This window comes from Quercus lobata, chromosome 9 (assembly GCF_001633185.2).
Source record: "Quercus lobata isolate SW786 chromosome 9, ValleyOak3.0 Primary Assembly, whole genome shotgun sequence".
NCBI classification, from domain to species: Eukaryota; Viridiplantae; Streptophyta; class Magnoliopsida; order Fagales; family Fagaceae; genus Quercus; species Quercus lobata.
The window spans coordinates 2,910,042-2,973,163 of record NC_044912.1 but is presented as its reverse complement, the minus strand read 5'-3'; the positions used below and the strand labels follow the sequence as shown (position 1 = coordinate 2,973,163).

The 63,122-nt window shown below is 33.8% G+C and overlaps 4 protein-coding genes across 8 annotated transcripts; 2 read left to right on the top strand and 2 right to left on the bottom strand.

The window, feature by feature from the left end:
• The first annotated feature begins 253 nt into the window (after positions 1-253).
• On the top strand, positions 254-5,753 carry LOC115959060 (putative methyltransferase At1g22800, mitochondrial). Of its 3 annotated transcripts, none has more exons than XM_031077357.1 (10): positions 254-1,046; positions 1,301-1,379; positions 1,848-1,989; positions 2,089-2,158; positions 2,829-2,872; positions 3,000-3,078; positions 3,341-3,428; positions 4,100-4,164; positions 4,284-4,373; positions 5,429-5,753. In XM_031077357.1, exons 1-10 carry the CDS (start codon positions 987-989, stop codon positions 5,540-5,542), a joined length of 831 nt encoding a protein of 276 aa, XP_030933217.1. In that variant the 5' UTR covers positions 254-986; the 3' UTR covers positions 5,543-5,753. The 3 variants fall into 3 exon arrangements, with proteins under 3 accessions (XP_030933217.1, XP_030933216.1, XP_030933218.1); XM_031077356.1 differs by having other exon boundaries at positions 255-1,046; positions 2,824-2,888; XM_031077358.1 differs by lacking the exon at positions 254-1,046 and adding an exon at positions 1,054-1,144 and having other exon boundaries at positions 2,824-2,888.
• Positions 5,754-7,201: 1,448 nt separating this feature from the next.
• On the bottom strand, positions 7,202-10,997 carry LOC115960955 (lysine histidine transporter-like 5). Its single transcript, XM_031079994.1, has 8 exons — positions 10,920-10,997; positions 10,218-10,411; positions 9,647-10,030; positions 8,550-8,946; positions 7,926-8,031; positions 7,694-7,785; positions 7,514-7,582; positions 7,202-7,394 (listed from the first exon to the last, which is right to left on the bottom strand). Exons 1-8 carry the CDS (start codon positions 10,941-10,943, stop codon positions 7,296-7,298), a joined length of 1,365 nt encoding a protein of 454 aa, XP_030935854.1. The 5' UTR covers positions 10,944-10,997; the 3' UTR covers positions 7,202-7,295.
• A 15,066-nt stretch (positions 10,998-26,063) lies between these two features.
• On the top strand, positions 26,064-32,344 carry LOC115960205. Its single transcript, XM_031078981.1, has 3 exons — positions 26,064-26,507; positions 30,622-30,773; positions 31,387-32,344. The coding sequence occupies exons 1-3, from the start codon at positions 26,270-26,272 to the stop codon at positions 32,062-32,064; spliced, it is 1,068 nt and encodes a 355-aa protein (XP_030934841.1). The 5' UTR covers positions 26,064-26,269; the 3' UTR covers positions 32,065-32,344.
• Positions 32,345-33,383: 1,039 nt separating this feature from the next.
• Positions 33,384-39,487, bottom strand: LOC115960204 (probable serine/threonine-protein kinase At1g09600). Of its 3 annotated transcripts, none has more exons than XM_031078978.1 (8): positions 38,805-39,487; positions 37,627-37,911; positions 36,639-36,956; positions 36,204-36,431; positions 35,989-36,089; positions 34,702-34,816; positions 34,328-34,612; positions 33,384-34,026 (listed from the first exon to the last, which is right to left on the bottom strand). In XM_031078978.1, the coding sequence occupies exons 1-8, from the start codon at positions 39,270-39,272 to the stop codon at positions 33,859-33,861; spliced, it is 1,968 nt and encodes a 655-aa protein (XP_030934838.1). In that variant the 5' UTR covers positions 39,273-39,487; the 3' UTR covers positions 33,384-33,858. The 3 variants fall into 3 exon arrangements, with proteins under 3 accessions (XP_030934838.1, XP_030934839.1, XP_030934840.1); XM_031078979.1 differs by having other exon boundaries at positions 34,328-34,606; XM_031078980.1 differs by having other exon boundaries at positions 37,627-37,931; positions 38,805-38,872.
• Between the last annotated feature and the right edge of the window lie 23,635 nt (positions 39,488-63,122).

Below are 63,122 nucleotides of genomic sequence, written 5' to 3'. Positions count from 1 at the left end.
TTTGTTTTGATTTTCTTTTGTAGTTAAGAATAAGCTAGAAAGATAATGCTTAATGTGAGTTGTGTTAGGCTGAGGAAATTATTGTTTAGAAGTCTGCCACTGAGTTCTGTTTGGTTGTGAGGAAAATGAGAGAAAGGATAGGGATTCTGAAGTTGGATTTTTTTTTTGGAAAACTTGCTGTGTTGTGTTAAAAAATTTTGAGGAAGTGTAATATTTATTGTATTTCATTTTTTTTTTTTTTTAAATAAATTTGAGTGTATCTTTTAGTTGAACTTTTTTTTTTGGGTTGCATTAAGATGTGAGTTCTGATTGGTTGCAAGGAAAATGTGGGAACTAAAAGGAAAGGAAAGGAAAGGAAATTTTTTTTTTTGGGGTAAAAATGTTGTGTTAGTTAAATATTTTTGAGAAAGTGTTAGGGATGTGTATGAAGAAATTGAGTTCACCATTTTTTGTTCATAAATTTGAATAAATCTTTTAGTTGAACTTATTTTATTACATTAAGATGTGAAAGAAATACATTTTAAAGTTATTGCTACTCTTTTCGTCAAATCTTTTAGAAATGAGGTGGTTAGGCTACACCATTTAAGGTTTATCAAAATTTGATGCTTCTTTCTGCCACTTGCAGAAATTAGATAGTGAAATTTGGATGAAAAGACTAAGGAAGGAGATCTAATCATGTTGAAATTCTACGCTCTTGCTGTCTTGCCTTTGATTGATCCTACTCGGGCTCTGTCTGGTTCAGTATTTGGATTCCATCTTTTCAATGGATAATCTAGTTTTTAAAGCCTGCAATAGAAAATCTTGTGATGGTTTTTGAGCTATAACATGAAGTCCACAAAAGTTAATCACCTAAGAAGGGAAATAATTGAATTCTTTAGTAGCCCTGTAAATTTTTGGGACTAAGGCTTGGTTGCCATTGTTATTGTTGTTGCTGTATCTGGTCATGGGTTGTTTCTTGGTGGCAGCGTGATCGAGCTGCTTGGTTGATGCGTCCAAATGATTCTTTTGTTGATGCTGTTGCTGAGAATCTGTTGGATCGCTTGGAGGTAGTAATAAGCATCTTTATAATTTAATCTTTTTCCATTCTCTCCAGTAACGCTGAAGGGTTACATGTTCTTCTGTTGGGCGAAGCTCTCAAGTTTGGGTAAATATTTGTAATATGCAATGCTGATTTCACTTCCAAAGTTTGAGTTTCTACTACTTGGAATTCAAATGCAAGTCTTAAATATTTTATGCCTGTTATAACTTCAGAATTGTTTCCTCATTAGGTTTATGTTGGCTATGTGTTTGCCTTTTGCAGGATTGTAAAAAATCATTTCCAACAGCATTATGTTTGGGTGGTTCATTGGAAGCTGTCAGGCGTCTGTTAGGTGGTCGTGGTAAGAATTTAAAGTTTCGTTTTTTTTCCTCCAACCATTTATCTACCTTTTACTTTCTGTGTTGCTATGTAATTAGTTGTCTGCAATCACTTTAAAAGATTAAAGAATTATTTGGGAGGTGAATTAGGAAGGACTAGGATATAATGGATGTGATACTTTGGAGTTGATGCCCTGATGGAATTATGGGAATTAGAATTTGCATTATGGCTATCCTTTTAATTGCATAGGAATTAGTCCAGTGGTTTTTTATTTTTATTTTTGTTGGACAACATTTTAATGCTGAGGAAGATGCTACCTGTGCAATTAGGGCAAGGTGGTCTGTTGTCTTTTTAGTGATCATCACAGCAATGTTGTTTTTTGTTTTACCTGTCTTTTTTTTTTTTTTTCCTTCTTCTTGTACGTTATTTTTATTTCCAAGATGCTCCCACTAATAGATTGTAATATCATAAAGACTTTCCCTGATGTCAGGCGGCATTGAAAAGCTCATTATGATGGATGCATCATATGACATGATAAAACTGTGTAAGGATACTGAAAAAGATGTGCACAATGAAAACATTGAAACGTCCTACATAGTTGGCGATGAGGAGTTTTTGCCTCTTAAAGAAAGGTGTGCATGTATTCTTCTTTCCCCTTTATGGATTCATGTGCAATACACTAAACGAGGGATTTTTAATTTACTTATATAGAATGTATTTGTGGTTTGAAGTTCTGTAGATGTGGTATTAAGCTGCTTGGGGCTACACTGGACAAATGATCTTCCAGGTTCCATGATACAGGTATGCGATCTTAGTGTAAACTTCAGTGGTCCATTATGCAACAAATTCATTAGAATTTTGATTGCAAAACTCAATAAGTTCTTTAATATAATGGGAAAGTTGTATTGGAACAAATGCCTAATCATTGTACTGTATGTTTTATTTCTTTATGTTGTCAGAAGCACAAAGATCAAGTACATATATGAAAGATTACATGTTGTAAAAATAATAAGCACTGGAAATGCCTCTAAAGCTATCAGTTGGTCTTCATCTTGATTTATTTTATTTCATTGATTAAAAAACTTTGAATATCAGGTATTTCTTTATTTTGCAATTTGAATGCCAAAGGTATCAAAAGTGTGTACATGCATTGAACAAAGAGTAGTTCATGTGCATGTGTGCACACAGATTTCTATTAATAACCTACGTGGTTTTAAAGAAAATTAAAACCTTTTTTTTTTTTGCAACTTAAAAATATATATATATATATATATATATATATTGTATCTCTCCTTGTACCAATGAATATAATGGAAGCCAGAAATTTGTTAAAGCTGACTTAAAGGCTTGAAACGTTGTGTGAGTCAAAGTTGTCCTTCCATCTTTTCCTCCCAAATTCTAATCTTTTCATATATATAAAGGGATCCTTGCTGGATTCATTTCTAACAAATGTTTATCTTTGCCAGTGTAGATTAGCATTGAAGCCAGATGGCATATTTTTAGGAGCTATTCTTGGTGGAGAAACCTTAAAGTTGCCTATTCCTTTTCATTTATTTCTTTATTTACTTATCTGAAGTTAAAATTATACATCAATGCTTGAAATGCCTGGTTGATTTTTCTAATTGCTCATACTTGTGACTAGGGAGCTGAGAATAGCATGCACTGTTGCACAAATGGAGCGTGAAGGAGGCATCAGTCCACGAATATCACCTCTGGCACAAGTAAATTTTTTTTTTTTGAAGAATTTGTCTCAGTTTCTTTATTGAAAAAAGTATATTTTTATTTATTTTTCAAGTGAATCAATGCAGTTATATTTCTTCATGATTAATGATGCTATCTAATTGTCTTAGCTTCCATGACCACTCACAATTAATTTTTTTTTCAATAATTTTAATTTGAAAATTCTTGAGAAATGAACACAAACTTATATGCCCTATTTCACATTGTAAACCATTCAACAGATTTTTTGCTTACCTTGTTTAGGTGCGGGATGCAGGCAATCTTTTGTCTAGGGCTGGCTTTGCCCTGCCAGGTGTTGATGTTGATGAATACATTGTTAAATATCAAAGTGGTAAGAATTTTCTCATCCTCTTGTGATGTTTATTTAGCAAAAATGGAACTTTTAGATCAAAAATTAATTGCTGGTTTACAAATTCAGTGGCCAATGAACTGGTGTTAACCAAAATACCCTTTATTGTATATGAACTACAAGCATCAAATGAGTTCAAGGCTTCAAGCTTTTGATTTCATGTTACTATGATGTTTCACTTGCTCTCTTTATTTAATATTGTTGTGGGGGCAAGACTTTCTTTCCTATGAATAATAAAGAATAATGCTGGGAAGTTGATACACAGATGTAGTCAAGCTCCTGCAATTTATTTTCACAAGAGGGGTAGAGTGTCCAACAGTGTTGGTGAGGGTCAACATAATTTTCTCATGAAATATTACCAAAGAAAATGGCATAAAACTCATTCTTCAGTGTAAAGCCCAGTTTGGCATCAAATGATGCATGCACACAAGAGATAGTGTATCCTCTTCATCAATGTTCTTTTGAGTTGTGGAATTAGTGGCATTGAATTGCATATCAGTGCTGACATTTAAAATTTAATTACAAAGCCGGTACTTGATCCACCTTTGTCTTTGAAATATATTTTTCAATATAAACGCTTTAGAATGATAGTTATCTGGTCCTTTTCTTTTCTTTTCCTTTTTAATATTCTTTTTTCTCTCTGTTTGGTGTAGCTCTGGAGCTGATAGAACATTTGCGTTCAATGGGTGAAACTAATGCTCTCCTGCAAAGGAATAATGTGAGAGTTTTTATATTTGTTAAATGCTGAATATCCTTTCTTTCCAATGACTCAAGTACAGAGCATGAGCTAGTTTGGAAATCTCAATTGAAATTTGATGTTTTCATTGATGAAACCAGATGCTAAACAGAGAAACAGCACTGGCAACTGCAGCTATTTATGACTCAATGTTTGCTGCAGAAGATGGCACCATCCCTGCAACCTTCCAGGTGAACATAGTAGATTACTTATTCACCATTGACTTTTTTCCTTGCTAATGTCTAATGAAACTTGGGAATTTACAAATAATTCCATATAGGGCTAAACAATATTAGTGAGATCATATATAAAATAAAATAAGCAAGATATCACTTTCTTTAAAAATTTAGGGAATGCACCGATGAAGACTCTGGAGTTGTCTGTGATTAGTACAATATTTGCCATCAACAATGTTCCTGGGTACTCTTAAATCATTATGCTTCTATATACTCAGTCACAAGATATGTTATATGTGCATAGCCAAAAAGGAATATATCATGTTGCTAGAAGCTTTTGATACAAGGCACTCCAATTTCTTTTTTTTTTTTTTTTGGGAAAAATTTAGAGTCTCTTCATTTTTGACAGAAAGGTAACAGTTCAATATTTCCAGTCCACATATTGATAATGTGGGTAGTTTTTCACATTGAATCCATTTGGTCTTTTTAATACACAATATATTTTTGTTAAGGGCAGCTATATGTTATGTAAATAGGATTAACTGGCTATTTTATGTGACACTATGCCAATGATAGATCTCTGTAACCACTGCCAAAACCCAGCTTCCATAACCTTCAAAACAGCTTCTTTTGCTTGGTGACTTTCATATTATCTATTGGAAAACTTGGAAACTAGATGCAGAGGGAGCCTGCTCTCTCTCTCTCTCTCTCTCTCTGTGACCTGGAAACTATAAAATTTGCTCATTTTTCAATATAGAAGTTGTATTCATTCATTATTGTTGTACACAATTGTTTGCTTGGAATATATCATGGCACAAATTTTTCTTGGTTATTTGTGGGGCAGTTAATTGAAATTTAGACCTCTAATGACACTCAAATACTTGAAAGGAAAAGGAAAAAAAAAATACAGTTTACTATTCTTAACATAGAATGTAAATATGCAAATCTGTGTGGACTGGTATCCAGCATTCCAATTCCTATTTCTTTCCGTATTAGGAAGTAGAGTACTACTGAAAGTAAAATCCTCTTCCCGGGCCGTATACTACGTTTGACACTGCTCTTGGTTGTAGGTAATTTTCATGACAGGGTGGAGGGAACATTCTTCTCAGCAGAAGGCCAAAAGGAGGGGGTCTGCCACTGTATCTTTCAAGGATATCCAGAAGAAATTTGGAAATGGGAACTGAACACTCTCTCTCTCTCTCTCTCTCTCTCTCCCTCTCTCTCTCCCCTCAGTATACCTTGGATGAACAAAGAGTTGAAAAAATAAAAACTGTAATAGCTTTTCTTTTTCATTTTTCAGTGCTTTTTTTCTTTTCTTTTTTAAATTCTCCACTTGTTAAACTAATAAAACATTGTTAATAAAATTCTTGATGAGTTGGTTCCTAATTGATTAAAGATAGGCCACACTGTTCAATTCCTTGATGATGAGCTTGCAACCTGAAACCTTTACTTCTGAGTTGGTTACCAAGTGATGAAAGATAGACAACAGCATGGTTCATATTCAGCATAAAATGGGGGTAAACCTTTATTAAGCAAAATATTTCTGAAGTACAACATGAAATGCCATCTCTAATTGTTTCTTGTTTTCTTCTTTTCCTTGCATACAAATTATGCCTTTGGCATCACTTTTACTTTCAAATTTTGGAACACCAATATGTTTGACAAGTACACTTGCTGTTTTCGTTTTATAATCAAGGCTATCAAGCCACTGTATTCGCAATTGCAGTATGTGTCACAGTGCAGATTTCTCAGACATAGATAACAATCAACCGTTTGTATGAATCAACAATACAATTCAAAAGCATGCACAATTAGATTAATGAATAACACACAATCTCTATTACTTTTACTACAAAGTACAAAGGACACTCCCAGTTCTCGTGCAAAACCTGCCTTAGATCAGCACCAACGGTTACAAACGGAGTTTTACAATGGTTCCCAACATAGTATACTCTTTTAAGTTTTTTCTCTTTTACACGTTGACACATCTAATAGATTAAAGTAAACATACACGAAATAGTTGGTGCAGTGGTTGCTTGCTAAGTAACTACACCTAGACTTATTACCACAATCTTGGAAGTGCCTGTTTGTCTTGGCACTTTTTCATGTTTTAACATAGCACTACTTGTGCGCATGTTCCAGCCCATCACAAATCTTGCAAATACACTTGACAACCTGAGTAAATGCCTAAAAACTCAACCTTGGAGGGCTTGGCTCATGTCAATCCCATCTCCAAAGTCCAAATCTAATCAACACAACCCACACAGCTTACACAACACATCGCTACCTACATGCAACCCAGCCACACAAGCTAAAACCCAACAATAAGCCACTGGCCAAGCCCACGGTAAGACTATTGTGCCTTACTTATTGCACATGTTGACCACACCACAGCATACACATGGCGTCTAATCTACCAAGCCATTACAAAGAGTCCATCACCTTTACAAAACCACTACATTGCCATTCAACCAACACGACTATGCATGCACCACAACAAGGTAGTATATAGCTTGTTGCTGTTTCAAGGAACTTACTCAGTTCATGGCATATGCCTCCTTCATGTCCATAGGTTTGTGCATGACTAACATTCTTAGATAAAGCACAAGAACACACAAATCACACATAAAAGGTTGGGAAAAAAACAATTACTCGAGCAAATCTTCACAGAAATTTCAAGTGAAATAAAATACTACAAGAGAGAGACTATCATAATATCCTTGATTAAAATTCTGAAATGTGAGCGGATACATTCTGAAATCCACCTTAGCAAAAATTTGAGTGGATAAATTCTGAAATCCACCTTAACAAACACAAGAAGTTAATAAGTTCTACATGTCAAAACAATTATAATAAAATGATATTGTAGGTTTTGGATGAAAGGATAATAATTAAATCTAGTGACACAAAAGTTAAGTTCTACATTTATCTAATGATTTATGAAAAAAACTTGTAGGTTTTGGCAGAGATGATAATTTGCCGTATTCCTCCTATGGGTGCAAGGACTGCTATCAAAACTCCGATGATGATCGAAATCTGAAATTAAACACAAATATGTTAAATTAGTTACAAACAAAGAAATACCCATTACTAGTTTTGAATAATGGAATAATAAAGTATGAATAGATTAAAGTTTTAAATGGAATTAAGCTTACCCAAGATGCAATCCAATGAAAGCTCCATCTATTTGGTTTTTTTAAGACAAGCCAAATGATACAAGGGGTCTGCATTGAGAAGTTACAAAAGTTACTATCAGTATATAATTTTGGTTTCAATTTTTTTTTTTTTCCTTTTTTCAAAGTTGAAAAAGGATATATAGTGTATTATAAACTTACAAAGTATGAGGTTGAGGCAAACACTAGTCCTCCAAAGAACCCCAACAATCCTCCAAAGAATGGAATACACAATGCAATGAAGCCTGTTATGGCTGTTATAAAATTCACAATATGAATCAGTCATCAATAGTGATATATAAAGAAAGAAAATCTCTACAAAGTTTTTATTCATTTATTTTTTTGGTACCAAAATGCAAAATCATAAAGAACAACATTAATTAACCATACTTACCTACGTATGTGCTACGACCAGCGAGGCGTAGGGCTCGTCCAGGAGTGAAATGTAACTTTTGCACCAAACATGACTCAAGCATGTCGAATACAGGCATAGCAAAAACCTGAAAAAGGTAAGCGAAACAACAATATTTACTACATCTTTGTTTATCATTTTAAAGGGCCGTTTTGGTACATGTGATTAAACTTATGTTTTCAGTTTTTAAATAACATTACATGCATTTTCACACATTTTTTCACCCACACATATTTCCAAAAAATACAAACAATGTTACAAGAACAACGTTACCAAACGGCCCCTAAATCATTCTTAGCCACCTTTTTTTAGCTTTCCTTTTCTTTCTATAATGGGAAAAGTAATAGTATTTGGGTAGATACAAAATTTATGATAACCCTTTTGTTTTTGGTTAAGATGATATGTTTTGATTGAAACAATTTCACTTTTAGATAAACATGTTATATATATATATCAATTGTAAAAAAAAAAAAAAAAATTGTTGAGTTTTATTATTTTGGAAAAATACTAAAACCAATACCAATTTTATAGTACTACTTTAACATCATAATAAATATAAATGTTTTATAATTATTAATCAGTAACACATCAATTTATAAGACATACCTGATAGCTTCCTATGACATGTAAAAACACCATAAAGTTTGCAATGGCAATAAGCCAACGGGGTTGTTCAAGTGAAATGAGAATATCATCTTCAACAACGTTGCCAAAAGCCCAGAACCCAGAGACAGAGACTGCTAAATAACAAAGGGCTACAATGATATAAGCCACCACGCAACCTTTCCACATGGGCTTCTTGGATGTGTTCTTTTGAGTTGAAGGGATTGTAGCCTGAATCTCTAAAACCACACTGTGACCAGCATATGCAAATGCTATGGTTCCAATACCATTTAGAACATCAAAGATTTGGCCAGCAGTTGTGTGAGATCGAACTCCATATGTTGCTGGATGGTGATGACTACCCCTAATGGTTGATGCTATAAAAGCCACCATTGAATAACTGCAACAATTTACACAATGATCACTTTTAAAACTTTTGTTTTGTGTAAGTAAACACAATCTGATTTACATTTTGTTTAGTAAGTTAAATACAAAAAGAAAATTAATCATTCAATTAAGTATTAAGCTATAAACTATATTGTACATGTGCACATGCCTTGTCAAAAAGCTATTTCAAATAGATCTATTCTATAATTTATATTAAATATTATAAATTTGATGTGTATCTAATGTCGTATTATTCAAAATTTTAAATAATATAAAACTATGTATATTATTAGATACAAAATATAAAATATAAAATGAAATCCTAATCTTAAAATAGACTCTTTCCACATGATCATATTCTTTTCACATGCCTATACTTGTGTGGCCATTGGCAAGTAGTATTCATCTTTGTATTGTGCATATGAGTAGATTTGTGTAAAAGCTTTTCATTCACGTTAGGTTTTTACCAAGAGGAACCCACCAATGAGGTTCATCATCCACTAGATCATATACCAAAAAAAAAAAAAAAATGTAGCATACATATTGATTTAACATATAAAAAGAAAATTACTATTTTACATATCTAATATATACATCATCTCTCTCACATTGTGTGGCTTCCACTACTGTATGAAATCTACACATTGTGAGATGATTAATACATATATCGAATAAATGAGTTATCTTATATGAAAGAGGAGGACAAAAAGTACCAGAATGACATCACTGCAGCAAGTAGGGAAATTCCTTTCAAGGAATTAAAATTAGGGGTTTGGGAGATGAAGACTTGCAGGAACGAAAAGAAGAGGATGAAATATGTTAGTCTAACATCAGCCACGCTTGGAATCAGCAGATCAAAGAACTTCTTCAATGACTTCCCACCCGTGACCGAATACACTATGGTTGAAGCCACTTGAACACACGTTTGCTGAGGCATAACAATCCAGTACCCTAATTTAGGACCAAAAGCATGCTCTCCCAATTCAGGGTACCTATCAAACCTCTTTCCAGGCACTGCTTCATGCAGTTCAACAAGTTGCCACAACGTATAAAAAGTGATCAACCATGAACCAAGAATCGCTACAATTCCAGGGATCCTACAAATTAATTAACCAAAGAACATATAAGTTCAAGTAAATGTAACACAATACAACAATAACGACGATAACAACCAAGTCTTAACTCTTAAAATTTTGAGATCGGACTAATCAAGATCAATCACATATATAAAAATAACACAATATTCAATTAGATTTAGTTTTGTAAATGCTAGTAAGTACGTACCAGCCAAGTTGGGATAGTGCAAAGGGTAAGCCAAGAACCCCAGCACCCACCATAGCCGTAACATTGTGGAAAGCTGAGTACCACCACTTTGCTTTTCTAGATGCAGTTACAGGCAGCCAACTATTAAGGTCTACCACTTGCTGCTCAGTTTCCCTAGACTGAGCCATTTGATCACTTGCATTCCCATTGTTTTCCTGAAATTAGATTGTATAGCATTACATGAACATAACAATATATGCTTCAAGTAAGGGACAAGTTTAGTTATAAAATTGGTTGTAGCGCAAGACTACAATCTTTCTCAATAAAATAAACATTACTACATATTTTGAAAATCTAACCATTGAATTGCATGTTTTTTACACTTTTAACACATATGTCAAATTTTGTGTCAATCGGATATTATTTACTATATGATCTATAAGTTTATATTTTATGTATAATTTTAAACTACAAAAATTTGCAATTTAAACAATTTATTGATGATATAACTATTAATTTTTAATTTTCTAAAAATTTTGCAAGCATGGAGGATATGTGAAGAAGATGTAATTCAATGGTGGATTTATTAAAATTCACCTTCAATAAAATGATATTGAGCAAAATTGTAACCTTACGTTACAACTAATTTTGTAGCAACAAAACCAAATATTCATAGTACGTAGTTTGTGTATGTGCTTTTAGTGCATGGATATTAAGACATACCATTGAAGTCTCGTGGTTGCACATTCTCCTTTTGCACTTACTCTTTGGTGAGAGAGTAATAAGTTGAGTGTTTCTGAAACTATGATCTGCAGTGGTTTTAAAAACGAAAAGTTTGAGTTAATTAGATCTTAGGGGTATCTAATTAATAGATCCTAATGTTGTGGGTCTTGAATCAGTCATGGAATCTCAACCACAATAAAAAGACAAATCAGATAAGCTTATCCTTCCTGCAAAAGTGTACCGAAAAAAGCTCAGTCGGAGCAAAGATTTAGAGTAAGGTGAGAAAAAAAATATTTGTCATGTGTAGGTTTCAATATCAGAAAGTTTAAAAACTCGACAAAATCTCACAATATTTCCATAATATTCTTATTTTGAGTTGTGATAAGCCCAAATATAACTTTATTTTGGCTTCTAATGATTTAGCAACTCAACTTGTGAAAAAATTAGGAGACTTTGTAGAAGAACTCAACATCCAAGATATCCTAAAGACATGGGCTTACTCTATAAATTAACAGGTGGCTCTTGATGAAGAACTTGAACTAGTCGTGGATACTCAGCAATAACTAAACTAATGGTTAAAAAAAATTATTTCTCTTTTCTTTCTAATTTCTTTTCTTGATAAATTGATTTATCGATCCATATGTATAATATCATTATGTACTACGGCATAAAAAATAAATAAAATTGACTCGTAGAATGTACCTCTTCTACTTCCTGTTCTTTCAGAGAGTCTATACGATATTCACAGCCTCTTCTTCTTCTTTCAGAGAGTCTATATTCACAGCCAAAAGCTTCTTCTTCTTTCGTAGAGTCTATACTCACAGCCAAAAGCTAGGAGAAAGAAATCACGAGCAATCCTAGCTCGTGAATGTAAAGGGTCTTTTATAAGAATCTTAAACGTCTCACTCCATTAAATAAATATAAAAGAGGAAGATGAATATTAAGGTATATATAAACACGGATTGGTTATTTATATAGTTTTATTCGGAATATAACACTAATTAGTGTTATATATTTTCTTTTTTTTTGGTTAAACCACCCGGTATTATTCACCAGCAGTATCCTATTCCTATCCAAAATCTTTTATTGGGTTTATGACCTTTTTTATTTTTTTAATTTTTTTTTAACAGAGAATTTCAACCTATGAGGTCTACTTCCGATAATATCAAGACACCACTCAGTTTTTGGTGTAGACAAGGATTGAACCCCAGATCTTTTATTTAACTGTAAGAGACTTTATCAATTGAGTTAGTTAGAACCCACAGTTTTATTACCTTTTATATATATAGGATCACTTTACATCTAATTTGTAACTAGAAAATTAAATAACATCTTTCCTCACTTCCCATTAATAAATAAATAACCATCTTTTCTCACCAGGATTATATCATCTTGACTTTCTTTGTTGATTTTTCGTGTTTTTGGTAATATAAAAAAAATAGGTGAAAATTATCATTTAATTTCCCTTATCTATTCTATATTAAATATAAAATCAAAACCTCTGGAACTCTTACAATTTTCTACGTCAGTATAATATTTAAATAAAATTATTTTTATTTAGTCCAAACATAATAAGAAGTGAAACTCTATCTCTCAAACAAGTTCAACTTAAACTCAAACTCAAACTCATCATTATTTTTTTTTAAACGAAATTATTTTTATTTAATCCAAACTTAGCAAGGAATGAAACTTTATCTCTTTAACAAGTCCAACTTAAACTTAAACACAAACATTGATAATTTATATCCAAATTTGCGAGGTTAATTATGAATATTATAAAAGCAAAGCAAACCCCAATATATATTTTTTTTTAAAGCCAAATAGAGGTATGAGTTCTTCTTATGTTATTTTCTTCTCCTCTATTTTATTAAATATATATATATATATATATTATGGTTTTTAATGTATTTTTTTAAAGTAATTTTCATACATGAACCACCAAACTCTCTTTAATCGTTTTTTACAACATAAAAAGCTTGCAATAATTGAAATTATTCTTTCGAATATAACTCATCCTTTTCTTATATTTCTCTATCGTTTAGTTATATATATTTTGTTTTATTTCAATAATTTCTAAGCAATCAGTCATCTGATTCTTTAATATTTTTTGGTCTTTTAGAAGTTTTAATATCTGAATTTTTGAGTAATTTTTTTTGCAGTATTTGAATCTGTCTGACAAATTTTTTGTAAGCCATTGCATGTTCAAGCAACAGCATCTTCATCAAATTGTAACACAAATTGAAATCATACAAGAGCAAATCATGCAATGATGTAGTTTCTTAAATTTTTCATAAAATTATTTTAGTCTACCTCACAAATAAGAATAAGTAAGTTCCTGTGTATAGCACGGGCCAGTAACTAGTTGAACTTAGCATGAAACATAATTTTTTTTCATAAAATTTTTTTAGAAAATAACTTTATTTTCATGTCAAACTAAATAGTGGAAGTCAAAAGATAGTTATCCAATCCATTTTTAAGATTGCTATCAAACATGAAAAAATAAAATAATTATCTAGAAAATACTTTTTGAAAAATAATTTATTAATTTTTCAGAAAATGTTATAATGTCGAAAAAAACGGACTCTTAGCCAATTGTTTTTAAAATTTGCATTTTGATGTTTTAATGGCGACGTTGCCGAATTCAAATATCATTTATGTAATGAATTTAAATATTTGTTATGATCTGCCTTTGTTGAAGCGAACAAAATCATTGTAATGGCCACCTCAACAAGTTTCAAAATAATTTTAGAAACAATTTATTTTTCCCTCGCAAAATTTGTATATATTTTCCTTCTTGGATTATTGAAATGAATTATATTACACGATTGTTGAACTACATGATATATTTATATTTCTAACCATCTCAAAAAAAAAAAAAAAAAAATTGTAATTTAATTGATTGGTACCTCCTGATGTTTTTAAAAACGTTCTAAGTTTCAAATTGTCTTACTCCATTATAACTTTCAACTTATTTACAAAAAAAAAAAAAAAAAAAATACATGGTACCTGTAGGGTCAAGTTTTTCAAGCCAGGCTCAAAATGAATGGGACCTTAGGCCTTGAGCCTGGTACAATGAATTTGTAGAGAATAGGCCAAAGAGCTAAGCATTAGCGTATGAACAACGGTTATCATGGTACTCTTTACGATCAGATTGAGGCGGACCGGATTCATCAGAGAGGACTGGTCCTCGCCATGGTCTGGGGAGCCTTTTTTGATCGTAAAGAGCACCATGATGACCGTTGTTCATACGCTAATGCCTAGATCTTTGACCCATTCTCTACAAATTCATTGTACAGGGCTCAAAGCCTAAGGTCCCATTCATTTTGGGCCTGACTTGAAAAACTGAACCCTACAATTGGCGCTGTTTGTGGGAAGAGCTTGTACATCGGCAAATATGACGGTTAGTCACGGTCAAGCTACAAGAATCCTTCGGGAGGACAGTTTTGGCAATGGTGCGAGCTGCACGGAAGCCCCCCATCATTTCCAGGAACACACTACCGTCATCATAGCTCAGCCCCCGTTTTGGGTCACGCCTCGAAATGATTCATTACGAGGGGAGGATCACTAGACAGTGCAGTTCAAGGGGCTTCGAACGTCAGATATGCGCCTCCACGCACTTGTCAAGAGGCTAACTCTTGAGACCCCTACTATTCCGGCCCGCTGAATCCCCTACGGATAGGGGAGCCGAGGGCTAAACGAGAATCTCTTGAAGTGCTAGACAGAACCAAGATCTTGCATGGTCCTCGGACTCAAACCTATGGGGAAACTAGACACTCTAAAGGCCCAAGTGTTAGACAGAACCAAGGTTTTGCATGATCCTCAGACTCAAACCTATAGGGAAACTAGACACTTCAAGAGTCTAAGTGCTAGACAGAACCAAGGTCTTGCATGGTCCTCGGACTCAAACCTATGGAGAAACTCAAACCTATGGGGAAACTAGACACTCCAAGAGCCTAAGTGCTAGACAGAACCAAGGTCTTACATGGTCCTCGGACTCAAACCTATGGGGAAACTAGACACTCTAAAGGCCCAAGTGCTAGACAGAATCAAGGTCTTGCATGGTCCTTAGACTCAAACCTATGGGGAAACTAGGCACTTCAAGAGCCTAAGTTCTAGACAGAACCAAGGTCTTGCATAGTTTTCGAACTCAAATTTATGGGGAAACTAAACATTCCAAGAGCCTAAGTGCTAGACAGAACCAAGGTCATGCATGGTCCTCGGACTCAAACCTATGGGGAAACTAGACACTCCCAAAAGCCTAAGCGCTAGACAAAACCAAGGTCTTGCATGGTCCTCGGACTCAAACCTATGGGGAAACTAGACACTCTAAAGGCCCAAGTGCTAGACAGAATCAAGGTCTTGCATGGTCCTTAGACTCAAACCTATGGGGAAACTAGGCACTCCAAGAGCCTAAGTTCTAGACAGAACCAAGGTCTTGCATAGTTTTCGAACTCAAACTTATGGGGAAACTAGACACTCCAAGAGCCTAAGTGGTAGACAGAACCAAGGTCTTGCATGGTCCTCGGACTCAAACCTATGGGGAAACTAGACACTCCCAAAAGCCTAAGCGCTAGACAAAACTAAGGTCTTGCATGGTCCTCGGACTCAAACCTATGGGGAAACTAGACACTTTAAAGGCCCAAGTGCTAGACAGTACTAAGGTCTTGCATGGTCCTCGGACTCAAACTTATAGGAAACTAGCAACTTCAAGAAAGGCCTAAGTCCTGGGCAGAATGGAAGTCTTGTATGGTCCTCGGTCCCCTCGCCTTATGGGAACTAACAATCAATGGTGCCTTTCTGAGTGTTTAAACCAGGTACAGTCATGCCCTGATCCTCGGACCAGACACCTTAAACAAGTTAAAGCTACAAATATCATCGGAAAAGGACCCTACTACCTAATGATCCCCCTTGGACGGTCTATTTTAGATTACGTGTCCTCGGGCAGTCACCCCATTCACAATACAGAACATGCGGCTATTATCCCAGCTAGTCTTATATAGTTAACCGATTTAAAGTCGACATTGTTGTGCCCGTGGGTTTTGATAAGTTCAAAGTAACAGCTCTTTATCGACAAGAGCATCGATTCTAAGTACGGTTCGAAATAAAAGATACTAGCACATTCATTCACAAAATAATTGTTACAGAAAAGAAAGGATACATAAATTGCGATAAAATCATCTTTTATTAGATAAAGAGATAGTAAAACGTACATAAAAGGGCTTAGACAAGCCTATATCGTAAGCTAACTATAAAAAAAAAAGGGGGGTTACACGGGAACTATAGATCCTTCAATTTTGCTTTAGCAGCGACTAAGCAAGCCTGGATGGCACCCGTGATAGAAGAGAAGGAGAAGCAGAGGCGTCTGGTCCACAATTTTGCTCTAGCAGCGACTAAGCAAGTCTGGATGGCGCCAGTGATGGAAGAGAAGAAGAGGCAGAGGCGCCTGGTCCGTAACCTTGCTCCAGCAACGATTAGGCAAGCCTGGATGGCACCAGTGATGGAAGAAAGGAAGAAGCGGGGATGCCAAATCCCCATACCTGCTTTAGCAGCAATCGAGTAAGTATCGTGCTAGCAGCAATTGAGCAAGTATCGTGCTAGCAGCAATCGAGCAAGCACGGATAGCACCGGATGGAAGTCCTAATGCTATCGCACCAAAAATCTGATGCGACCTTCACCTTCTTCGGATTTTGGCTGAAGGAAGAAGAGTCTCTTTTCTTGCCTTATCAAGGAGAAGAAATGTCTTGAACCTTTATCTCCCCTGCCCTGACCGGGCCATTCTGAATCTCGAAGATACCCAAGGCTTCTGAAGAGGGTGTGGCTCCTTCACCCTTACCCTAGCCTTGACCATTTCACCTCCTAAGGCTCAGTCATACTGGTAATGGGGACTTTGGGAACAATTGGAGGGTTAGGAATTTGAAAAGCTCAAAGGGTCTGCAAATAAAGGGAATGACCCCCCCACTGTGCTTCTTATATAGGAGGAAAACCTAGTGGTAATCAATTCACCTAAATCTCTAAAAAGAAATTACAAGCGAAATAAATCTCGCTCAATTTCCAAAGTGATCTTCAACCGGTAAATTTATGTCACCTCGTGAAGGGACCCTCATTAAAGCACGCCTCGTATACCGAAATGATAGGAACGCCACTTGAATAGATTAAAAGAATGTCCCGCAGTCGGGAACGCGCCTTGGGCAAAGGAAAAGGCTTTGGCCTTTAGTGGAGGGCCTGTCGTGGCAAGCTGAGATAGAGGCCCAATATAACCAAAACCCTCATCTCCGTCCGAGGATCCGGACAGCAAGATTTTGAAGGGCTATTGTGGGGTAGGGGGGTAAAAGACCAATAGGCCCATATCGATGTTTATATTGGGCCAGAGGCCCAGTCCAAGGGAAAAAGCCCTTCCTCGGCCACGGGGAGAGCCCTCCTCGACACATTGTAGCCGAGGACGGGAGACGTAACCTGCCATCAGCAGTGACACTCTCTATCATCCCACGGAGCAGGAAGAGTACTAAAGCACGAAAGGACAACGAAAGTGTTTAAAAGAAAAGCTATCATTATCGCATTCAGTGCCATGCGCCTGATATAGCCATACTTCTCTATCCTTACAACTACTGGGGGGAGGGACTGATAGGACAAGTACCTACTCTAGGGGCCCCATTCAGAAGGAAGGAGACTACTCTAAAAAGGGAGTAAAGAGAGACAGAGAGGGGGCGGAGACCCCCCAGCACACAAGAGGCATCAAAAAAGGCTCCCTAGACCATGGCGAGGACCAGTCCTTTTTGATGAATCCGGTCCACCTCAATCTGATCGTAAAGAGCACCATGATAACCATTGTTCATATGCTAATGCCTAGCTCTTTAGCCCATTATCTACAAATTCATTATACCAGGCTCAAGGCCTAAGGTCCTATTCATTTTGGGCTTGGCTTGAAAAACTTGACTCTACAGTATCTAATTCATAAATTCAAAGGAAGAAAAAAATTCAAATGCTTAAGTTAAAACAATGCTGCTAATTAAAGCTTTTGTTGTTTTGGCTAAGTTATTATTATTATTATTATTATTATAGCTAAAAATTATTAAAATAAGTAATTTTTTTTTTTTTAAAGATAAGTAATGTTAAGAACATAAATATTTTCACATCCTTTTTTTTAAACTTGTTAAAAGGTATTAAACAATGTCACAACTTTCATTATACACCAATAACAAATCGTCATACCAACAATTAAAAAAAATTGTAAAAATATCTTGTGCAATAACATATATATAAAATAGGGCATTGTACGTTCGTTAAGGTACATTATTTGTACGTGTCATATATTTCATGGGTTAAGTATGAACATATTTAAAAAATATGAAGAACACATGTAAATTATGAACACTGTATCCATAGTATGCATAGTGTACTTTTTTAAGGAGTATGTGAGAATATTTTCCCCTGAATTCTTTTTTTTTTTTTTTTTTTTTCTAAACCAAAAAAAAGAATGTAAACAGCCCAGTAGTACACCATCTAATTTGTCCATATGTGTACAATAATTGGGCCACCATTTCATTAAATGTGAGCGACTTTTTTTTTTTTTTTTTTTGATGGGGAACATATAAAATTATATCATATTATGACCATTCATTCAATTGTAAATGGACGCATTATGTTTTGCGATATAAGCGACAAATTCAATTTTTTTTTCATGCTTAATTAGATGATTGGTGTAGGGACATGATTAATCACGACTCACGAATGACATTGGGCTAATACATAAAGGGTCCAAACAATATAATTTGTAGAGTGTGGACTTGAAAGGCTTGACTTTGGTCATCGGACAGCGGTTTAGTCATGGTTTTTATGGAAGTTTATATGAGGGTGGACCTGGCGTGACTGACAAAACCTTACTTCGGTGCGTCCCGTGGGGTTTTTGTCCTCGGACGGAGTCCGAGGAGCTTAGTGTTCTTCTCATTCTCCCTCTTTTAGGACTTCCCTGTCTAGGGATCCCCTTCCCCCTTGGTTTTTCTTCCCTTTTATACTAGTAATTACTTTTCTTTCAATGTCCACGTGTAAGTTTCACTTTCTGGGATGGAGACTTGTCCCATCAGCCCATACCTAGAGTGGTTGGGAGTAGACGTAAAAGCTGAATAGCATGGTGAAGAGCATGGACCTGTCAGACGCAGAGTTCTTTATTACAATATTGGCAGCTTTTTCACTTGCCCTACCCCTGCACTGAGCTCGCCCTTTCCTTCAGGCGTTCTGTGGGGTGCCGAGCATAAGATCGTCCTCGGCCAGATCTTTAGCCCCTTTTTTTGGACTTTCATTATGCGTCCTCGGCAATTGTTCTCCTCGATTTAGGCTTTGGGTCTTAATATAAAGTGGGCTAGGGTCGCAAATTCTCTGACCCCACAATTGGTAGTATGATTCTCTTAAAAACAATTATGTAAAAAAAAAATTATTATCTAATAATAAGTGTATATTATATGTATTTATCAGGCTGATTTGGCCAATATTTCATTATTAATCAAAAGTTTCTTCTTCTCAAAATTTGTTTTTTCAAATAATAGGTTGGTCTTTATTTTTTTACATTTTATTTATAAAGTTTGTTTATATCTTTTAATCAATAATAATTATAGGTTGCGGTTTCATATTGATCATTAAGCAAGCTCAACACCCCCCCCCCCACCCCCACATTAGAAACAGATTCCCACGAATATTAACAACCATTATTTTTTTCATTAGACACGAGCTCATTTTTGTCTTTTATTTATTTATTTATTTTTATTTTAAAGAGTAGGTGTTGAGTACTGACCAACACGTAAAAATAAACGATTTATAATTCTTACGTGTTCATCTATATAACCGTAAAAGTCAAGGCATGATTTTATTTTATTTTATTTTATTTAAAAAAAAAAATCCTCAAGGCATCACAATTTTCCACGTCAGCACAATATTTAAATAAAATGTATTTAAATAAAATGATAAAAATTATCATTTTATTTAAATAAAATTATTATTTTTTAGACCGAACTTAACAAGGAGTAAAACTCAATCTCTTTAAAAAATCCAACTTAAACTCAAACTCATTATTATCGTTTTTTTTAAAACCGAACTTAACAAGGTGTAAAACTCTATCTCTCTAACAAGTCCAACTTAAACTCAAACTCATCATTATCATTTTTAATTTTCCACGTCAGCACAATATTTAAATAAAATGTATTTAAATAAAAATATCATTTTATTTAAATAAAATTATTATTTTTTAGACTGAACTTAACAAGGAGTAAAACTCAATCTCTTTAAAAAATCCAACTTAAACTCAAACTCATTATTATCATTTTTTTAAAAACCGAATTTAACAAGGTGTAAAACTCTATCTCTCTAACAAGTCCAACTTAAACTCAAACTCATCATTATTATTTTTTTAAAACAAAATTATTTTTGTTTAATCCAAACTTAACAAGTAGTTAAAGTATATCTTTCTAACAAATACAACTTAAACTCAAACTTCTTGTTGGGTTACACGTATGAGTGAAGTCCCACATTGAATAAATATGAGAAGAATGAGTGGTTAATATAACATAATTGAGCACATACCCATTGGGCTTAGGCCTTTTGGGTTAAAATGTGTCTCTATATGTTATATTAATTACTCAAGGAAACTCCCCAAGGTGTTTATCTCCCCAACAAGTGGTATCAGAACCCATGGTGGTGTGCGGCGAAGGTGGTGAGGTGTTCATGATCCCTACCCAGCGGGGACAGAGAAAACCTTAACGGCCCACACATAAAGATCCTGGAGAAGAAAAAAGCCCAACAAAGGAATATTGCTAATGGTGCTAAATAATGGTGTGGTGCGAGGTTCCCATGGACATGGACGTACGGGGTTCCCATGGATGTGCGTGCGAGTTGACACGTGGTTCCTATGGATGGCGTATGAGAGACCCATGGATGACGCGCTGATGAAGTGAAAAGCCCATTAGGCAAGGGGGAGTGAGTAGGACTTGTTCATGGCCCACAAAGAGGTCTTGAAGCCCATAAAGAGGCAGACTCACACATGAGGGGGAGATTTGTTGGGTTACACGTATGAGTGAAGTCCCACATTGAATAAATATGAGAAGAATGAGTGGTTAATATAACATAATTGAGCACATACCCATTGGGCTTAGGCCTTTTGGGTTAAAATGTGTCTCTATATGTTATATTAATTACTCAAGGAAACTCCCCAAGGTGTTTATCTCCCCAACACTTCTTATTCCTCAGCTTCGGCTAACTTGTAGGTGACCTTCCCGTTAAGAACAAAGCAAAGAATCATGACAGTAATAGGCTTCCCTTAATGCATTAAATCTAAGAAGAGAAAGGTTATCCAGATCATCATGATCAACTTGGATAGCAAACACTTATCCAATTGAATCGCTAGAGGGATAGCACGAAGATATCAATAAAACATTATAAACAAATTAACAACAAATTATCTACCATTGTCTAATCAAGATCTGAAACTATCATGAGACGGGCAGAACCATTGAGGCGATCCATATGTACTCTATTTCCTAAAGTCTGCATAGAAATCAGGTAAATTGCCTGATACTTGATAATGTTCATAACATGAGCATTTGAAAATTCTCCATTTCAATAAAAAGAAAAAATAGGAGCTCAATTTTGCAACTTGATGGCAACTGGGGGCTTAGTCCATATCCTTGAGTGTTGCTTTTGATCTTCGTGGTATCAATAACTAAAAAAAAAAAAAAAAAAAAAAAAAAATTTATGGTTTTTCATGTATTTTTTTAAAAGTGACTTTCATACATGAACCGCCAAACCCTATGCCTGTAACTGTATATGATTTTTTTTTTTTTCATCATTTAAAGTTTAGACCTGTTAAAATTTAAAACTTATTGTTTTATGAGTTCGTGTACTTTTTTCTTTTTCTTATATTTCTCTTTTTGAATAGTCATATATTTTTTTGAATTGTTTCAATAACTTATTCTTTAATTATATATATTTTGTGGCATTTTGGAAGTTTTAACATCTAAATTTGTGTTAGTTTTTGCATATTTGAACATGTTTAGCAGATTTCAATGACTATACCATGTATTATTCTTTTGAAGATAATCAATTTTTCTTTTATATTTCTCTATTGTGTAATAATATACATTTTTTTTTTCAAAATTTTATAGGAAGTAAATCTTATGATTATTTAATATTTTTTGGGATTTCAAAAGTTTTAACATCTGAATTATTCTTTTGAAGGTAACACATCTTTCTCTTATATTTTTTTGTTATGTAGTCACACACACACACACATATATATGTATATTATCTATAATTTGTAGGCTCGAAATCTTTTGATTCCTTTCAATAGTTATAATCATGGATTATTTTTTTGAATGTAACTCATCTTTCTCTTATATTTCTCTGTTATTTAGTCATATATATTATATATTATCTATAATTTGTAGGCTCGAAATCTTTTGATTCATTTCAATAGTTATAATCATGGATTATTTTTTTGAATGTAACTCATCTTTCTCTTATATTTCTTTATTATTTAGTCATATATATATATATATATATATATTGTTTCAATAGTTTCTAAAATTTAGATTTTATAAAATTATTTTAGTTTACCTCACAAATAGGTAGGTTCCCGTGCATAGTACGGGTTAGCGACTAGTTGTTTTAAAAAATGAAGTAAATCACTAATGAGTTTCTTAGTACGTATATGGTAAATCTATTAGATTTCAAATAGGAATGGTTTCTTTTTTAATAGAATTTCAATCTATGACAGATATTTTTTATGATTGCGCTTTTTATAATCTGAGCAATACATCAATTGGTTTTTGTGTAAGTGGGAATTGAACCCAAATATTTTATTTCACATTTATACCCACCAAAAAGAAAAGTACAAAAGTAACCAAAAAAAGAAAAGAAAAAAGATTAAAAAAATTATGGAAACATCTCTATATGTGTTGCTATCGTTTTCAGCCTTATCCAATTTTAAAATTTTAACTTACATTTTAAAATGGTTATCGGTGTGGCCAATCTGTTAAATTTTAAAATGTAGTATAATACCTAATATCACTTTGTTTTTATATTCTTATTTAAAAAATGAAAAAATAACCAAAGACATAATTTTAGTATTTTTTTTATACAATATAGAAATTATATTCTAACCTATTTAAGTGTATATGTATGTAAAACTTTTTCTTAGAGACTTAAACTCCATTCCTTACCCTACACACCTCACAAATACTTATACTTGTGGAGTGACTATTGTGCCAAAAGTGTACAGTGGTTTTTAATGCATTTTTATTCACACTTGTAGGATACAATAATTATAGGCTATTTAATTGTTCAAGGGTGATTATATATATATATATATATATATATATATATTCAAAGTAATAAAGAGATTAGGAGGATTCAACCCAAACTTTATGGGAGGAGGAGGTTCCAAGTGACCTACAAATTAATAGCAATTACAAATTTTGGAAAAAGGCAAAGTTATTATTAATTATTATTATTTTTGCAAAAGTTTTACAAACTAAAGTGATACTGATAATAGACATGATTAGTGACACGTCAACATAATAAATAAATTTTTGAATTTTTTTTGTGTGTTTAAAATTTGACACATCAATCTTTTAGGCTTATGTCTAAATTTTGTTGTTACATCACTCACAAATTCTTATATTTAAAACAACCTGAATGATTACAACAAGAATAGTTGAGCAATAAATAATTTAGCCATAAAACTAAGAATTTGAAACTAGAAATAATTATAACTAGTCTCAAAATTAAAAAGAGTTGATTATAAATATAAAAAAACTAGTAAGGGTTAAATGTATATATTCTTTTTAGTTATTCCATACTACATGAAGTCATACTCATTAGTCATTATCACTTAATAAGTATGTCCTTTTTTCACTACTATTTTTTGTCTTCCATTATCTTTTTTATTTTTTCCATCAATTAAACCAACTCACTTTTTTTTTCATTGGTGTATTAATATTTATTCTTTAAACATGGCCAAACAATCTAAAATACTATTTTATCATTTTTTGCAACAATAAATGTTACCCTTATCTTCAAACAAATTCTCTCAATGGAGGGCAGTGGAGTTTATAGAAGAATATAAGGAGGCGCAATAGCACCTGGCTGTCTAATTGACGGCTGCGAGAGGTGCTACCTGGAGTCCACCACTAGAGAATTGCTTCAAACTCAACTTCGATGCAGCTATCTTCAATGACATAAATGCCTCAGGCTTCAAGTCCATGACGGCAAAGGGTCCATCAGTTTCTGACAGCGAGGAGGCTGAGGTGCTAGCATGCCGCAAAGCATTGGAGTTTGCTGTAGACTCGGGTTTTGTGGAGTTGATTATGGAGGGTGATAATGCAACAGTTATGCAAACAATAGCATATTAACGGGCTACTCTATCACGTTTGGGTCACTTGTATGGAGATATCCAATGTATCAATTCAGGCTTACGAGCTGTGTCAGTAAGTTATGTGTGTTGTTCTGCCAATTCTGTGGCTCACTCTTTGGCTAAATTTGCTAGAGGAATTGTGGATGAGATTGTTTGGTCGGATGAATCCCCCCCACTTGCGTTAGAAGCATTGTATCTTGATTCATTTTAATTGAATGAAGCTGGTTCTACTTAAAAAAAAAAAAAAAAATTCCCTTATTCGAATCCCATCTTTCTTTGTATGTTCACTCATATGTCTTAACATTCTCCTTTAGCTACACTCTTTTTTATGAATATGTTGTTTTTTTAACAACCTAACATTCAATATCATAGAGCATAATTGATCTTATTGTCGTCTTTATTAAAAAAAAAAAAAAATTCTTTTAACTTAACAAGCATTCTATAATATACAATACTCCTGTTGTGCTTCTCCTCTTAATCCGCCATACTCTTATCCTATGATTTACATCATCTCCATTCTCTCATTCTCTTTGAATTATTGATCCAATAAATCAAAAACTCCTATTGTTTGATATATCTTAGTCATAAAGTCTTAGAGCCCCTTAATCCTTGTTACTACCTTGACTAAACTTACATTTCATCTACTATGTTTTGGTCTTGCTTAAAAAAACCCCTTTACATTCCTCTCAAATCAATGTAATGAGCTTATTTATCACTGGCATAGTACCAAACAAATATATATATATATATATATATATATGAACTTAATGTTGATCCTTGATTCAAACTTATAGTTATATATAGGAAACTTGTATTGTCTTAACTTGTTCTCACACTAATTACAACTCCACCGGACCACCATACCTATTTTAATCAATTGAATAATAAATATATTTTGGATTTTTTTTCCTTACAAAATCCATTCACATAACCTCTTTAAGGACCCTATAAATTGAAAAGGGTACTATTAACATGATAATTATTCAAGAAAATCTATAGACACAAAATTTGACACTCACTAATGCCGTAGATTGTTAGTAATAAGTAAAAAAATAATGTCTACATTGACCCGAAATAAAAACCAATACATGCTTGTCAACTCAACTATTGTCAATTTTTTATATATGTACCATTATTCTAATCATTCATATTTCTCGCAGAAACACGACATCTCTAGAAACCCTATTAACATACTTGGTTTTTAGTCAAAGTAACGTTGCATACACACAAAAAAATTGAAAACTTTTTTCATGAGTTGACAAAATTTTTACTAATTTTTATTTCAATTCACACATATATCACTTCTTAACTTATCAATGATAATTTTTTTTTTTTAGAATTTATCAATGATAATTTTGACACATCAACAGTGTCAATTTTTTTGGCGTACTTGGATTTTCTCTTTTAGCCATGAGAGAGAGAGAGAGAGAGAGAGAGAGAGAGAGAGAGAGAGAGACCAATGATAGTTGTAAAGTGGGGCCTTAAATTACCCGCCGGCGCACATTAATGCAAGATGCACTCAAAGTAGCACTAACATGAGCTTACAATGCGCACAACAAACAAAATCCTCCACACTCATCACCAGTGCCAACCCATGAACCATGACCCATCCACACACACACAAACACAGTCACTCTCTCTCTCTCTCTCAAATACACAATTCGGTTATAATAAGGCATATTCTCTTTCTCTATTTCGCTTTCAATTTCTTTCTCTCTCTCTCTTTCTCTGTTTTTTTTTTTTTTTTGTTAGTATAAAAAAAAAATATTTTTTATATATATCCGTTACTGATTATCTCTCCCTTCCTTTACTTTCTCATCGTTTCCAACGTCATACAGTGAAAGAGAAAAAGAAAAGAAAAAAGAAACATACACACAGAGATTGAGATAAAATCGGAATTTGGTTTTCAGGGAAAACAAAATCTTTTGGTGGTAGTGGTGGAGGAAGAAGAGGGATGGATCTGTGGGCTGTACATCATGTAAAGAACACGACCCGGACCCCTGTCTTTCTCAGGAACTCGTTTTCTGAGAAACCCAATTCCTGGCACTTGGGAAAACCCAATTCTTGTAGCGGAGCTGACTGTAAAGGCAAGGTCTTTGAGATCAGGGTTTTGAGGAGACGCAGGATTTCCACTTCTTCTTCTTCGTCCTTTGCTGTTAGAGCTATGGCAAAGAAGAATCATGAAAATTCCGGTATTGGGTTTTCTTCTTCTTCTTCTTTTTCTTTTTTACTTTGCTTGGAATTTTGTTGGATTTTTGGTTCCTGGGATTCTTCGAATTGGTTTCGTTTCTGGGTTTGTTTTGGTTTGATTGATGTATGTGTTTTTTTATTTGGTCTTATGGTGTTTGATTTTTGTTTAAGGTTGACTTTTTTACTTCTGTTTGCTAGCTGACATGCTGGAGGGTTTTTGAAAGGAATGGTTTTTATGTTCTAAAACTCATAAACTAAAGGACTTGAAAAAAAAAAAAAAAATGAAAGTTAGAATTTTTATGTTCGAAAATGCCCATCAACAAAAACTAGAAACTTTATTTTTATTTTTAGTTTTAAGGCTTTTTGGGTGTCAGAGAGTGTGTCAATTAAGATTATTAGCTAGAAGCAAATGGGACTGGAATTGTTTGAACATGTGAGATTATTCACAGTTATTAAAGGCTGTGGGAAGAGATGGTAAACAGAATTGTTATTGTAGGTTGTTAAATATGTTGGTGCTTGATGTGAGAGAGTGACTGTTGGTTTGAGACCGTTTAGATATTGGGCAGGCAAGTTAGTTGGTTAATTACTGAGATATTACGTTATTATATTAGGTATCTATATAGCATTGAGGACTGATTTGAAAGCGGAAGGTTTCTGATTACATAAAAATTAAAAAATTCTCCTTAAGATCTGTAAAGTTAGTTAATCTATAGCGGAAAAATAAGGGCTGGATCGACTAGAGGTTTCAAATTGCTTGGAATAAACTTGCTCATGTTGGTTTTTTAGCTAAATGGACTAGTTTAATCTGAGATTTTAATATTTTGTTACATGGTTGAGGCGGCCAAAAATGGTAGTGCTGTTGAATTATAGGCCTTAAGAGTCATCTATTTAAAAGGAAAAAAGAAAAAAGAAAGAGGCTATAGAGTCTTAGACATGGTAATTCAATAATCACACACTTCTTGCCCTTTCTTCTTTCTTTATATTTGTTTCTATTTAGTTGATTTAGTAGCATCAATGTGGAGACATGATGTTTTCTATGGGGAAAAAATGATTTGAGTGGTGATGTTCTGTTGTCTGGAAGCAGAATGGGTAGCTGTTGATGTTTTGCTGAATCACTGAAAGAACCTGACCTGATAGCATTTGGACATTTGAAAGCTATGGATTTTATTTTGCCCCATGTGGATGATATGAGTTGCAGAACCAAAGCTCATTCAGGGTTGTTTTTATGTGATTAATATATATTGTTTGATCTTTAAATCTGTAGAGGATCACATTCTGGGAGTTCTTATATTTTGAAGCTTGTCTATCTGGTTGTTAGAGATTTCTTCAATCTCATACCCAAATGTCTAGAAGACTAGAGTTAAGAGTTTCTATACTTTGAAGAGCAAACTCATATTCTATGTGTGATCTCTCAATGCACAAGGTTTTGCCTTTGTAGCTTGTTGATCTATACAAAAGCACATTTTGTGGCATCTGACCGGTGCCACTTTCTTGCACCGGATTCTAGATAGTTAGCTGATCATACTTCATACGGCTTATAACTTGGCTCTACTAAAAAAAATTTTGTCTCCTAGATCTAGTTTAATAAAGCAATAGCAATGCTTCCATATCCTAGAATTCTCTTCATCCTTAATATGGTAGGTGATTGACCAGATTGTAGAAGCTGGTCTCTAAAGGCGTTCTGGATTACAAAAGAATGCATGGGCAAATTTAATCAATCCCATTCAGGAGACGCAGCTAGTGATTTTTGATTAAGATTTTGAGTGATGATTTGGAATGAGGGACCAGAAACTACCTCTTTTGCTTGAGATGAAAGGCTTTAGAAATGAAATGAGGAAAAATGTTATGCCTCTTTATTTTTAGCTTACTTGACGACACTCCGTAAAACAAAACTAATAGTTGTTATAGTTTGGTGCTACGAATCTTTTAAGCAGGGACAATTATGAAAGCATCTTTGATATACTTGACATTGAGAATACTTTGTTTATATATATATATATATATATATATACGTACAAATTGTGGGAACATGTGCATGTGGATAATGCTGACATGAAAGAAAAGACGTTTGCGTGTTATCAAAACATGTAGTTGTCATAATTGATGCCTTGCCTTCCAAAAATTCTGCAAGGTGATGTTGTGTGTGTGCATGTGTACATGTGCATTTATGTGCATGCATGTGTGCTTGTAGCTTTGTTAAACTAATGCCGTAAAATAAGTATACATATGGCCATATGGATTTCTTATTGCCAGTTTACTGTCTTGCATAATATTTTATTCTATTGCACCTCTTTACTTACCACTGCATCCTTTGTTTTTAGGGTCTTCTTCTTGCCTCTGGCACCTTGTTTGTGAATCATATTACAAGTAATAGTTGTGATTCTAGCATATGACTAAACAATCTAAGCCATCTTTCTCAGAGCTTTGCTCTTAAGCTGATGCTACTTCTCTTCTTATCAATGCATTCATATTTTATAATCCTCTTCTTAAAATCTTTTTACCCGAGTTGCACTTATCGATCTTTCTTTTCCCATTGACTTTGGTTAATATTATTAATCATAAAGCATGTTCTGCTTTACAGATTCTTTTTTTTTCTTCTTTCAATTTCTTTTAATAGGTATAATGCAATCACACTATTTAGACACACTTCTCTGCATGCTTTCTACTACTATATATACAGGGGTGGGATTCTGACCATATCCCCATCTCATGAATAGTTTATTCAAGCTTGCCGTCATCTTTTATTACTATTCCCTTGTTTTTTCTCCCAGTTTTGTGATGTTTTTTGTAGTCCTGTTACAAGTTTAGCTTAAAATTTAACAGTAATTTAGACAATTAAAATATTGTATGACTGTATGATTAGCAAACAGATAGGGCCTTGGTGTAATCTTTGGCATAAGCTTATTTTGATTGGAAATTTATCTTCTCTCTTCTATTTCTTCACATGTTAGTAATAGTCTATTATACTTGTCTCTGATTATATTGATATATTTGGCTGATACTTCTTTAAGGCTTTATATCATTGTTCCCTTAAATGTTTCTCTTTCCCCCATAAAAAGAATCATTGGCTTCTTATAAATTCCACCTCTACTTATTTTTGTTGTGAAAATGTTAAATGATCAACTGATGCAGGTGCAAATGATTTTTTCATGAAATTTTTTGAGTCTTTAATTTCATATTTAATATTTTTCTTAATTAAATATACACTCGCTTCCTGAAAGATAATGTGTTCCACCACTTCGGATAGAAGACATGTTTTGGTCACCATGTCAGAATCTGACATTTTGGTGCATAGTTGCTGTCTATGTATGCTAGGTAACAACTCCACTATAATTGTATGCCTAGACCTTGCTTAAGTTATTGTCTACTCTTTGGGAAAAATAGTGTCCTACCATTATAAAGACAATACATCCAGTTTTGTGGGTAGAATTTAGGGTAGCACTGGAGGATTTATGATGTTTTCTCATTAGTCACAAATTCCATGTGCAAAGATGATTGAGGGACCTTGAATATTGATTGAGGATTATGATTCATGAAAGTGTGGATTTTTTTTTCTGGTCATTCTTACAAATTGATTCTAGGTGTATCAACTATGGAAATCAGAATGTGTTCTTCTTCAATGCAAAACGGAACGTTATTGCAAAATAGTTGATGTAGGACAACCTAGGCTTCCCACCTAGATTAGTCCTACCGTAGAATCTTAGGCTTCCCACCTAAGGTGTTTGGAATCACCACCAAACAAATACAATGCAATCTCTGCAAATAATCTCAATAATAATAATAATAATAGTCTGTAAACAGCTTCCAGGAATTACAATGATAAAGATAAACTCTCCTAAACAATCTCAAATACTAATGCGATAATCCTAACAATCTCAAATACTAATCCAATACTAAAGATAAACCTAAATAAAGATAACATAAATGATAAAGATATTCTCCATAGATGTGCTATCATGTGGTGTCCGCACCAATAGTGCAGATGTTAACGTTCATATGGTACTGATTCTCATTGAGCATGGAGTAGGATCTGATCTATTTTTGTCATTTTATAACTTAAAATTGAATACTTAAATGTGACCGAATAAGAAATATTTTGTTGTTAATGAAATACAGGAAATGGTGATCGTTCTATTCCAGAAGGAGATGGGAAGAAAAAGAACAATTCTTCTGATGGAAACAAATCCAATGACACTGCTTCCAATAAATCTGAGCGTACAAGCTTGGACTGGAGAGAGTTCAGAGCAAACCTATTTGCTCGGGAGCAGGTGATATATTTCTCTCTTAGCATAGCTGTTATCTTCCCGAAATTGAACGGTACTATTTGTAAAGTCCCAAATGTATCATGTGTTTCACTCAATGTGATGTACAATTTAAGGTGCTGAGATAAGAGCTTTTTAGAAGTGCTAATGTTTGTATTAGATTGACCCCATCCGTTATGGGCTTGTCTGGTTTGTTGTTTTTAATTATCTAGCCTTCCACGGGAGGGTAAGGCTATTAATTTGGATAGTTTGTGAAAAAATTCCTTACATGCCTTAAGAGCTGGCACAGTGCTGGGTTGTTGGGTCAAATAGTCACCTGCTTATAATCTGATTCCTCTGGGGTTCATTAGGTTTTGATGCCTGGCACAAATCTATCAGTTTGCAATTGTGGTGGATATTGGTTTGAGAGTTCAATTAGATGAGATTAACCTCCATCTATAAGGTTCTTGGAAATTTAGCCCCCCCTCTTTTTGGTTATGCGAACCACTTGTAAATGTTGAATTCTCATGTGATTTAACAAAGTAGACAAGATGGTTCAAAATCATGCTTCATAAACTGTAAAAATCACTTTTATTCTTTTGTAGAATTAAAATTCATACTCAAAATGATTATTTTGCAGGCGGAAAAGGTAGAGACTGATACTCACAACCAGGATGTGAAGCCCCATGAGTCCAAACCTCTTGGCCTTAAATGGGCCCATCCTATTCCAGTACCTGAGACTGGCTGTGTCCTTGTCGCCACAGAAAAACTTGATGGAGTGCGAACTTTCGAGAGAACTGTTGTTCTCCTTCTTAGATCTGGAACCAGACATCCACAAGAAGGCCCGTTTGGGATTGTCATCAACCGTCCACTTCACAAAAAGATCAAACACATGAAACCCACTAATCTTGATCTAGCAACCACCTTTTCTGATTGTTCCTTGCATTTTGGGGGACCTCTTGAGGCAAGCATGTTTTTGTTAAAAACTGGGGAAAAATCAAAGCTTCCTGGATTTGAAGAGGTGATCCCTGGCCTGTGCTTTGGTGCTCGAAACAGTTTGGATGAAGCTGCAGTGTTGGTAAAGAAGGGTATTCTTAAGCCTCAGGATTTCAGATTCTTTGTTGGTTATGCTGGGTGGCAGCTGGACCAATTGAGAGAGGAGATTGAATCTGATTATTGGTATGTGGCTGCTTGCAGCTCAAATTTGATTTGTGGGGCTTCATCAGATTCTTCATCAGAAGGTTTGTGGGAAGAGATATTGCAACTAATGGGTGGTCACTATTCAGAATTGAGCCGGAAGCCTAAGCAAGATATGTAGTTGGATGAGCCTATGCTTGTTTACTAAATAAAAACCAATCGAAGAGTTGAAGGGAGACATGTAATCAAATTATTAGTAAAGCCAATTGTACAGAAAGTTCTCTGGCTTTTCCAATCAGTAGATCTTCTTTCTGTTTCTTAAGCCTTTTGTTTTCTTTTTTCCCCCGGTTCTATTTTATTTTATTTATAATCAAAGAACCTTATATGTTTTTGTATGTAATGATACTCTTTAGGTTACCTCATTGATAAGAAGTTAAGCAATTACAAATAGCTTTGTAACAGTGATGCAGTTTATTTCTGTAATTGGCTAATTGCTCTAGTGCTACAAGCTTTAGGCATCATCAGAAATACTTGTGGGGAAGTTTAAGTCTAATGATCATGGTGATTTCCTTTGTTTTGAAATAAACTTCCACAGAGAGTAGTCATGTTTCAATAGGTTTGGTGCAAGGGATACCCAAATGGATCCAGCGCCTCTTGTGGTTCCTGGGCACTGAGGTTTGAATTCGACCAGCTTCTCTCCCTATTTTATTGGCAACAAACACACACACACACACACATATGTTAGAATATTTGCAAGAGGATTTATTGCTGTCTTTCCAAGGATCAGACTGAAATAAGGAAAATAGTTATCCTTCACTAAACTTGAACAATTGGAGGACCTCTTAGCTGGATCATGTACGTATGCACTTTAGTTATTCATGAAAGAGGTGGGAATGTTTCTAATGCTGACTAAATGATCAACTTTATTTTAGCAAGAGTTGACACCATCAGAGAGAACAGGTCAGTAGGATGCAGGAGATGCCAAAAATATTAAATCCCTGAATCCAAATGACAATGAGTACACTGATCAAACTGCATAGCATTCACTAATTTCTGCAGCCATTTGATGATCCATCAACAGAAGCAGTGCAGGTTCATACTTAGTGGCAACATTTTTGTGGAAAATATGACTAGGCTAGGAAAGTATCTAGCTCCTCTCCCAAAGACTCAGCAAGACCAGAACTGAGTAATTGTCAGATTCTGTATTTCTTTTTCCCAGCTTCCCCGTAAGATGTCTTTACATTGTTTGCAAAATTTGTATAGGCTACCACAGAAAATGTAACAAATCATTTCAGAATCTACTAAGAAATCGGGGCTCCCAAAAAGTGCTTTTCTCAATGTTCCCCCCACCACCCCCTCTCCTCTTTATCCCTCATTCTTTTAACCAGTAATTACTAATTAGTAATTAATGTTGATCAAAAAATAAAATTTAAGATCTAAGATTTATTACTCATCAAAAGCTGGTAACTAATGCCCAAAACTGTTAACAGATTAGCACACTTGACTAAAATTCTGTATATTCCTTTCTCGTAAGTACAAGTAAAATACATGAAAAGAAAATGAATATTTATACATTGCATGTATATACTGGCTTCAATTGAACAAACCCTTTCTACTATACAAAGCAAAAACCTGCACATAATGTCTAAGCAACCAAAGAAATAATCACAGATCCTTCTAACTTGACAATTTCAAAGCAACCCCGCAGCACATACAACCGTCTGAATGCCTTGTTTTCTTCTCTTTTCTTTTTTTTTTTCTTCTTTAGGGGAGGAAGGGGGGGCAGAACTATAATCACCGTATTCTTGATTTAAACCTTAGTGGCATATTATCTCTATTCAGTATGTGGTGATCACGAAAGAAGCTTCCGGCTGGCATGCACGATAGATTCACTGGTCAGAACAGCCAGGTCATAGAAAATCCATTCCTACCAAGGAAGAGAAGTTTCAAATTTTGAGAATCATGAAACATTTCTTTAATGGTAACCATCGTAGTTTTTATTGGTTCTGGTCTTGTCAAGTCGTGCTTTACGAACAGCTTGTTGGATTTGTCTCTCATGCTCTTTGAGCATATCTTCAATGTTACCTCCTGGTGGCATCAATGGTCCAGAGTAGTGGATTCTGTTCTTCTTTGGTACATATCCCTGTAATCAAACGAGAAGAGTCAGTAATCTTAAATACTTGGTGATAACTCAATATCAGGAAATAAATGTACAAAAAAGTGTATATTTTGCATTGGAAAACATTGTAAAAATTCTTGGCTAAATAAAAAGTAAACTTACAAATTCGTCAAAATATTATTATATAAATTGAGTGCTGTCACAAGTAGCTTATGTTATGATAGCCCAACAGTTCATGTATTAGTTTTCAGGTCCACAGTTTTGACTTGTGAAGGAAAAGTATATAGTTAAGGAAGGATTATGAGCAGAAAAAGTTAGTTATTACCATTCCAGGTTCTTTTCTAGCTACTCTTTCATCTTTATGCGGAGAATTGGACAGGTCTGCAGCTGCTGGAGGCATGTGAGACTTCTGTGCCTTTGACTCACCATTGTATCTTGCAGGGGCTCCCGGCCTGTTCAATGATGATCCTACTAAACTAGTGTGTGCCACTGAACTAGAATGAGTGTAGCCATTCTTCCTAGCTCCTCTAGGTGGCTCCATCCGGAAACCAGACCCACTTTCCTCCGTGGGATCGTACTTGTGACTGGAGGTTTTGGGATTAGTCTGCCCCTGTCATGTTTAAGTTAGCCAGATGAGTGAAATGAAAATTACAATAATAATAATAATAATAATTAGTTGTCATTCAAGCCTTAATATACCTTCAAAGAAACATCTCCCTGGGCGTTGAATTCTGGTGTTGGCACTGCCTTGGCATCTCTTAAACCCCTTCTCACAGAATCAGCACCACGTCCTTTTACATTTTCAGCTTTTCTCCTGAAATAAAAAAAAGACTGCATTTATTGCAACATCCTAATAAAATTTCAAGGCATCACCACCTAGAAATTTCAACAAAATCTACATAAAGGGACTCTAATTTCAAGCTCTGCAAAATGTTACATTTGAGGCTTCCACACAAATCAATCAATATCAATATATATTAAAAAAAATAGAGACCTCATGTTGGAGAGCATGGGGTTGTGCCAAGTAGTGCATTCTTTGAAGTTCTTTTTATTTAGGCTACTACTTCAAAGAGTTTACATTTATATCAAATTATTAGTTCATTGAATCAGCTAATAGAGTAAATGTATATACTAATTATCTATAGTTGTTCATGAGTTATTTATATTAAATGAATTTATAAGATTATTTTTATAAACTTTATTTAAAAAATAATTTTTAGTTAGAATAATAATATTAGATTTACAATATGACATTATTCCTCATGTTTAGTTGCTTTGACAAAAATTGACACAAAAACTAAAAAAAAAAAAAAAAAAACATTTGTGAATTCACTAAAAATTAATCTTAACCCTTTAAATTTCCTGATTCGTGAGATGTGATATATATATATATATATATATGTATGTATGTATGTGGAACTAACATTGTGTTATTTATTTTAGGGTAAAATATTTTTTTTGTTCCTAAACTTTACCAAAAATTTGTTTTTCATCCCTAAACTTTAAGAAGTTAATTTTTCGTTCCTAAACTATTGAAAAGTTTATATTTCATCCTTAAACTATTGAAAATGTTTTATTTATATCCTTAAATTTTACTAAAAGTTTGTTTTTATCCCTAAACTAAAGTTCTTTTTTCATCCTTAATGTTGTCTCTATACTATTCAAAAAACTCTTTACAAAGTTTAGGAATGAAAAAAAAGAATTTTTTAAAGTTTACGGACAAAAAGCAAACTTTAGAGACTAAAATAGTATTTTACCCTTTATTTTATGTAATTAGAAAGATAACTAATAGAATGAATATGTTTATTTTGTTATATTAATTATTTTAAGTATAATGAAATTTTAATATCATTTTTCTAAGATTTATATGAGAAACAATTGATATTTTTTTTTTTAATGTGAGGAACAACTGATTTGAAATATGGTATTTTTACTAAAATTTTAGTTGTCTTTGCAACTATTGAAACAATGTCCAACAAAGCATACCTTCTTTCTTCCTCATCTCGAAGCTTGGCATCAATCTCCTTGCTTGGAGGATATTTTGGTAAACTTGATGGCTCACAAGGTAGGGGCTTTGTTGTGAAGAACTGAAATGGAAAAGTCCAAATTATAAATCCAATAATTGAAACACACATAAATGAGGTTAATTACCTCAAGTTAGTCGTAAGGTCCAAGGGATACAAAGGGAAACTCAAAGTTACCTCACTTCTAAGTGCAGATGCAGCTGATCCTCGTTTCTCTGGTTCTATTGAAAGGAGTTTATCAACAAGAGCCAAAGCAGAAGAGGGAAAGTCTTTGAATGTGTCAGCAACAAAACGCCTGTATCGATGTTGAGGTTTGAAACTAGTTGCATGAGGCAATTTTGATTTTTGCCAGTAGTCCTCAGAGGGTGACCCACAAAGCTTAAAAATCTTATGCATTTGTTCCACCTAGTAATAGTTGGGATGTTATTGACCACCATTAAAAAATATTTGAAGGAGTAAATGATATGTTTTCATGTTACTACTATATTAAAATAAATTCAAAACCAGGATCAGCTCTGAGTTCTCAGTGCTGATTAGCATAGATGATGATCTTCCTTACACCTTAAAAAGTATGCATACAATCCAAGCAATTTAATCCTATAAGGGGATTACCTCTGTTCTTCCAGGCATAATAGGCTTCCCAGCAAACAGTTCTGCTAGGATGCAACCCGAGCTCCACATATCAATAGCAGCCCCATACTCTGTAGCCCCAAGCAAGAGCTCAGGTGCTCTATACCACAGAGTTACAACACGGCTTGTCAACGGCTGCTCTTGATCAGGCTCATAAAAGGTGGCCAAACCAAAGTCTCCAATCTTAAGAACTCCATTATTGTCAATCAGAAGATTTGAACCTTTGATGTCTCGGTGAAGAATACCACGGCTATGGCAGTGCTCAAGGCCACAAAACAACTGTTGCATGTAACATTTAATCTGCAAGGACATCGTATAAATATCAATTTTAGACTAGCATCATTTCGAGCAAAGAAATCTGTTAAATGGAACAAGCAAAAAAGGAAAATTTCATGTCAATCTTTTCCCCATGTGAAAATTACAGAACATGAAGAATGTGGGCAGAAGAGATGCCAAGTGCATATAAAATTCAAACTTCTGGTATTTTGTTGAAAAAGTGAATCCCCTCATTTCTTTTGGCTGCCAAATAGCCAGAAATGATTTATTTCCAAGAATTATAAAAAGAAGAAATTAATGAACAAGAAAAAAAGACAAGGCAGAAGCTTAGTATCTTGATCATAGTGAAAAAATGCCCAAGGCAAAATAAATTTAATCAAAACCTCCATATAGCTTTGAATATTCTTCTTTTTGTCTATTTCAACTGGCTAGGTGTATCTCTCTTTTTAAAATAAAATAAATTAAATTCATCAAAATATTTGTAATTGTTGAAAAAGAGATTAGGAAAGCTCTTAATGAACCATGAAATGTCTACCATTAACTGCTTAGTATGTTACAGTCCAAATATAAATCTGGTAGGTCCACCATGTACTTTTCTTTTTGGGCCTGAACACCCTTTACATTAAGAAACCATGCTCAAAATCAAAATGGATACCTTCAAATTTTTAAGAGTAAGTGATAGAAGAGAAGGTACCTGTGGTTCGGTAAACTTGATGCTACGTGTTGCTGCAAGCCCAGCAAGGTCATGGTCCATGTACTCAAAGACAAGGTACAAGCTGCTTGACATCCTTGATGTAACTATTCCCTCAAGCTTCATAACATTTGGATGGTCAAGTTTACGCAGAATATGGATTTCCCTAGCCATAAATCGTACACTTTCTGGATCCATATTTAGAAATCGAACTTTCTTCAATGCAACGATTTTGCCAGTGTCAAGGTCACGAGCCTTATATACACTGCTGTAAGTTCCTTGTCCAATCTGCATTAATAGCATCCCATCTGGACATCAATATATAAGATATTGAACGAGCCTATAACTACAAATCAAAAAATCCTATACCACAAAAAGAAAAACGATACCTCTATCAAGTAAAGAGAATAATTTTAGTACCTGATAACACTACCATTCTCAAATTTCACTTAGAACTTAAAAAAGGAAGAAAAAAACTTCAAAGTTTTTGAATATTTATAACTATATTGAGATATCTTACTCTGATTGAAACTACAATTGCTAACCCTTCATTTTTTTTCCCCTTAACTACTCAATTTTCACTTAAGCAACATGTAAGCAACATATATATATTAAACTTAGCATTTTCAAGGAAATAACAATTATAGTCAATATATTCTTACTATAAATCTTAAGGAGTTGCAATACTTTCACATCCTGTTTTGTATGAATAAATTTTGATATGTTATTTTAGTTATTAAAATGGGATGAACCTCACATTTCTATCACGTTAAGATATATAAGTTTGTCCCACTCCACCAACTTTGTTTCCTTTCATCAGTATCTCATTTTAAGAAATATTTATTCCTGAAAAAAAAAATCTCATGCAGTTTAAAGAAAATGATATAGAAATATCATTTATACGTAGGATTTTTGTTGGTTCCTAGTTCATGGTTCATATGATTCTCATGCTAAAATCCATAATACTTATCAGTATCACAAGATCGCATACAAGTCTCAAACATGATGACAAAACTATTCTTTCAAAACGGCCACTGACATCAACAAACAAGGACAGTGTTTCAATAGTAGAGGTCTATCTCAAAAAGAGATACAATCAAAACATTATCAACATAATAAAACAAGGCATACATTGCACTCAATAAGAGACATTGAAAGAAGTGATCAATTAGAAAACTAACTTTGTCTAACTTCTCAAACGATTCTGCCCGTCGAGGCACCCAACCTTTGATGGCTTCTCCTGCAACTGCAGTTAACCAAGACGGCCACCCAGCCACACTTTGCTCCCCTTTACCACCTTGGGGCGTGCTAATTATCTTAGACACCTCAGAATGTCTTCCACTTGATCCTAAATCCATTGTTGCCCATCTTTGGTGATGGCCATTGGTTGGTCTTTCCACAATCCTTTTTTTCTTCTCTTCAGTGTCCTTTGCCGACGTGATAGACCCCGAATTCACTGTTGAGGATGCCTTAGATTTCGGACGAAATGAACCATCAACTCCTCCACCACCTATTACCTCTACTACCACCTCCTGTCTCTTAGAGGGAGCTGGAGCTATCACTTGAACTGACTTACTAAGCTCCTGCGCTCTCTCCCAATCAGCAATCTTTTCAGCGTCTGAGGCTCCTTTGGAGCAAATGCACCCCATATTCTCACCTCAGAATGTTCTAAACATATACAGCAACAACAACAACAACAATCCCTTTTGCAATGTTATAACCAATAATCAAATGGGTAGACCTGCATTTTTTTTCCTCAAAAGCCAAAGCTTCCAGTTTCAGCAAATCATATTTCCTCAAATTCTCAATCTGGGTGCTCTCAAATTCAATTTGAAACCAGTAAAAGAATCAAGATTCTGATTCTTTTTGAACAAAGAAAGCCTACCCCCTATTTATAATTGCAATGCAATATGATTGACCTTAGGTTCCCAGACCCTTCAGAATAAAAGAAGTTGCAGCCTCAGAATTTTCTTCCAGCAGATCAATGCTCCAACTTTAGAGAACCCAATTGTAAAGTTTCAATCTTTAATCACAATGAGGGTGGGAAGGAAATCAATGAATCCAAGAATTGTAGAACAAAAGAAAAAAAAATGTGACAAAGAATGTTATATACTGTAAAATTTCAAAACTTAAATTGTACAATAAAAATCAACAACACAATACAATTTCAAAGGTTCAAAATTGATCTTGAAAAACCCAGACCAGAAAATCCTGCTTTGAACATAAAAGAAATTAAAATGTGAAAAAAAATATGAAAAAGAAGAACAAAAAACAAATATGTTCTTGATGCAGGAGTTTCTGGGTTGCAGGCTTTTTCTGCTTTTGTTTTCAATTGAAGAAACAATCAAAAGAGTTCAAATTAATGTATTTTTCCTTTAGTATATGCAAAGATTAGAGATTGAAGAAATGCAGAGGACATTAACGGAAAATCTCAAAAAAAAAATTTGTATAAAAGTGAAAAAAGAATTGAAAAAAAATTAAGGGTCTTGGAGATTGCCCTGAGTTGGAATGTGGGTCATGTGTGAGAGAGACAGAGAGAGAGAGAGAGAGAGAGATTTGCGGAAGTGGGTTAGTCCTAGAAATGCGAAAAACCATAGGTTTTTGGGACATGACAGAGTGGTGCTTGTTTCAGCTGACCTAGCTTAACTCTCTCTATCTCTCTTGAGAGAGAGAGAAAGAGAGAGAGAGAATCACTAAGGAAAATAAACATGTATCTAGATAGATAGATACATGTATCATGCATGAAACAGAAATGGGAATGTTAGGAATCTGTGTCCTTCTGGCAGAGACACATAGAGATTGTAACTTGTAAGAGAGAGAGAGAGAGAGTCTGTGACTGTTTGCAAAAAAAGAAAAGAAAACAATGCAGACGTGCACTGCAGTATGTAATAGAGAATCCACGTGTATCCATGTCAACTTAGGACTACTAGGCTCCACCTCACAAAATCTTTAATTTTTTTTTTCCTTTTGTTTTTAATTTTATCCAAAGAAGATCAAATTTTTTTTCCACTCATCTTAAGATTATGTCCAATTGTTAGGTGTATATTTTTTGTCACGTGGCTTTTGAGGCAAATCACCTCATATTTCTAGTGATGGCAGGCCCTCTGCTCAATCCGGAAATCCATCACCTAAAAATATCATCTCCAAAAATTGCTTTTTTTTTTTTTTTTTTTTTCTTTTTGTTTTTTTAGCATTCATATGGTCACTTCTTCTTTGGTAATACGGCTAATGTGTTAAAAATTTGGGTATTATTTTATTACTTTCTTTCTACTCTATTAATAAAGAAATAATTAAAAATAAATAAAGAGATAATATTTAAATAAAGTAATGAGAAAATATAACATATTATGTAAGATCTATTGTTAAATTGTGTATTAAAATAAATAAAGTAACTTTTTGATATGACAAAATAACATTTTTTTTTAACATAACTGATATTAATGCTTTTAGAATCATTTCGTTAAAGATGGCAAAATATGTTTCCTCGAGGCAAGAAAATGATATATATATATATATATATATATATGATCTAGATTGTTTGTACCGCCTCACCATCCTTACAATATAAACATGTTATTAATGGCTTATGATCATATTATTAGATAGAGGAAAGTTTTATAATATTACCATGTTTTTTAGGGTATGACCATTATAGGTAAGTACTATGATCATAATAATGTGTTTTAAAATATTTTAATGTCTACCCTTTCCTGATGAGTATAAATAAAATGATAAGATTAATGCGGTTGAAATAAACCATTTTCATCACAGTGGATATCATATCCTAGGTATATCACATAAAACAAATAATTTGATTCACTTTACCCCATCTTTGGGAGAGAAGGTTCTAAGAAAAGAAAAAAAAAATTGTGAAAGAAATATCTTCCCATCAATGATAAGCGGGGGAAAAAAATTGGAAAAGATGAGTAAAATGAAAGTTTTCATTTTTTGAAATATATAAATTTCAAAAGTTGTTATACCTAATAAGGGATAGTTATTGTTTTCAACCAAAAAAAAAAAAGTTATTACAATCATTTTACATAGAAATAGATTAATTATTTTTTTAACAAAATCTGACAATTATTTTATAACAAATTAACCAATTTTTAAGCCAGGAATAAATGTTGATTTTAAATTTAATGAAAAAAATATTCTTAAGGAAATATCTTATTCAATAAATAAAATACAAAATACAAATTTTTTTTAAGAGAAACTATTGATGAATCATAAATCTAAATTTCTATTTCAAACAATATACATTACCTTATTTCAAGTTCTCATCTTTTAAATTATTTATTGTTAGCAAGCATTGTAATAGGCTATAACTCATTCCCTAGTGAGGAGAGCAAATATCCCCCTCATATGTCCGTTTGGATGGAAGAAATACCACTAGACCTTTTATCTGTATTTCAAACTGATTTCACTAATCTACCTTAATAATACAAATTGAACTTTTTCTCAAAAAAAAAAAATAAAATAAATAAATAGGCTGGTTTCAACCCATATTCGATTTATTGTCAGCCCCATAAGGTTCGGTTCCATAGCCTTATTTCACTCATTCATGACTCTTAGCCTCTCGTCTCTCTCACTCTCACTCTCGCTCACACTTGAATTATTTTTAATTGGGAAAAATGATGATTATTTTCGGGTTTTAAATAAATTTTTGAAACTTTGAAGATAATCATAACAGCAAGCTCAATCATAAGCAGGGGTGCTTTTGCTTGTGTATTTCATATTTGTTACTTTGTCTTATGCAAAAATGAAAAGAGGAGAATTTGGTTCATAATGTTGGGAACTATGTTTTTCATGATACCTGATTTTAAGGAGATAAAGCCCGTCTAAAACTAAAGCAGCCTCATTTCCCTCAATTCATCACTCTCAGTCTCTCGTCTCTCTCACACTGGAATCTACTTTTTAGCTATTTCGTGAAAGCTCAACTTTAATATATTTTGGTTGCCCAATTGAGATAATTCTTGATTACTTGGTTTAATATGTGTTTCTTTAATTTCCCAAATCTTAGTTTCTTGAGTTCTTGCTATTTGGTTGTTTAAAGTTCATGACTTTGTCATTAGTACGGATGCCCTTTAATAGTATTCATTTTTTATTTGGGAAAAATGATTATTATTTTCAGGTTACATAAATGTTTTGAAAGTCTGAGGATAATCATAGCTGCAAGCTCCATCCCGCTTTTGCTTGTGTATTTCATATTTGTTACTTTGCTTAATAAGTTAGACTTTTGCCAAATAAACTCATTTTTAAGTACAAGTAATGTGGAAGAACATTTACAATTTACATATTCATTTTACAAGATACTAGTAATATGCACAACATCGATTAAGAAAAAAAAAATCATACGTATATTAAAGAAAAAATTTATTAAATGAGAAATTTTAAAAAATCTCTTAAGTTACATAACTGAAGTATATTCATAAAATATATTTATGTTGCTGCTCTTGCAACTGGGAAGCCTCCAAAAGTTCTTATTCTTATGAACACATATAAGTATATATCGATTGTTTTTTTTTTTTAATTTATAAATTGTCACCTTTACAAAACACATAAATGTCATATATATATAGTGTGTGTGATACTAAGTATAGGCTTATAAAGATTCTAAAAAAAAAAAAGGTATAGGCTTACAATTATAGCCCATATATTATTACAAAAATGAAAAGAGGAGAATTTGGCTCATAATGTTGGGAACTATATATGTTTTTCATGATACTTGATTTCAAGGAGATAAAGCCTGTCTAAAACTAAAGCAGCCTCATTTCGCTCAATTCATCACTTTCAATCTCTCATCTCTCTCACTCTCACGTTGGAATCTGTTTTTTTTCTATTTCGTGAAAGCTCAAGTTTAATATATTTTGGTTGCTCAGTTGAGATAATTCCTGATTACTTGGTTTAACATGTGTTTTTTTGGTTACCCAAATCTTAGTTTCTTGAGTTCTTGTTATTTGGTTGTTTAAAGTTCATGTCTTTGTCATTAGTAGGGATGCCCTTTAATAGCATTCATTTTTTATTTGGGAAAAATGATTATTATTTTCGGGTTACATAAATATTTTGAAAGTCTGAGGATAATCACAGCAACAAGCTGCATCCCACTTTTACTGTGTATTTCATATTTGTTACTTTGTTTATTGCAAGTTAGACTTTTGCCAAATAAACTCATTTTAAGTACAAGTAATGTGGAAGAACATTTACAATTTAGATATTCATTTTACAAGATACTAGTAATATGCCTATGCACAACATTGGTCAAGAAAAAAAAAAAAAAAAAACGTATATTAAAGAAAAAATTTATTAAATGAGAAATTAAAAAAAAATAAAAAAAAATATATATATATATATATATATTTTTTTTAAATCTCTTAAGTTACATAGCTGAAGTATATTCATAAAACATATTTATGTTGTTGCTCTTGCAACTGGGAAGCCTCTCCAAGAGCTCTTCTTCTTACGAACACACATATAAGTATATATCGATTTTTTTTTTTAAAATGTATAAACTGTCACCTTTACAAAACACATAAATGTCGTATAAGTATAGGCTTACAACGTTTCTTAAAAAAAAAAGAGTATAGGCTTACAAGTATAGCCCATATTATATCATATATTATATATAATAAAAGTTGGGCTTAGACGTCGTAGTTGCGTTATGTGGCTTCACCAAATTGCAGAAATTTTATTAAAGTTTTAGATTTTTAAATAACTAAAATTCAGAATTCTATTTGTTTATCTTCACACACGTCTCTCCCACTTGGCAGAAATCTTATTCGTTTGTCTATAAAAAGAAAATCCACACACACATCTCTCCCACAAAATTCTCTCTTAGTGGGTTTAGACTTTAGACTACTAATCTCTTCCTAAGGAAGTCATCTCTATAATTTTCATAGTTTGCGCTATCGCTACCAACAAATCATAATTTTCAGTTTGCGCTATTGCCACCAAGAAAATCATAACAATGTGAGTAATCCTTCATTCTTCCTCTTCTTCTATTTTTTTTTTTTAAAATTTTTTTAATGAAGAATATTATAAATTATGCCACGTGAGTACATAACAATGTGAGTAATCCTTCATTCTTCCTCTTCTTCTATTTTTTTATTGAAGAATATTATAAATTATGCCATGTGAGTAATCCTTCATTCTTCCTCTTCTTCTATTTTTTATTTATTTATTTATTTAATTTTTTTGATGAAGAATATTATAAATTATTCCATGTGATATATAGACTAATAATTATTTATATATCAAATATCCTTATAGCTATCAACCATGTTCTCTTTCTCTCTTTTTTTTTTTTTTTTTAAATTTTTAATTTTTTATATGTTACATTATGTTGAATCAACTACTTTTTTTTCTTTTTTTTTTTTTCCATTTTATTCATATGACCTTTTTTTAATTCCAATTTTTATGGGATAAAAACAAATACATTGATTAGATATCTTTAATTTCAATAAGATTTAAATGAATTATATTTCAAATGGAACTCTACCAATATATATAACCCTATGTATCCTTTTTGAAGTGAAGCTTATTTCAATATGTGAATGCTTAAATCCCATGACAATGTAGGTATGCATTCTTTCTTCTTCTTTTTCTTTTTTGTTATTATTATTTTCATTTTGTTTATTTTCTTTAGTGTTATTATTGGTTTTTTGTCTTCATGTGATTTTAATTAATGAATTCAAAATTCGGAATTCTATTTGTTTATCTTCACACACGTCTCTCCCTCTTCGTAGAAATCTTATTTGTTTGTCTATAAAAAGAAAATCCACACACACATCTCTTCCACAAAATTCTCTCTTTATTGGGTTTAGACTTTAGACTACTAATCTCTTCCTAAGGAAGTCATCTCTATAATTTTCATAGTTTGCGCTATTGCCACCAAGAAAATCATAATAATGTGAGTAATCCTTCATTCTTCCTCTTCTTCTTCTTTTTTTTTTTTTAATTTTTTTAATGAAGAATATTATAAATTATGCCACGTGAGTACATAACAATGTGAGTAATCCTTCATTCTTCCTCTTCTTCTATTTTTTTTTAATTTTTTTTATTGAAGAATATTATAAATTATGCCATGTGAGTAATCCTTCATTCTTCCTCTTCTTCTATTTTTTATTTATTTATTTATTTAATTTTTTTGATGAAGAATATTATAAATTATTCCATGTGATATATAGACTAATAATTATTTATATATCAAATATCCTTATAGCTATCAGCCATGTTCTCTTTCTCTCTTTTTTTTTTTTTTTAATTTTTAATTTTTAATTTTTAATTTTTTATATGTTACGTTATGTTGAATCAACTTTTTTTTTTTCCATTTTATTCATATGACCTTTTTTTAATTCCAATTTTTATGGGATAAAAACAAATACATTGATTAGATATCTTTAATTTCAATAAGACTTAAATGAATTATATTTCAAATGGAACTCTACTAATATATATAACCTTATGTATCCTTTTTGGAGTGAAGTTTATTTCAATATGTGAATGCCTAAATCGCATGACAATGCAGGTATGCATTTTTTTTTATATTATTATTATTTTTTATTTTGTTTATTTTCTTTAGTGTTATTATTGGTTTTTTGTCTTCATGTGATTTTAATTAATGAATTCAAAATTTGGAATTCTATTTGTTTATCTTCACACACGTCTCTCCCTCTTGGTAGAAATCTTATTCGTTTGTCTATAAAAAGAAAATCCACACACACATCTCTCCCACAAAATTCTCTCTTAGTGGGTTTAGACTTTAGACTACTAATCTCTTCCTAAGGAAGTCATCTCTATAATTTTCATAGTTTGCGCTATCGCTACCAAGAAAATCATAATTTTCAGTTTGCACTATTGCCACCAAGAAAATCATAACAATGTGAGTAATCCTTCATTCTTCCTCTTCTTCTATTTTTAAAATTTTTTTTTTTAATGAAGAATATTATAAATTATGCCACGTGAGTACATAACAATGTGAGTAATCCTTCATTCTTCCTCTTCTTCTATTTTTTTTTTTTAATTTTTTTATTGAAGAATATTATAAATTATATGCCATGTGAGTAATCCTTCATTCTTCCTCTTCTCTATTTTTTATTTTTTATTTATTTAATTTTTTTGATGAAGAATATTATAAATTATTCCATGTGATATATAGACTAATAATTATTTATATATCAAATATCCTTATAGCTATCAACCATGTTCTCTTTCTCTCTTTTTTTTTAAATTTTTAATTTTTTATATGTTACGCTATGTTGAATCAACTCTTCTTCTTTTTCTTTTTTTTTCGTATGGCCTTTTTTTAATTCCAATTTTTATGGGATAAAAACAAATACATTGATTAGATATCTTTAATTTCAATAAGATTTAAATGAATTATATTTCAAATGGATCAAAGCTCTGATACCATGAAAGAATTTGAAGCTTGAAGGATGGTTAACAATGGTAGATTAACAAGTAACAGAGAGAGAGAGAGAGATTTCTAGAAGAAACTGAAAGTGAGTAATTCTATTTCATCAAGCTCAAAGAATAAATTACTACTTGCCTATTTATATAGCTTAATCACAATACAACAAGAATCTTCTAGAGGTAAAACTACCCTAACAGCTTAAAAACCACCTTGCGATCTTTGCTCTATAAATTAAGGAATGACAGCCTGGATGACAGTTACTCATTGAAGCTTGAGTCTTAACTGTTCACTAAAGATCATAACCAAGAGCATCGTGCACACTCAAAAGTAGAAACAGAGCACTTCTGGAATCAACACTACTAAAGAGGATGCATATATAAACGACACCGTTCTTCATTAACTTAAGTGACACCATTTCCATATCAAGGCAAACACACTTAAAAGACACGGCATTGTTTTGGCAAAGAGACCGGTAGACACAAGTAGCCATTATGTGTCTTCCTCTTCTATTTTCAAACTTTTCTTTTGAGTTTTAGTGCTCTCTTTAACATCTAAAATCCAAAATTTTTTTTATTGCCAAAATTCAAATTTTTGTTTTTCTCTTTTTTAGCAATAGGATTGCCAAAATACAAAATTTTTTCTCTCCTCTCTTCCAATTTCAGCAATACGACAACCCCAAGTGCCATGTCCGTGCTTTCTCACACACTTACACGTGGTCTTTCTGTAACTAGATACATAGAGTTCAAGTTTGTAAAAATTTACAAAAATTTTTCCTAGGGTTTGCTTTGATGAAGTTTTTGAACACCTACATTATATTTAATGTTAGGGTCATATTTTTGTATAATTGGCTAATCCTTTGACAAAATGCACTTTACTTGTAATTGGGTAGATCTAAGATGAGTTTAATACATCAAGAAATATGTTGTTTAAGCATATCAAGTGTTCATATTAAGAGACATGAAGATTGATCCAAGAAACAAGTGAAGAAAAGTTATTCATTTAGTCTCAACAAATAACTCGATAGATGCCTGCTATCGAGACTTAATGTGAAGCTCGATAGATAACTCGACAACAGCTTGATCTATTAAGAACTAGGATTTTCAATTTTTTAGATCTGAAATTTGGCCCAAGCTTTTGTATTTGTTTAGGGTTTCTTTTCTCATAACCCTTACATGCACTTCAAGCAAACTACATAGTCAAGAATGCTTAGTATGGCCATTAGTATACAAACTATCACTATTATGCCCAAATAATGAAACAAGAACGGAGTTGACATATGAATGAGTTGAAATCATGAAAACAACTCATGGAATCTGTTTGGTAATATTGTTCTAATAATGTTTGTATTTTTTGAAAATACGTGTTGGTGAAAAAGTGTTTAAAAATACGTGTAATGTTGTTTAAACACTAAAAATTATTGTTCAAAACACCCTACCAAATAGCTCCTTAATAAATTCAAACACCATGGCCGCAAATACATGAAACCATCTTCAAATGTTCACGTTTCTTCTCTACTGTGACAGTCATTACATAAATAATATTTTAGACACTAACTTAAATGGAACTATGATACATTCAATTTATAAGTTAAAAGCAAGTCACTATATGCCAGAATAGTTATGAGGCACCGGGCACAAGGACACAATTACACCTACATAGCCATAATGAAAGTTTCATAATTATACGTGTAATAAATATAACTATATAACTCAAACAAGCTCCTTCTAAGTTTGTAGCATCAAAAAAGTATACCAATGCTGCTCGGTTTGAATTAACAGAAGAATCAAACATTAATTTTCATGCAAAGACACAAATTTCTTCTATAATATCTTCAAATTTTAATGGTTTGATTTAATATATTATATATTATTTATAATTTTTTTTACATGTTTTATTATCATTTTCAAAATATTTGTCCTTTTACCGTTCTTATAGTCATCCCTCTTTTGTTAGAGTCATATCATTAAAGTTGGCCAAGAAAGATACACTCTTTCGTTTTGGGGAGCAAATCTAAAAATCTAAATTAAAATACAAGTTTTGTTTATGTAGATTTTCATGTCCAATGGGCTGATGGCCGAAGTTAAGAGTTTTAAAGGTGGACTGGAGCCTATTTTGGTTTTTTAACTGTTATTAATGGACGAATCTGCCCCCCTGGATCATAGCACAGATGATAACGACGTAGTATTGCTAGCGATCTTTTCAAAGGAACTCGACTTCATGCTAAATCGATTACTGTGTAAAACCAAAACCCTTCCTTTTTATCAGGCACAGAGTATTTCGTCTCTTTTACGCTCAAATCTCTCTCTCTTTAGCCCATCAACATTTGAATATCTAACTAACGTTTTAAAAGGGATTCATTCATGTTCGTGTGAAGATTTTCCATACAATAAAGATTTATGTTTAAGAGTACTGTAAAACAGTCTACTTATGAAGTGCTCACTAAAATTAATTTCAAAGAAGTCCAGATTGGTTCCGCTTTGAAACAATTGTTGTTGGTGGCAAATTAGTTGATGTTGTCATCGATCTCCTTGAATTAGATCTAGTACAGACAAAGAGAGAGGAGGTGAGGGAATGACTATTTCTTTCTATTTGTGTGTTTTTTTATAAAAAAAACTAACCAAGTTTATCTACAAAATTGATTGTAACCTAAGACTACAACTTTAGTCAATATCTTTTTATTGAAGGTAGATTTTAACAAATTTACCATTAGATTACATCTTCTTTTTATATTCTCCATACTTACAAAATTTCTAGAAAATTAAAGATCAATAATTATATCGTCAATAAATTGTTTAAATTGCAAGTTTTTGTAATTTAAAATTATGCATAAAATATAAACTTATAGATCATATATTAAATAATATCCGATTAATACAAAATTTGACATGTGTATTAAGATCGTAAAGAACATGCAATTCAATGGTTAGATTTTCAAAATATGTAGTTGTAGGGGCGGCTTTTGGGGCCCGGGCCCAGCAAGTAAGTGGTTCTAGCCCAAAAGTTCCCAGACAATGAATTTGTAGAGAGTGGGTTTGAAAGGCATGACCTTGGGCACAGTTGAGCGGTTTAGTCGTAGTTTCTATAGGAGCTTATGTATAGATGGACTTGGCTTGACTAGCTAAGCCCTCCATTAGTACGAGTTGTAGGACTTAAGTCCTCGGACAGCGTCCGAGGAGCCTTGTATCCTTCCTCCCCTCCCTTTTGCGGGGGGTCTCCCTTTTTATACTAGTGTTCCTTTCCCCTTTTAGGGTCCACGTGTAAATTTTACTTTCTGGGGTGCAAACCTGTCCTGTCAACCCATACCTAGAGTGGTTAGGGGTCGTCGGGAAAGTTAAAGGGCATGGTTTAGAGTATGGGCTTGTCAGATATAGAGTTTTGTATTATGATGTTGGCAGCTTTTTCCCTTGTCTTGCCCTTATATTGAGTTTGCCCCTTTCTTCAGGCATTTTGTGAGGTGCTGAGCATAAGGTCGTCCTCGGCAATATCCTTATGCTCCTTTTGGGATTTCATTATGCGTCATCGGTAATGGCTCTCCTCGGCTTGGGCCTTGGGCTTTAATGTAGAGTGGGCCTGGGCCGTGAATTCTCTGGCCCCATAGTAGTAATATTTATTTTATTGAGTAAGGTTGTTGTAAGGACACGATTCGTAACGAATCGTAGCAGTGTTGGGTTTGCACGTAAAATGACCCAAACAATATCATTTGTAGAGCGTGGGTTTGAAAGGCTAGGCCTTGGTCACCAGGCGGTGGGTTTTTCATGGTGTTCATACATGGTTAAGTTTTCTTCACCCCTGGAGTCTTTCTCCTGGAGGTGGACTGGGAGGCTCTGGTTTTTGGCCATTTTTCCCAGCCCTCTCTCTAGATTACTTATTTTTCCTTTTATACTAGCCTGCATTCACTGTCCTTCGTCCACGTATAGGGTCAACCTTTCCAAGACTGATACTTGTCCCATCAGTCCATACCCAAAGTCGTTGGGGGTCGTTGTAAAAGCCGAAGAATACGGCTTTGTCAGGTGCAGAGTATTGAATGACAGTAAGAGCTGCTTTCCCTGGATATTTTAGATTTTCTTTCAAGCTTAGTCCTATACCGTTTTTGCCCCTCTTTCCGGTGGGACTTTGGGTCTGCCGAGGACTGAACTGTCCTCAGCTGTATCCCAAGGCCATCTTGTGCTTTATATTATCGAGCTTGGGCCATAGCCCTCCTCGGCTTGGGCCTTTGGACTCCCCACGGGTAAATGGGCCTGGCCCATAAATTATTTGGGCCCCACGGTTGTAATTTTAGGTTACAACCAATTTTGCAGCTAAATTTTGTCCTAAAAAAACTAGTTATAGGACTTTGCATTTGTTGCTGTATGAAGATTTTTTTTTCTCAGAATAAGTTTATGTATGAAGATTTGTTCTTTTATTTAAGTTGTATTTATATATACTCTCTCTCTCTCTCTCTCTCTCTCTCTCTCTCTCTCTCTCTCTCTCTCTCTCTCTCTCTCTCTCTCTCTCTCTCTCTCTCTCTCTCTCTCTCTCCAACATTTGAATATCTAACGTTTGAAAAGAGATTCATTCTTGTTCGTGTGAAAATTTTCCATACAATAAAAAGTTATATTTAAGAGTGTAAAACAGTATGCGTTGGAGAAATATGCTATTGGTGTATAAAAGTTGTGCATGGGACAGTCAGTGCAGAGAATATGGCCCTGGCTACTCCTTGGTCATTACGGTGGGAAAAAATGGAAGTACATATTTTAGAGCTTTGATCTTGAAAGAAATCACAGATGCGATGCTTGGATTTAAACTTTTGTTGACTGCGATTTTTATGTTGTAGAATGATGAAAAGAACTGAGAAGGAAAAAAGACTTTGTTTAGGAGACACTTGAAAGAGGAAAGAATTCTAAAGGTTGCTTCTAATGTTGTTGCACTTGGATGATTCAAAAGTTATGTAGACATGTGCTTATACATTATATGTGATGTTTTCTTTGGCAAAATTTACATTTTTGAGCTTATTCAATAAATGATTTTATTTTTTTGGAGCTATGTGTATATGTGTAATTGTTATTTATCTTAATTCTAACCTATCAAAAACATATCATCTATCCTGATATTGGAATATCTAGATGAAGGATTTCACTTGATCCATTGAGACCAAATTCAAACATGCAAGTGATTTTGCTACCAATAAAAAGCTGAATAGTTTGTAACTTGCTTTGGATCCAATGATTTTATGTATGATACAATATATATATATATATATATATATATATATATATATATTTATATTTTGGAGTTGATCTCATTTTTAGCGACTTTCCCGTGCATCGCACGGGTTAGCGACTAGTATAACTATATAACTCAAACAAGTTCCTTCTAAGTTTGTAGCATCAAAAAAGTATACCAATGCTGCTCGGTTTGAATTAACAGAAGAATCAAACACTAATTTTCATGCAAAGACACAAATTTCTTCTATAATATCTTCAAATTTTAATGGTTTGATTTAATAGATTATATATTATTTATAATTACATGTTTTATTATCGTTTTCAAAATATTTGTCCTTTTACCGTTCTTATAGTCATCCCTCTTTTGTTAGAGTCATATCTTTAAAGTTGGCCAAGAAAGATACACTGTTTCGTTTTGGGGAGCAAATCTAAAAATCTAAATTAAAATACAAGTTTTGTTTACGTAGATTTTCATGTCCAATGGGCTGATGGGCCGAAGTTAAGAGTTTTAAAGGTGGACTGGACCTATTTTGGTTTTTTAACTGTTATTAATGGACGAATCTGCCCCCTGGATCATAGCACAGATGATAACGACGTAGTATCGCTAGTGGTCTTTTCAACGGAACTCGACTTCCAACTAAATCGATTACTGTGTAAAACCAAAACCCTTCCTTTTTATCAGGCAGAGAGTATTTCGTCTCTTTTACGCTCAAATCTCTCTCTCTTTAGCTCATCAACATTTGAATATCTAACTGACGTTTTAAAAGGGATTCATTCATGTTCGTGTGAAGATTTTCCATACAATAAAGATTTATGTTTAAGAGTACTGTAAAACAGTCTACTTATGAAGTGCTCACTAAAATTAATTTCAAAGAAGTCCAGATTGGTTCCGCTTTGAAACAATTGTTGTTGGTGGCAAATTAGTTGATGTTGTCATCGATCTCCTTGAATTAGATCTAGTACAGACAAAGAGAGAGGAGGTGAGGGAATGACTATTTCTCTATTTGTGTGTTTTTTTTATAAAAAAAAACTACCTAAGTTTATCTACAAAATTGATTGTAACCTAAGTCTATAACTTTAGTCAGTATCTTTTTATTGGAGGTAGATTTTAACAAATTTACAATTAGATTACATCTTCTTTTTATATCCTCCATACTTACAAAATTTCTAGAAAAATTAAAGATCAATAGTTATATCGTCAATAAATTGTTTAAATTGCAAGTTTTTGTAATTTAAAATTATGCATAAAATATAAACTTATAGATCATATATTAAATAATATCCGATTAATACAAAATTTGATATGTGTATTAAGAGCGTAAAGAATATGCAATTCAATGGTTAGATTTTCAAAATATGTAGTAATATTTATTTTATTGAGTAAGGTTGTAATTTTAGGTTACAACCAATTTTGCAGCTAAATTTTGTCCCAAAAAAACTAGCTATAGGACTTTGCATTTGTTGCTATATGAAGATTTTTTTTCTTAGAATAAGTTTATGTATGAAGATTTGTTCTTTTATTTAAGTTGTATTTATATTCTCTCTCTCTCTCTCTCTCTCTCTCTCTCTCTCTCTCTCTCTCTCTCTCTCTCTCTCTCTCTCTCTCTCAACATTTGAATATCTAACGTTTGGAAAGAGATTCATTCTTGTTCGTGTGAAAATTTTCCATACAATAAAAAGTTATATTTAAGAGTGTAAAACAGTATGCGTTGGAGAAATATGCTATTGGTATATAAAAGTTGTGCATGGGACAGTCAGTGCAGAGAATATGGCCCTGGCTACTCCTTGGTCATTACGGTGTGAAAAAATGGAAGTACATATTTTAGAGCTTTGATCTTGAAAGAAATCACATATGCGATGCTTGGATTTAAAACTTTTGTTGTGTAATTTTTATTTTGGATATATTCTATTTTAAAGAGATTGAATATATTCTATTGATTATAAGCGTTAAGCATTACAATGGTCATGATTGGAAGTACAATCTATAACTAACTTGAAAAAAAAAAAAATTTAGCTGCCAATAGCCTTTGGGCATCTTGATTTTCATGAATCTAAACTTTCATTTTTTTTTTAATCACAGGGTAATATTGACAGTCTTGATTGTTCTGTTTCTGTACATAATAATTGCTATTTGTTATGGAGGTATCACCTTACCTTCCTGTAGTTCTTAATTTCTATACTAGCCAGTGTTGGAATTATGTTGGGGTATGCAACAATTGTCTTTTTTTAATGGTGCCTTTACATTTTTTTTAGAGAGGTTCTGAGGGTTTCATGGTCCATTTTTTTTATGATTATGTGGGAAAATGATATATTTTTCTTTGCAAAATGTATTAATACACAACAAATTCATTATTTAGTTTTTTTTTTTTTTGGGTTGGTTATAATCTCAAGTCTCAACGCTTAATTTGCTATTACATACAACCATACAATCAATTAAATCATTCGATTTCCTTATATGTTTTGTGCTGATTTCTCTTTTTATATATGTAGTTACTTCTTTTCAATCATGACAAGACTTAATAATTCAGTCACAAGAGTTTAGTTCTTTATTCATGTGGTCAATGCTGCTTTGCTATTGCTTTCTTGCTTCTTAATTTTGCATATGAAACGAGTTTTAGGAATGTTTAGTGAAATGTTTGTTGTGAAATTTAAAAAATATATATATAATAATAATAATAATAATTATATGATGTGAGAATATGGTGACACGATGTTTGTCACATTTTGATTTAATGGGCCGTTAGTTAAGCAATGTGTTAAGTCAGTAATCAGTATGCATCTTTGAGCCTTGTGAAAAAATCTTTTTTTTTTTTTTGAAAACTTAAATTTTTTTTATAAATAATTTTTAAGCATGATGACAGGTATTGAAAATTTGAAATGAGTTGACAGGCTTTTCCATAAGGGGATTGATGCCTACGGCTGTGTTTGTTTTGGCTGAAAACAATTTTAGGAAATTCTTTTACATGAAACCGTGTGTTTGGTTACGCATGGAAAATAGAGTTTTTCGAAAAATCATTTACTTTGACCGTAAAATAGCCCCTTTGACCCGGAAAATATTTTCACCTTCTGTTTTACCTTCAAATCATTTCCGGAGTTGCGCAAAGAGAGAAAAAGAGAGAGAAAGGACTCACAGATGCGCAAACACACAGAGAGAGAGAGAGAGAGAGAGAGAGAGAGAGAGAGAGAGAGAGAGAGAGAGAGAGAGATTGCGCTGTCGAGTTCGAGATCACGCCGGTCAAATCGCTGTCCTCATCCCCTCCATGCAACGATGAGATCGCGCCACGAACTCATGAACCGATCACCATCCTTGTCCCCTCCACGCGACGGTGAGATCGCACCACGAACCCACGAACCGATCAACCCACCTCGTCCACCGGCAAGATCGTGCCACAAACCCATGAACCGATTGACCCATCCCTCATCCTCACTGACGAACCCACAAACCGATCGCGCCCCGATTGGTCTTGTGATTTTGATTTTTTTTTGTTTTGATTTTTGTAATAATATTTGTTTGGATCCTAAGAAAATGTGAGAAACATGATAAAAATGGGTTTTTTAGAACATTTTCAGCAACACAACCAAACAATAGAAAATATTTTCCAAAGTATTTTTTGAAATGCAACCAAACACTTGAAAATATTTTCCTTTCCCGAAAATATTTTACATTCAACCAAACACAGCCTAACTTAAATAATTTGTTTCCCTCTGCTTTCAGATTGCCTATCACAATGTTAAGGCCTTGGTGATCGTGAAACCTAAAGTACTAAAATCAATTGCAAGCATATAATGGAGAGAGGTTTGTGATATTCAAAAGATTCTTTAGCATTATGATATGAACGCTATATTTTTTGGAAATTGCACTCTTATTTCATATATTATATAGTTGTCACATAATCTGCAAGCACTTGAACCATGTGAATTTGAGTAGGATCTAATGATTTTATTTTGGCTTCTATGACAATTATATCTCCTCATTTGTCTAAACCTTTTTTAATTAGAATCATAATTGATGATGCCGAAAATATCACCAGTAAGTCACACGGTCCTCGTGCGCTCCAAACAACACCTGCACAGCAAAAAGAAAGGACCTAGCAGAGAGCACCGGTGTGGGGCCAGCCAAATACTCTCCGAAAGTCAAGTCAAAATTATTCTCACAACTCTAGAGTGCTAGAGAGGGTAAATTATGCGTACCTTGGTTCGTGAGGGTGCTTGGATTTTTATAGTAGTAGGGGTTGACCCTTTTTCCTTGAAGTAGAAGTCTTTTCCTTATAGGAGTCTTCTTGGATGTATTTTGCGGGATCCTTTCCATATAGGAATCCCTTTTAGGTTTCTCAAAACATGGAGGACAAGTAATTTACTTATACACGCAAACGTGGTTAGCAAGCATTCTTTGACTAGTGCCGTCAGCTTACATTATGCCTTCAGTCTTTATCCCGTTAGTTTCAGGATCACCCTTCAGCTTTATGATCCCGTCAGCCTATGGATGCCTCAGGTGCCTCTCCTTGCCCGTCATCAGTCATTAAATGGGGGCTGATGTCTCAGTAGATCCCGTCACAAATAAACCGTCAGCTTATCTTTTGTGATCAATTTCTTTTATCCTTATCAGTTGCCCCCTACTCCATATCTCTATCACTTTTCATACTGACGGGTTATGGAGTTAACGTTTTTGTTGATTGTTATATTCTTTAAGGAGGCGGGAAAATTATTTACATGGGTCTCCTCGAGCCGCCGTGCATTTAATGCTTTGGACAAGTGGCGTGTTCTCATTGGCTTTGCTTCTGACGAGGGCGTCGCTTCGTCTTCCGCGCCCTTCTATTCCATATATAAGTGGCACCTCCTCCTCATTTTCTCCATTTCATCCTTGCTGATCTATGAGAGAGAGAGACCGTCGCCCTTAACTTTGTCAACTCATCCTTTACTTCCATCAGCTTATCCGTCGCTATCCTTGAAGTCGTTCCTTCTCTAGAAGGTCATCTTACCAGTAAGTTCTATCTCCTATTCTCTTTCATTTTCACTAAAGCTTGAATAATTTTTTAGTGAGGACGTCACCTTAGGTACTTAGATCGGATCCGTCACTTGTAGGTAGTCAGATGTCAAGTGACGCGTCGTGTGAGGAGTCGTCAGTCCGCGAAGGAGCGAGCTACGACGAGGCCTTTGGTTCTGGTGATGAGTCAGAGGACTTCTCACCTTCGTCAGAGAGGGAGACGTTGGCCCAATCTCCTGACGGTGATGAGGGTTATACTAAGGGGGGTAATGATGAAGTAGAAAAGGAAAGAGGAGAGAATGGAAGTGACGGGGATTATGTTAATGTTAACGGGGATAATGTTGATGTTAACGGGGATGACGTCGATGTTGACGGGGATGATAGTAACGGTGAGGAGGAATCCAGTGGAGGGACCTCAGAGGGTCCAGGGGATAACCGTCCTTTTATTCTTCCTGAGGATTGGGCCGTCAACAAGTTTCTACCTATGATGAGTGATAAGGTTTTTAGGGAGTTGCGCGCCCGTTACCAAATTCCAGACCATATCCCGATCCGTCTCCCTACAGAGAATGAGAGATGTTACTCAAGGAGAACCGCTGACGTTGGCATGTATGATGCCATGTTTGCTGCGGGTCTGAGATTGCCGCTGATGGCCCTACACCGTCAGCTAGCTGATTTTCTGGGTTTGTCCGTCACTCAAATCGCCCCGAATGCCTGGAGAACTTTCATAGGTGCTAAAATCCTGTGGGGTTGACTTAGTGGAGAAAACCGTCAGCTTACCTTGGATGAATTTTTTTATTGCTACAGACCCCATCACATTGCCTCGTCTAAGGGGACATACCATTTTAATGCCCGAGAGAAAAGTTTGAGATTGGTATCAGATATGCCAGATTCTAATAGGAACTGGAAAAGTAGGTTCTTCTTTGTTGAGGGCACAGATTGGGTTTGCCGTCAGGAGGAATGGGCGACGATGCCCCATGGTTATTTTTACAACATTTGGGCTTTTGTCAGGGATTCGGGTTAATCCCGTCAACCATGTTCCTCTTGTTTTTGAAGTGACGCTACTAACATTCTTTCTCTTTTTTCTTTTCAGCTCATACCCGTCCCCACATAACCGACGAACAGGAGGAGTTCATCTGTCGGGTTTTGGAAATCCCTTTGGAGGAATGTAAGTGTAGGGATTTGATCACCCTTGACACTATTCATTTATACTGTGGGGGTCCAGAACCGTCAGCTGAAGCTCGAAAATTGGACCAATTTTCACGCCGATGTGAGTAGATTTCTTATTAGCTCCGTCAGTTTACTCCTCCGTCTATTGTTCTAACTTTTTTTTTTTTTTTTTGTGTAGAGATGGAATCTGCTAAACAGAGGGTGAGGGCTGTCGCAGCCCGTCAGAAGGAGGAGAAGAGGGCAAAGGAGGCAGGGGGCAAACCTTGTTAACCCCTAAAACCGTTGCTAAGCCTGCAAAGAGGAAGCCCGACGGGAGTGACGACCGTTCGTCTAAGAAGGCCGTCGTCACTCCTGGGGATAGTGCTCTAAAGGAAAAATCCCCTCTTATGCCAAGCCATGGTGAGGGCAAGAGGGTAATGACTTCCTCAGGTCCCGTCAATGAGGGTCCCTGCTGCTTCTTGACCCATAAGGACTATGCCGTCGGGGAGGTTGTATCCTTCATAAAATCGACGGATATAGGGCCTTGTAATTTATTGGGGACGGATGACTTAGGGGCGTCAGCCCTTTTTGATCTCACCAGGGTATGCTTGCTACCTTTTGATTGGTTTTATTTTATTTTGATAAACTTTGACTGACGTCTATGTTCTCTTCTCAGGCCTTGGTGCACGTTAAGGCCCTTCAGGATCATTGCGTCGCCAAGGAGGGAGTCGTCACCTAGGTCCGGAAGCATAATAACAATCTGATGAATGAACAGGGGCAGTACATGGATGCCATCCGCACGCTAAACCAAGAGCTAAAGGAAGTCAGGGAGAAGCTGGTGGAGGCTAACCGTCAGAATGAAAAGCTCCAGGGGGAGGTGACGGATCTAGGCCAAAAATTGCAGACGGTTGGGGCTGACGTGGTTTGAGACTTTAAAGCGACGCAATCGTTCATTGACTCATGTGCTGAGTATTATGGCACTAGGTTTGACGATTGCCTTAAGCAGGTCGCGTCGGCATTCCCAAAGCTGGACCTATCTGGAATTACTATGGGTGATGGAGATGACGGCTCATCTGAGCCTAATCTTACTCCGAAGGCTGACGATGTCGTTGTTCTAGCCCAGCCTGCTACAAACCCTCCTACTCCTGCTTCCAATACTCCGGCTGTGATTGTAGACGTTGAAAGTCAACATGCTGACGGGAGGCCTGCTGACGCTTCTGTTCCTTAGTTCTTTTTATCTGTATTTTAACCTTGTATTTTAATCATTTTGCAAACAATCGTTTAAGTGCCCGTTTGGTTTTCTTGGGCTTTTGTTTGTAGACAGCTACATTTATCACATGGCATGTTATTCCCGTCGCTTTCATATTTTTTAATCTGTGATTGTGCCCGATGAAGTCCTAGTAAACATTTCCGTCTGTTTTGGGAACCCTATCAGTTTTTTGAACTGATCGGGAGACTCCGTTGGTATAGTCTTTTTGCGACTTCTTGTCTCGCCAGTTTCATGGGTTTTCTCCTTGGATTTTCGACCTTGTTCATCATTTTGCAAGGTCCGTCAGCTTGGTTGCATTATCCAAGTAATGGCTCCGTCGCCTGTAGCCCGTCGGCTTTGCAGCTTCGCCCGTCAATTGTCACCATTTTTACATATGGTGGGCATGAATTTTGTCCTGACATTGTATCTCAAATAGCAAATAAATAAATAAAAACATTTTCCTCAAAAAAAAAAAAAATAAAATAAAAACATTGCAATTTGATATTCTATCACACCTTCAAAACCTTTCAAAGTAGATACAAATGGCGGGGGAATTTACTTATGTAAATGATGATTTTGTGTGATTTTAGATCATTTAAAAATTAGTTATAATAATTAATATACTTGCTTGGAAAAGCAAGTATATTAATTATGCCCAAGCAAGTATATTAATTATGCCCCATCTTAGTCTCACTAATGCCCTTTTTGCTGTTCTTGCAATTAAACTGTAATATTGCAGTTCATTGAATCACAGTGTCTTGAAATTTCAAGGACTATGTTACATCAAATGTCTAAGTTGTCATTCAGAATCTAAAAGTCCAGAAACTAAATGCTAACAATTGGTTGAACTTGGTCAATTTTGGTATTTTGTCCATGGTTGGAACCATCAACAAGGTGACTGATTGTTAAAACTGCACAGATGGTTTCACATGGTTTCTCCATCATCATCATAATCTTATGCCTTTCAAGTCTCTACGAATTCCTTAAGTTGAGGATTGTTTGACAGAATATTGTTTAAGTTATAATCTGTGATTAAATATGCATGTCTCATGTTTATTAAAGAAAGGCAAATTAGATGATAAGATACTCATTTGAACTAAGACGTGTTGTATTTCTAATAAAGGCTGCTGGTAATAATTTATGGAATAATGTTGGTAATCTACTATAAGGTGAGTATCAAATTACTAATTCTTCCAAAAACTTGAGGAAATGGTGAATTTAATCACTTAACCATAATGCTAACCCCCCCTTCACATGTGGGCCTAAAGTTCCCCTTAATAAGTGGAGCCCAACACATAGGATTTTTAACATTTTAAATGGGAGGTAGTAAAAATAGGGATCAAGCTCAAGATTTCCTACTCTAATACTATGTTAAATTACTAATTCTCCCAAAAGTTTAAACTTTTAAGAAAATGGTAAATTTAATCACTTAGTCATAATTTTAACAGTGAGAATGGAAATGGTGAATTTGATCACTTAACCATAATTTTAACCCTCCCCCTCACGTGTGGACCTAAAGTTCCCCTTAATAAGTGAGGGCCCAACACATGAGATTTTTAATATTTTAAATGGGAGATTGAGTAAAGACAGAGATCAAACTCAAGATTTCCTACTCTAATACCATGTTAAATTATCAATTCTCTCAAAAGTTTAAACTTTTAAGAAATGGTAAATTTAATCGCTTAGCCATAATTCTAACCGTAAGAATTGAGGAAGCAATGAATTTGTTTCCTGGTTGGAAAATTTAAACATGATTTAGGTTAAATCTGAAGAATAAATGGCAGAGGCACAGAGATTCCACCTAGTTGAAATACATTATACTACTTATATTCACATTAAAATATAGAATTGAGTCAAGTTAAATGGTTTTTTCAATTCAACCTAACTCAACTCATCAAATGGGTAGAACCCAACCCAATCAAATTTACCAATTGATTATAAATAATAATTTGATGTCTTATTAACTAATTAGCAAAATTACACTATCCAATATCGGGCATGATATATATATATATATATATATATTTTTTTTTTTTTTTTATTTACAGTGAGTCTCTTACTTTCAAAGCTCATTCATGAACATACGCTCATTTAGAAGTGAGTGTAAACTTGGGCTTAGATTTGACTTATTTCTTAATTTTTATATATGTAAGTTTTTTCTCATGCCAAGCTCAAATTGTTCATGACAATGTGATAGTTACATTCCAAAAAAAACTCTAAACTTAGTTAATAGGGCTGTGCATGAGTCTAGTTGGGTCAAGTTAAATGGTTTTTTCAATCCAACCTAACTCAACTCATCAAATTGGTAGAACCCAATTCAACCCAATCCACATGGGTCAGTTTAGTCAATTAGTTATGCATACATATTTTATGCTTTGTGGAAAATTAGACTTTTACCAATTGATTCTCAAAAAAAAAAAACTCTATTTTCAATAAATTATTGCAGTTGATATTATGTACTTAAATTAAATTCCAAAATTCTAAAAATACCAAAAATTGCAATATTAAATTATTGGTAGCGGTCTTTTCAACGGAACTCGACTTCATGCTAAATCGATTACCGTGTAAAACCAAAACCCTTCCTTTTTATCAGGCAGAGAGTATTTCGTCTCTTTTACGCTCAAATCTCTCTCTCTTTAGCCCATCAACATTTGAATATCTAACTAACGTTTTAAAAGGGATTCATTCATGTTCGTGTGAAGATTTTCCATACAATAAAGATTTATGTTTAAGAGTACTGTAAAACAGTCTACTTATGAAGTGCTCACTAAAATTAATTTCAAAGAAGTCCAGATTGGTTCCGCTTTGAAACAATTGTTGTTGGTGGCAAATTAGTTGATGTTGTCATCGATCTCCTTGAATTAGATCTAGTACAGACAAAGAGAGAGGAGGTGAGGGAATGACTATTTCTTTCTATTTGTGTGTTTTTTTATAAAAAAAAACTAACCAAGTTTATCTACAAAATTGATTGTAACCTAAGGCTACAACTTTAGTCAATATCTTTTTATTGGAGGTAAATTTTAACAAATTTACTATTAGATTACATCTTCTTTTTATATCCTCCATACTTACAAAATTTCTAGAAAATTAAAGATCAATAGTTATATCGTCAATAAATTGTTTAAATTGCAAGTTTTTGTAATTTAAAATTATGCATAAAATATAAACTTATAGATCATATATTAAATAATATCCGATTAATACAAAATTTGATATGTGTATTAAGAGCGTAAAGAATATGCAATTCAATGGTTAGATTTTCAAAATATGTAGTAATATTTATTTTATTGAGTAAGGTTGTAATTTTAGGTTACAACCAATTTTGCAGCTAAATTTTGTCCCAAAAAAACTAGCTATAGGACTTTGCATTTGTTGCTGTATGAAGTTTTTTTTTCTCAGAATAAGTTTATGTATGAAGATTTGTTCTTTTATTTAAGTTGTATTTATACTCTCTCTCTCTCTCTCTCTCTCTCTCTCTCTCTCTCTCTCTCTCTCTCTCTCTCTCTC

Bases quoted from the DNA above. Each gene is read 5' to 3' on its own strand.
- LOC115959060 (XM_031077356.1), top strand. From the start codon at position 987: ATGCGTCCAAATGATTCTTTTGTTGATGCTGTTGCTGAGAATCTGTTG. The intron at 1,380-1,847 runs GTAAGAATTTAA...CCCTGATGTCAG, and splicing joins GCGTCTGTTAGGTGGTCGTG to GCGGCATTGAAAAGCTCATT. The intron at 3,079-3,340 runs GTAAATTTTTTT...TACCTTGTTTAG, and splicing joins GAATATCACCTCTGGCACAA to GTGCGGGATGCAGGCAATCT.
- LOC115960955 (XM_031079994.1), bottom strand. From the start codon at position 10,943: ATGTGCAACCACGAGACTTCAATG. The intron at 8,032-8,549 runs GTATGTCTTATA...TACCTTTTTCAG, and splicing joins ATGTCATAGGAAGCTATCAG to GTTTTTGCTATGCCTGTATT. The intron at 7,786-7,925 runs GTAAGTATGGTT...ATTTTATAACAG, and splicing joins TGGTCGTAGCACATACGTAG to CCATAACAGGCTTCATTGCA.
- LOC115960204 (XM_031078978.1), bottom strand. From the start codon at position 39,272: ATGGGGTGCATTTGCTCCAAAGGAGCCTCAGACGCTGAAAAGATTGCT. The intron at 36,432-36,638 runs GTAATCCCCTTA...AACTATTACTAG, and splicing joins TTATGCCTGGAAGAACAGAG to GTGGAACAAATGCATAAGAT. The intron at 34,027-34,327 runs GTAATAACTAAC...GTTTGATTACAG, and splicing joins CTAGAAAAGAACCTGGAATG to GGATATGTACCAAAGAAGAA.
- LOC115960205 (XM_031078981.1), top strand. From the start codon at position 26,270: ATGGATCTGTGGGCTGTACATCATGTAAAGAACACGACCCGGACCCCT. The intron at 26,508-30,621 runs GTATTGGGTTTT...AATGAAATACAG, and splicing joins GAAGAATCATGAAAATTCCG to GAAATGGTGATCGTTCTATT. The intron at 30,774-31,386 runs GTGATATATTTC...ATTATTTTGCAG, and splicing joins ACCTATTTGCTCGGGAGCAG to GCGGAAAAGGTAGAGACTGA.